Source organism: Lytechinus variegatus, chromosome 2 (genome assembly GCF_018143015.1).
Source record: "Lytechinus variegatus isolate NC3 chromosome 2, Lvar_3.0, whole genome shotgun sequence".
In the NCBI taxonomy this organism is placed as follows: domain Eukaryota; kingdom Metazoa; phylum Echinodermata; class Echinoidea; order Temnopleuroida; family Toxopneustidae; genus Lytechinus; species Lytechinus variegatus.
In genome coordinates, this window is record NC_054741.1 from 7,125,794 (window position 1) to 7,189,682 (window position 63,889).

The 63,889-nt window shown below is 34.8% G+C and overlaps 2 protein-coding genes across 2 annotated transcripts; one reads left to right on the plus strand and one right to left on the minus strand.

Moving 5' to 3' along the window:
• The first annotated feature begins 10,661 nt into the window (after window positions 1-10,661).
• LOC121407189 (nose resistant to fluoxetine protein 6-like) lies at window positions 10,662-45,955 on the plus strand. Its single transcript, XM_041598143.1, has 16 exons — window positions 10,662-10,764; window positions 20,644-20,871; window positions 21,425-21,591; window positions 23,105-23,192; window positions 30,364-30,469; window positions 31,806-32,032; window positions 32,648-32,824; window positions 36,906-36,999; window positions 38,864-38,956; window positions 39,615-39,783; window positions 40,102-40,181; window positions 40,947-41,048; window positions 42,177-42,324; window positions 43,391-43,574; window positions 44,189-44,331; window positions 45,801-45,955. The coding sequence occupies exons 2-16, from the start codon at window positions 20,658-20,660 to the stop codon at window positions 45,918-45,920; spliced, it is 2,112 nt and encodes a 703-aa protein (XP_041454077.1). The 5' UTR covers window positions 10,662-10,764; window positions 20,644-20,657; the 3' UTR covers window positions 45,921-45,955.
• A 7,923-nt stretch (window positions 45,956-53,878) lies between these two features.
• On the minus strand, window positions 53,879-60,289 carry LOC121409387. Its single transcript, XM_041601322.1, has 6 exons — window positions 60,158-60,289; window positions 58,902-58,964; window positions 57,987-58,220; window positions 56,300-56,579; window positions 55,893-56,011; window positions 53,879-54,294 (listed from the first exon to the last, which is right to left on the minus strand). Exons 2-6 carry the CDS (start codon window positions 58,930-58,932, stop codon window positions 53,879-53,881), a joined length of 1,080 nt encoding a protein of 359 aa, XP_041457256.1. The 5' UTR covers window positions 58,933-58,964; window positions 60,158-60,289.
• Window positions 60,290-63,889: the final 3,600 nt, after the last annotated feature.

A 63,889-nucleotide genomic window follows, 5' to 3' on the forward strand; every position in this document is an offset into this window, starting at 1 on the left:
ATTAAGAGAGATTATTCATAAAGTTATCGCAGAATTTTGTGATTCTTGCTAAAGGTTTGGCAGGATTTGCCCGCAGTGCAAGGATTGATAAGTTCTGATCATGTGACCATTTCGACAGCATATCGGGACTGTCGCGGATATCGGATATAAGAGTAGTCTGTCACTTCAAGTTCAATCGAGTTAATTAATCAAAGTTCACACATTTTAAAGACCATGACCACCTGATAACAATTTTTTTTTCAACTTATCGAAACTTTTTCAAAGTTTCATTAAGTTTCATTCCACAATATTTATTTCGAATTTGTGCACACACTGTTGAAAAACCCTGATTGGATATAATAAAAAAAAAACAAGATTTTGCAGAAGCCATTAACAGAATCATTTTATAAATTCATATAAAACAGGAATTTTTCCACAATTTAACAGAACTGGGGGATGTTTCACAAAGATTTAAGTATGACTTAAGAGTCGCACTTAAATACCGAGTTGCGTAAGGTATGAAAGGCTTGACCGCATTGGTCAGTTCGTCTCAAGAGGACGCGCACTAATGCGTATCTATCAATAAGATCGCGCGTTGCATATCTTGTACGCGTCGGCATTTAAGTGCGACCTGAGTCATACTTAAATCTTTGTGAAACACCTCCCACCTCTCTTTTAAAAGGGGGAAAGGGTGTTTTATTTAAGGAAATTTGTAAGGTTCCATCCACCAAACACCAATTTCCTGTAATTTTACATGATTACAATGTAAGATTACGCAATCTGGTAAGATTATAGGTGTTCTCGAGACTCTGCTGCTGAAACATCATTTTAAGGATAACTCTTCTAACAGTACACTAACACCCGCGTCTTACTTGTCAGAGGCGTCGATTATGGGGGGCAGGGGGGGGGGGCGATCGCCCACCAATGAAAATATTGGGGGCAAACATATCGTTTTGCCCTCCCCCCCCAATAATTCCGCATGTGCTAAAAATAAAATAAGATTGTAATGTTACACAGAAATCAGCAAGCGAGATTGAGATACACAACTTGTTCTTCGTCTAAAATCGTGCTCAAAATGTCCACTTTTCTGATTGGAATATCAAAAAATTTCAGCTCGCGCTCGCATCATTTCTGTAACAAAAAACCCATACTTTTCATGATTGAATAGGTGAATATGGTCCCATTTTCAGTTCTAAACCTCAAAAGATCTCCCACTTCGACTTGCAATAATCTTTTGTTGGATATATATATATCTTGTTCTTTATTAAAAACGTCCATAAAACTCTTTTTTTTTCAGATCGAAATATCAAAATTTTCAGCTCGCGCTTCGCGCTCGCATTAATCTGCTGGTGAGATTTGTATATATATATATATATCTGTGTGGGTGTGTGTGTGTGTGTATATATATATATATATATATATATATATATATATATATATATATATAATCATAAATGGTATAGTAAATGCCGTAAAAATAAAATCATAGATTTTAAAAGGAGCATAGCTCTCAAAAATGAAAGGTAAAGTCACACTCTTCGTCAGTGCCCATGATATGACAAAAAAAGAGAATTCAAAATCCGTTTCTGAAACAGTCGTGAAAAACACGTCTGTTCATGGGCATACGGATTGTGAAACTCACCTTTCAAAGAAATCAATGCGCTGAAGATGGAGGAAGCGCACTGTAAAAAACGCATCTAAAGACGCGTTGCCATGACTGCAAGATGACAATGGCGAATCTCCGGCTCCAAAACAGGAAAATCTGAAAAGGGCCTCACCGCCAACAGTCGAAGTTTAGCAGTAAAAAGTACCTGAGTAAAATAGAAATAGTCTGCTTCGGCATATGGAATAAAATAATCATAAATGGTATAGTAAATGCCGTAAAAATAAAATCATAGATTTTAAAAGGAGCATAGCTCTCAAAAATGAAAGGTAAAGTCACACTCTTCGTCAGTGCCCATGATGTGACAAAAAAAGAGAATTCAAAATCCGTTTCTGAAACAGTCGTGAAAAACACGTCTGTTCATGGGCATACGGATTGTGAAACTCACCTTTCAAAGAAATCAATGCGCTGAAGATGGAGGAAGCGCACTGTAAAAAACGCATCTAAAGACGCGTTGCCATGACTGCAAGATGACAATGGCGAATCTCCGGCTCCAAAACAGGAAAATCTGAAAAGGGCCTCACCGCCAACAGTCGAAGTTTAGCAGTAAAAAGTACCTGAGTAAAATAGAAATAGTCTGCTTCGGCATATGGAATAAAATAATCATAAATGGTATAGTAAATGCCGTAAAAATAAAATCATAGATTTTAAAAGGAGCATAGCTCTCAAAAATGAAAGGTAAAGTCACACTCTTCGTCAGTGCCCATGATGTGACAAAAAAAGAGAATTCAAAATCCGTTTCTGAAACAGTCGTGAAAAACACGTCTGTTCATGGGCATACGGATTGTGAAACTCACCTTTCAAAGAAATCAATGCGCTGAAGATGGAGGAAGCGCACTGTAAAAAACGCATCTAAAGACGCGTTGCCATGACTGCAAGATGACAATGGCGAATCTCCGGCTCCAAAACAGGAAAATCTGAAAAGGGCCTCACCGCCAACAGTCGAAGTTTAGCAGTAAAAAGTACCTGAGTAAAATAGAAATAGTCTGCTTCGGCATATGGAATAAAATAATCATAAATGGTATAGTAAATGCCGTAAAAATAAAATCATAGATTTTAAAAGGAGCATAGCTCTCAAAAATGAAAGGTAAAGTCACACTCTTCGTCAGTGCCCAAGAGTGTGACGAAGAGTGTGACTTTACCTTTCATTTTTGAGAGCTATGCTCCTTTTAAAATCTATGATTTTATTTTTACGGCATTTACCAACGAACGTAGAGGGCAGCAACACACAAGCGTGTTGCTCTAAGGAAGGTCAACTCCGCTCGAATTTTGTGACCAGTCTAAAAAATAAGGGGGACTTTTCGGAAATTTGTCGAGTTGATTTTTTTTCATTTGTTAATTTTAAATATTTTTAATGAACAATTATTACGTCGGTTATTCTAGCTAGAAATATTAAAAATATTACTTTTATTTTTAAAGAAATTATTTAGCTTAAATAATCATGATATTGACATTTTTTCTCATTTTGGAATATTAAGTCTATAACGAGGATACCTCTTATCTCTTATTTTCCTCTGCTGAATTTCGCTGCACCACTAATAAATGCATAGACAACCATCGTAATAATCGAGGTCATTTTTCTGGCCTGGGTGCGCCGAGTCTGGGCCGGTCGCGTAGCTACTTGTAACGTTAGTGATGCGCTGGGGCTTCAGTCGACTCGTCATAGATCTTCTAGCAACATACACAATGACGTCTAATTTGCCTGGTCTGATTTGAAGTGCAATCGCTTCAGGCTGAAGTTTATCAACGATGATTGTTCAAGGTCAGATTTCAAATTTTAATTTGCATTTGACTTTTAAGTCTATAAATCTTAATACAAGGCGCCTAAACCCCGAAATCCGGGTATAAATTTCAACTTCGAGTCCGAGACTATGGACGGCGAAAAAAACCCCATGCATCGGATGCATTGCATTGGCTGCGCTGCAGCTGAGCTGCACAGCCAGGCGCTGCGTCGCGTCGAAGGTCGATAATCATTGAGCAACCAAACTTCCAAAGCCAAATTAAAGCTTGAATAAAATTAAACCTATTCACATTTTCCCTGGTTTTCTTCAATAATTTCTAAGAAAAATCAGCCAATTCTGGGAAATTGATTGCAATGTTACATCGTTTGCAGAGTGCCATCATCGTTTTGCGTTAGACTTAACCTTACTCCTTAGTTATACTTAGATCTAGGCCTAGACTAGAAGAAATGGGAGCTGGATATTATACACCATCTTAATTTATGATTTTGGGCAGAAAGTAGATTTGATAGACAGCATCCATATCTTAATTTGACCATTGATTCTGTGCAATCAAAGACTTTTACATAAATTGTTTGCCATATTGCAAGAATTGGTAAATTTTCCTGGGCCTGCATGGCCTGGGCTTGGCTGGCAGAACGCGTATTTTTTTTTGGAGAAATTTCGAAAGTGAAAGAGCAAAGTGACTAAGCTCGTCGTGATTTTATTTTTATGCATTATCTAACTGAATTTTAATTCTCATGCCTAACGGTAAGGCCTAACGGTAACTTGTCAACCATTAAATCTTCTAGTTCTAGATCTAGATTTTACCCTGTAGGCATTTAACGTACGGACTAAAAAAAATCATAACCTCCTAGCGGCTAGCCCATGCAGGCTGGCCTTAATTGAACCAAACTTAGCTTGCATGGACCAACCCTCAAATGATTTAGGCGTCCTATACTATAAAAGACAATGTGGAATTCATCTGTTTTGAGTTTATTATTATTTTAGTATTTTTTTTATTGTTGCATAGACTAGTCGTGCTAGATCTATATATATTCTAGATCTACTTAGATATCCAGTGTGGAACAACATCTTCAACAAACAGATCGAGACTGGTCAGAGCATTTGTCTAGTTAGACAAATAAAGTTAGATCTTTAGACTTGGGTCTATCGATCAACTAGACAGGAATAACCGTCGTTTCTGGGGATTTATTCAACAATTTCTGACATTTTACTATAATCTCTATCGGTGAGTGAGCCAGCGCAGTTCAGCAGAGCAACCAAAATACAGAGACTGAAGCTTTTGGTCTATCGATCAACATGATCAAGATCTAGGTTAGATGTGGACTTCACTTATTACTGATTGGAATGTATTTCTAAATTTATAAGTTTTGGGGACAATGGTGAAAAGAAATGATAATATACTATTGGTAGATACGTGAATTATTTTTTTTTAATACCCATTGGCATTGCTGCCTGCTCTAATAAATAAATAAATAAATGAGTCACGGCCTATATGGACTGCAGATAAATGCTGATCGACGCCTAGCAGAACAAGTACCAGTGCTAGACTAGGGGGTTGAAATCTAAGCAGACGACGGAGCATAATGTAGCTTAAGGATAGAATGATGATGGGTTCAGCGAAGAGCCCAGAGAAAATAAGGGGGACATTTTCAATCCCGAAATGCTTTGCGAGTGGTCACAAAATCGTCTCGGCGCAAATCACCTAATTCAGCCGTCTGGTGAAATCGCTGATAACAACAATCACCGATTTGGTAATGATTTTAGTTTCCTGAAACTTGCATTTGTAAAGTTTTAAATATCAAAGTATGTTTTCATATTTATGTATATCCCTCAACATATTTTTTAATGTTATCTTTGATATCGTTGTAGTCATATTCTTTCATATTCGTTTCTTGATCACTACTGATTTGTTGTTGTATTTGATCGGCATTTGATTTCGTTGTCATGAACAATAAAATATGCGCGCAGCTCAGTTGCATGCGCGTATCGAGTTGACCTTCCTTAGAGCAACACGCTTGTGTGTTGCTGCCCTCTACGTTCGTTGGCATTTACTATACCATTTATGATTATTTTATTCCATATGCCGGAGCAGACTATTTCTATTTTACTCAGGTACTTTTTACTGCTAAACTTCGACTGTTGGCGGTGAGGCCCTTTTCAGATTTTCCTGTTTTGGAGCCGGAGATTCGCCATTGTCATCTTGCAGTCATGGCAACGCGTCTTTAGATGCGTTTTTTACAGTGCGCTTCCTCCATCTTCAGCGCATTGATTTCTTTGAAAGGTGAGTTTCACAATCCGTATGCCCATGAACAGACGTGTTTTTCACGACTGTTTCAGAAACGGATTTTGAATTCTCTTTTTTTGTCACATCATGGGCACTGACGAAGAGTGTGACTTTACCTTTCATTTTTGAGAGCTATGCTCCTTTTAAAATCTATGATTTTATTTTTACGGCATTTACTATACCATTTATGATTATTTTATTCCATATGCCGAAGCAGACTATTTCTATTTTACTCAGGTACTTTTTACTGCTAAACTTCGACTGTTGGCGGTGAGGCCCTTTTCAGATTTTCCTGTTTTGGAGCCGGAGATTCGCCATTGTCATCTTGCAGTCATGGCAACGCGTCTTTAGATGCGTTTTTTACAGTGCGCTTCCTCCATCTTCAGCGCATTGATTTCTTTGAAAGGTGAGTTTCACAATCCGTATGCCCATGAACAGACGTGTTTTTCACGACTGTTTCAGAAACGGATTTTGAATTCTCTTTTTTTGTCACATCATGGGCACTGACGAAGAGTGTGACTTTACCTTTCATTTTTGAGAGCTATGCTCCTTTTAAAATCTATGATTTTATTTTTACGGCATTTACTATACCATTTATGATTATTTTATTCCATATGCCGGAGCAGACTATTTCTATTTTACTCAGGTACTTTTTACTGCTAAACTTCGACTGTTGGCGGTGAGGCCCTTTTCAGATTTTCCTGTTTTGGAGCCGGAGATTCGCCATTGTCATCTTGCAGTCATGGCAACGCGTCTTTAGATGCGTTTTTTACAGTGCGCTTCCTCCATCTTCAGCGCATTGATTTCTTTGAAAGGTGAGTTTCACAATCCGTATGCCCATGAACAGACGTGTTTTTCACGACTGTTTCAGAAACGGATTTTGAATTCTCTTTTTTTGTCATATCATGGGCACTGACGAAGAGTGTGACTTTACCTTTCATTTTTGAGAGCTATGCTCCTTTAAAAATCTATGATTTTATTTTTACGGCATTTACTATACCATTTATGATTATTTTATTCCATATGCCGGAGCAGACTATTTCTATATATATATATATATATATATATATATATATACATTTATGTAGGCATATGTGTGTGTGTGTGAGTTTGTTCGTTTTGCGTGATCGAGCGCTTTTGGAAAATTGATTCATGATTTTGCCCCCCCCCCCATCTGAAAAATGGATCGACGCCCCTGTTACTTGTTCTCTCTTCTCTGCATTCTCTCCAATTATGTTATTTATTGGGAATTCGAGGTAAGCTTGCCAATCTTGAACAATAAATTAAATTATCTGGAATTGGAATTGAATTAAATACAATCATTACATACATGAAAATATACAATATGTTACAACAAATATCTTCTAATTCATCTCGCTGAACCAATAGTACATTGATAGATTCCTTTTTTTAACTTTGAAAAAAAATTCGAGCAGCTTGGTCGACAGACAGTCTGGTCTATATACGACCAAAATACCATTTCCCTAAACAAATTGCAACAAATGGATTTTCATCGGTTTTGGGGTCTATAAAAAATTGACCGAAGAAAAAAATGACTTGATCTACCAAAATCTGTATCCAAGAAAGTGGTTATTTTCAATTTGCCGTCCATATTCGTCAGTCACTGAAAATTGACATAATTCACTTATTATCCTCCCTGAACATTTAATTTTGGTACATATTCCAAGGTGTAGGGAGTTGATTTTTATATAGGTAAGAGTGAACAGAAGCACTCCAACAGGGCCACTGGAAAATCCTATTAAGATGGTGTCCAAAATGGCTACGGTATAGCGTAATTCATCTATTTCTTATGTCTGAAGTGGCTTTAATTTGGTTTCTATTCAACATGTTCATAGGTTTTGAGGATCAAGTACATTGGGACAAGTTACAAAGACAATCAGCAGGTGATCAGTGGTCTGCATGGTATATCAAAAAATTCAAGATGGCTTCCAAAATTGATTCTAAAATGGATGCTGCGGGACTGCTGATACTTAAATTAAGCGGACATGACTGTCGTACCTCATTTCATATCCGCCTGGAAGATATGATTTCGGTGTCTAAATTATGGTTTCAAGAGTCAAATATGAATTAGGACAAGACAAAGACAAACAAGGATAGTCAGTGGTATAGTGTAGAGGTGTTGTGTTTCAGTGGATAAGTCTCCGGACTGTGAACCACAAAGCACCGGGGTTCAAATCCCACCGCAGCACTAGCGTCCTTTGGCAAGGCGTTTATCTACATTTGCCACTCTCGACCCAGGTGTAGTAAATGGGTACCCGGTAGGAAGAAATTTCTTGAATGCTCGATGCGCCCGATCAGGGTAGCCGTGCTAAAGCCTGGGTAATATAGTATGCAGCGCTTAGAAACATTTGCATTAAGCGCTATATAAATGATGCATATTATTATGATTATAGTGTGTCCAAAACTCCAAGATAGCTTCCGGCTAAAACGGAGTCTGTCAGATGTTACTTACAAATGGAGTTTGTGCAATATCCGTCTGGGGAATATGATTTTGGTGTCTAATCAAGCAATAGTTAAAAGGGTCAGGTTATACAATAGGGCAAGTTAAAAGGACATGCAGTCGGTGGTCTGGTGTGTTTCAAGATCCAAAAATAGGGTCTAAATTGACTGTTGTTACTTCAGAGTGGACATATTTCATTTTGACACCTGCATGCATGCACGATATGGTGTTTACACTATAGGGGTTTTAAAGGTTCAAGTAATACATTGGGACAAGTTGAAAGGACAGTCAGGTATCCAATATTACCAGAAATCAAAGATGGCTACCAAAAAAGGTGGGGTCCGAATTACTGCTGTTACTTAATTAAAAACTACAACTCTGAGATATTGTTTTGGTGTCGAACCGGCGTAGGGTTTTGGTTTAAAAATACTCTGGGACTGCATGGTAACGATGATATGCAGTTGTCCATTTTGTTTGAAAATCCATGATGGCATCCAAATATGGATTCTAAAATGGCTGCTGTTACTTAAAAGTGAACATAGTTCATACAATATTCACCTGTGATGAATAACTTATAGTGCCTCAACATTCAAACACGATCCCCGCATATTCACATGGAGCGGTCACAATGAGTTGTATAGCGCCACCTCCAGTTATTAATAGTACAATGACTGTACAAAGGTTGTTTCTCTAAATCTCTATGGTGTTTAATGAACTTTGGAAAATTATAGGGCACAACATGGTACGCGTGGGAAAAAAAAATCTTGAATGTCCAAAACAAACAAAAAAGAAGAACTTTTAAAACGAACATTTAATTTTTGTGATAGATTTTGACATAATTTTCAGGAAACAATATTTGTTTTTTTCATTTTTATTGTCTACCCTTTCTTCTTCTCCTTCTTCTTCTTATTTTTTTCCATGTTCGTGAAACTTTTTTGGATCATGGCCTCAAGCCCCCGCCCCCTCCAGATCCTACGGCGCACACCACTGTTTAATGCATAGGCTTAATATAGGCCTATTCGTGTTCTTAATGTTGTGATTATCTTAATTAAAATTATTTTGTATGATTTTTACTAAATTCTTTCTGAATTTGGTATATTCTTTAAAACTGTTTCATTATTCTAAACATGTTTTACACTTTCAACATGCTTACATATATATATATATATAGAGAGAGAGAGATGAAAAAATGACTACGAAGTGGTCGTTGCTCCTTGCTTCTCCATTTAATATATATATATGACTTTGATCGATAATCCCTCCTCGGTTTTAGTAAATATCAATGATTAATATCAATATATAGAACATTTCATTCACTTTAAAATGATACCTTACATGATATGATTATAGTTCACATGGAGGTGCAGTGACTTAAAATGTGGGGGCAAGGTCAAAATTCAAAAGTTGCAAAATGACACAATACAAGTCACTGTTTTTTTTTTTCTTCTCTTTTGTTTTCATGCACCTTAACATCGGCCTTAAATGGATGGCCCGGGCTGAAAACATGTATATCTAAATAAATAGAGTAAAATTCACAGAGCAAATGCTGAAAATTTCACCAAAATTGGATAACAAATAACGAAGTTATTAAATTTTAAGTTTATCGATATCTTGTGAAAACAGTAATATATGCACACCGTCATGAATATTCGTTTGGTGGGCTGATGATGTCACATCCCCACTTTTTTTTCTTATGTTATTACATGAAATCATCAATGTTTCATTTTATCGTACATGATTGTGTCTCCATTATGATGAAATAAGTGGGCAGTAAATAACTAATGCACTAATCAGTTGTCAATCGAATTGTTCTATTTCTTGGTAGAAAACAATTGAATAAACCTAATTTCATATAATAAAATACTATGGGATCGATATGACATCATCAGCCCTGCTATCAACGTGCCTAGAACTAGCTGTTTCACCGGAATAATGCAAATCTTTAAAATTCAATAATTTCGTTGTTTGTGATCCGATTTTCATCAAATTTTCAGCATTTTGCTTTGTGAATTTTACTCACTTATCACTACGGAAGAAAAGAAAAGTGACTTGCAATATTGTGTCATATTGCAACTTTTGAATTTTGACCTTGTCAAACTGAAACACTGAATTAAAAAAGGGGGTAGTTTTGAAAGACTGGTAATCATCAATCCCAGGGTCAAAAGTATTTAGGGTATGTTTTTTTTCTAAGACTAGCCAAACGTGTTCAGGGTATATTTTTCCCCAAAGCTTTTTCCCCCGGGGTCATATTCTGGCGACAACCTGTTTAGGGGCCAAAATGTGAGCACACGAAAAACTTGAGTTTGGGGGTACCGTACGTAGTTCGTTTAAGGGGTGTTTGGAAATAATTTGGCCACGCGTGTACAGTAATACATTTGACCCCCCCCCCCGTTTTTTTTTAAAAAGAATTGAATTATCTATTCATCGGTTATGTATATATACGGTATATATACATGTAATATAAGGAGAGAAAATATAGGTCTAAATCAAAATAAACCAAAACGTATTTACGAAAGACTAAGAAATGTCACCTGACACGGTATTATAAATATTGCACAACGCCGTACGTATGCGGCAGTCAGCTGAACGAAGGAAACCTGAATTTGACATTTAATGCAAAGAATCATTTGAGGTAAGCCATTGTATGCTATAATTTAACATTTCAGTACACTTCTTTTCCTGCTTATGTTTCCTGTTTTCTCTCAAAATAGCACTCCTCACTTATTTGCAGACCTATTAAAAAAAGCTCTAAACGTTAGCTCCAAGACCAAGTCCAACATTGTATTTTTTTGTAACCAGATGAAGATCAATTTGTGCGGCCGCGGCTCGGCTGAGCTGATCATGGCCTGGGATGGGGGTTTGCTGGCGCTGTGTGACTGAGTGTGAATGCAATGTGATGATCACATCCCGGCTAGCCTAGCCAGGCGGATTCTACTTCTAGAGAGTAAAAATCATTTACTGACGTAAGGTTACTCTCAATGAAGCCAGATATTCATATATATTCACGTGCGTGTAGGCTGCCAAACCTGAAACTCGCCCCCGAGGTGTACTTTCCTCCTAAAAGATCATCTAGGCCTAGGAACCCTAGCCTAGCCTGGAGGCGTTCGGGGGTAAAAATCATAGTACTATTCGTACCTTTACCCCCTAACGCCTGGCGCTTGGGCCTATAGGGTCCTACATACTAAGGGAAAATGCAACTATACAAATGCACCAAACAGCGCCTTATAATTTGAATCTGACGTTAACACTTCTGTACATGGGTAAAAATATCGGTTAGCAACGTTTGGTTAAAATAAAATTTACTGAAAGGGAAAAAAATGGCAGAAATGGGATGAAGAAATAAAAGTAGAAGAGAGTTTACTCACATTTGTTGTCTTCACCATCTTGGATCCATTGTTAATTAATGCAACCTAGTTACGTGACGCTTATAGAGGGCGGCAAAATCAAGTGCTAAAATGTCCCGCTTCAACCACTGAACCAGGGGGGTGTTTCATCAATATTGTCGCGCGACAACTGTCAGTGCTGACAGTTGTCTCTCAAACCAATGTCAAAATTCTATATTCTTATATTCTACAAATAAACATGAAATTATTGAAATAGTGTGTTATTAAAAAAGAAATACATTTTATAACAAAACCCCTAATACCTGTCTTTATATCATTTTTAACAGGTAGATTCCCAAAGGACATAAAAATAGGGAAAATTATTCTGGTATTTAAAAAAGGGGACTTGCATAGATATTTTTTCCAAAATCTTAGAAAAATTAATGTACAATATAGGCTTATATGGCACATTGATAAAAATAATCTTTTAAATAATTCACAATAGGTTTTAGATCAAATTACTCATGCGAGCTTGCACTTATCAACCTTAACAATCATATCCTAAATAATATGGCTAATAATCTACATTCTCTCGGTATTTTTCTCGATTAAAGCAAAGCCTTTGATGTTATCAACCACAATATTTTACTTAGTAATCTAGCTCATTTTGGTATTCGTGTCATTGCCCTGGAACAGTTTAAAGATTATTTGTCTGATCGTTTTCATTATACTCATGGGTGTCGATCGCAGGGGGGATGGGGGGATATATCCCCCCTGTATTATCATCCCCCCAATAATTTAGGGTAGAAAATTATAATAATGATGATGAAAAATGAAAAGTTTGATCATGATGATTGTAGTGATGATTATAGTGTGCCATCAATCAGTTTGTTTCCCTCGCAATTTGTGTATATTGTTATTAAATAAAAACAATCTTTTTCAGTACTGTTAAACAGATGGGTGGAGGTTCAAGATGAAAAAGAAAGAAATGCATATGATATTTTTAACACATAACATAAAAGGACCCCAATGAAAAACAACTTTTGTTGATAGGGTGTTCCATCCCACCAGTGGTGAATAAATTAACTTTAATAAATCAATTAATTCAAAAGGGTGGGAAAAAAACGGGAGTAAAAGAGTGACAAGATAAATCATCTAAGGAATGACGGTAAGCCCAATGGTTTGTAATTTGTGCTAGTCTTAATTGGTCCGAATTTGCATTTTATCATCATGCATTAAGAAGAAAAAAGATATTGCCAGTCGGGTTAAGAGAGAAGTTGTATACACAGAGGCATCGATCCTGGGGGGGGGGCAAACATCGTTTTGCCCCCCCCCCCATAATTCTGCATGTGCAGCTAAAAAATAAAATTAGATTGTAATGCTACACTGAAATCAGCAAGCGAGATTGAGATACCAGCTCGATTTTTATTTAAAATCGTGCTCAAAATGTCTGCTTTTCAGATTGGAATATAAAAATTTTCAGCTCGTGCTTCGCGCTCGCATCATTTCTGTACCAAAACCCCATACTTTTCATGATTAAATAGGTAAATAGAATGTCCCGTTTTCAGTTCTAAACCTCAAAAGAACTTCCGCTTCGATTTGCAATAATCTTTTGTTGGATATATATCTAGTTCTTTATTAAAAGCGTCCATTTAACTGTCTTTTTTTCCAGATCGAAATATCAAAATTTTCAGCTCGCGCTTTGCGCTCGCATCTATCTTAATCATTGGTACCAAAATTGAATTTTCAAAAAATATTATATAAGTGCAGTACACTACAACAATGAAGGAATTTCTAAGAACACCATGCATATCAACCACTCCCAAATGTCCTAACTTGTGATTTTAGTGGGGGTAATGTTGTAAGATCCCCATCCACAAGAACATTTGTGTCAATCATCCCCCCCAACCAAGAATACCGATCGACACCCATGATTATACTGTTTATAATAATGCTGTTTCTCATCATGAGAGGGTCCATTGTGGAGTCCCCCAGGGCTCCACGCTGGGCCCGGGGGAAGTGTCTATAGAGGGCAGCAAAATCATGAGCAGTGCCAACTTAGATTATAAAAAAAATACCTGCATCGGCCGATTAATATCATGAATCAAAAAACACTTGCATCGGCCGATAAATATCATGATATACGATTCATGATATTTATCGGCAGATGCAAGTATTTTTTAAAATCTAAGTTGGCAGTGCTCATGATTTTGCTGCCCTCTATAGGATGCAATCACAAAGAAGACAAGATGGCGACAATAACATCTGTGAGTATTTAAAACGCTCCTCTACTTTTGATATTTTCATGCATTTAATCTTAATTGTAACAACAAAAACAAAGGAGTTTGGGCCAAAATGAGCATTGGCGGCGGAAGCCAAAAAAATTAGGAGGGGTCCACTTGAAATTTTGTGATGGACACGGGTAAAAAATTTGACAAGCAAAAAAAAGTCATCAAATGAAATTTTAGGGGGGGTCCATATGAATTTAGGGGGGGGACGCAGGAAACAAAACTGACAAGCAAAAAAAAAGGTTACCAACTAAATTTTAGAGGGGGCCCATCCCCCACCTCAAATTTAGGGGGGATCTGTCCCCCCATCCTCCCCCCCCCCTGCTTCCGCCGCCTACGAAAATGAGCAACCCGTTATTATAGCCCATTTACATAAGTTTGGGCTCAAAACCCTAATGAAAACTAGTATTTATGAGCAACATTATTGCCCAATTAATTGGTGTGTGTAGATCAATGCCTTGCCATCCCAGGCTCCATTGATACCGTGTTTACACAGTGACACGGCTCGGGGGTTCGACACGCGAGCCGTGCTCAACACGGCAATTTTATGCTGTGTAAACGCGATCAGTGTGATCCGCGAGCCGTGTCGAACACGGCTTTTTCGATCCGCCAAAATCGTAGGTTTCAACCCGCGAGCCGAGTCAGACTCGGCAATTTTTTCGTGTGTAAACAGAAAGCCGTGTCGACCTCTCTTGACCGAGGTCACTGCGCGCGCTTTCACTTTTGACATTGTTGTTGTTCGCACGGACAAGATTCGATTCCGGCGGTGAATTTCCCGCCTTTAATTTGCGACGTCATAATTCTTCTTCGGTTCGAGATCCGCGAGCCGTGTTGAACTCTCCTTTTTATATGTACGTATAAACGCGATCTCTGATCCCTTCTTTGCAGTGTTCAACCCGGCTCGCAGATTCAACACGCGAGCCGAGTCAATGTGTAAACACGGTATGAGAGTAAGCCTATTTCAGTAAATAATTTTTACTCTCCAGGAGCCTCCAGGCTAGTCCAGATGGCCTTTAACGTTAGAGATGTTCAAAGCTATATGGGAGAGTTTAATGTTAACACCGACAGAATACCGCTTGTGACCACCTTCCATCCCAATCTACCCCCTCTCCGCAAAATCCTATGTGATAACCACCACATTTTACACACTTCTGATCGTCTCCAACAGGCCGTTCCTGATACTCCCCTTCTAGCATACCGACGCCCACCGAATCTCAGGGACCTCATTGTTCGTGCTGAATTGCCCTCTCTCACTAACCATTCTTCTCCCATACAGAATGGCACCTTCAAATGCACCAGCAACAGGTGTATTATATGTGAAATACACATTCACGAGGGCGACACTCTCACCAGCAACTCTACCAGCCTTTCTCACCGAACCAAGGGCAACATCACATGCACTACCACTAATGTTGTATATCTCATCACTTGCAGAGTTTGTAGGGTACAATACGTAGGGGAAACCAAGACCAGACTCAAGAAACGATTCTACGGGCACAGATCAACCGTCAACACAGCAAAGCTGGACACTCCAGTTGGCCGCCATTTTAACCTTCCCAACCACTCTATCACTGACATGATGCTACAGGGCATCGAATCTTTAGGTACCCGTCCTGACTCAGTCCGTACTAGCAGAGAGAAGTTCTGGATGAGACGACTTCACACCATCCAACCTCATGGCCTGAACATCCAAGAGGGGAACGACTGATCTATCCTTCTTATCCACTTTCCATTTGTACACACATATTTCCCCCCCCCCCCCAGCTCTTCTAGATTAGTTACATCATAGTTTTTGCCTCTACTTTCCTCCCATATCTCATATAAGCTCAGCTCCAATTTTTCCTCTCTTATTCAGGTAATTTAATTATTATACAGTGCGTCCCAGAAAAAACGAAACCGAGATTTAGCGATCATTTATCATTACTTAATCATAAATAAAGTAGACAAATGACCTACCATATTAAAGCTTAGAATCTCCTCTTTCATCTGATATTACTTAGCTTATTTCTTATTCACACATGAGTGAGCAAAAACGATTGGAAGAAAGGATACCAAAAACTCATTTGGCAGGTGGTATCTGGGTTTCAAAAAGAAAACCACATTGTTGAAAAGTTCAATATCTCTTCTTTAATTTGATACGTAAATTACAGACAATAGTCACGAAACAACAAAGTTCTGGTCATTTGAAATAAGGCTTGAATTTCAATAATTTCATAAAATGAAGAGGTTCTCCAGGCTGGCTTTCAAACTCACTCAACACTCTGTTTTGTTGACGATCAGCCATGCATTAAATCTTTTGTTCACCATGCGAAAGCTTCTGTGGGAAACCGGTGAAAACACGTTTATCTCATGAAATTATGGAAATACAAGCCTTATTTCAAATGACCAGAACTTTTTTATTTCTTGACCATTTTCTGTAATTGAGGTACCAAATTAAGGAGCAGATATTTAACTTTTCAGAAATGTGGTTTTCCTTTTCAAACCCAGATACCCCTCGCCAAATGAGTTTTTGGTATCCTTTCTTCAAATTGTTTTTGCTCACTCATGCGTGAATAAGAAATAAGCTAAGTAATATCAGATGAAAGAGGAGATTCTAAGCTTTAAATTGGTAGGTCATTTATCTATTCTATTTACGATTAAGTTATGATAAATGATCGCTAAATCTCGGTTTCGTTTATTCTGGGACGCACTGTATATAATTTTTTTCTCCCTTCATCTCTTAGATTTACCACTTATTTATTTTGCTTATTTTTCATGTTTACTATGGTTTTTTTTTAATACACCCCCTTTCTCATACAGCATCAGTTTCTTTATTTGCTTTTACCCTTTTAGGCTATTTGCTTCTGTTCCATATATACAGGGTTTTTTCCCCTCACACCCAGCAGATTACAATATCAGTTACACCATTTGTATTTATATATTTTTCCTTTTTGGATATATTTATATAATTTTATACTTACAGATTTAATTTTACACTTACTTTCTTCTCTTAGTTTGTTTAATGCTCTAACATACATACTTATGTCTTTTGCACATTATCAGTTGTTCTCCATTCTTTCCCTTTTTCCCCATTCTTATGCACCAGTTTACCAGTTTATTATGCCTTTCTTTGTTACCTGTTTGACCCACCTCTCACTAATTCTCTTGTCATTCATCTCTTCCTCACACCCTCTATCACTGTTTTGTTCCAGATCCTGTTTGATGTTGCCTGCCTCATTTCTTAATCCCTCTTGGCTTGAGGTCTTTCTTTGGCCTCACTCACACTAACTTCTCTTTGTGTCTGCATACTCCTTTTCTTTCATCCCCTTCATTAACCTGATTGGTCATCTCTTCTCACTAATGCCCCTTTTGTCTCCTTGTTTCTAGTGTTGCTGTTGCTTGTCTGTGATCTATATTATGGTTGCTCCACTTTATATGTTTGTCATTTTGCCTCCGAAGAAGATTCTGCTAGGATCGAAAGCTTAGGCCCCTTTTGACTCTCTAATTTACTCCACTGGCTCTTTTTTTAGATAAGCAGTTTTCAGCAGCTTCTTTTGCCATTTTAATTTACAACTAACATATTACATTGAAAGACACTAACTGAGATGCTCAAATAATTTCAATGAAGTCTTGAGCAATTAGCAGCCAAATGTGAGCAGTTCCTGATATGTCATTTGAAAAAACTGATTCTATAATAGAGTGTCTGTCTTATTGAATCAAATCTGTGGAAGAACAAGGGTGCTATCTCAGAAAAAAAACAGTATGGAATCAGACCAGGATAGATTTGGATAAATGTTAAAGGCAGAAAGATTTGTGTGTTTGTTACAGTGATTCAAAGCATTTGAAAAATTTCACCATCAGGCCTTCATGAATGTGCTGGGCATGCTGGACATCAATGGGAAAGAGAAAGTGATAAGAAAGAAACTGTTCTTTGAAAGTACATGGATGAAAAGACGAACGATTAACTTAAAATAGAACATTAGATGAGACGGGCGTATTCTTTCACCGGACTTTTTCTCACTGTACAAAGAGCTCTTACGCAGCTGAAACAAGGGATAGATGGATCGGGGGGGGGGGGGGATTTTACTTTTCCAAGAACACTTTAGGGTGTGAAATAATGGATTTCCAATAATTTTACAATCTCTGCATCTATGGGGAAATCTTGCTGAGGTGAAAATGAAATATGCTAAATGCAAAATTGCCCCTCCCCCTTAAAAAAAGCAAATAACTAAATAAAAATGAATGAAAAAAATACCAATAATAATCGAGTAGATAAAAAAAGAATGAATGATTGAATATTTATAAATTATGACTGAATGAATGAATGATCGAATGAAGGCATGAATGAATGAACGTTTGAGTGAATGAATAAATATTTAAGAAATAAATGGATATATGCAATAGTGAATAAATCCTAAATAAGTGAATGAATTAATGAAACATATATGTACATGTACATGAAGGGGAGAAAAGTAAATAAATGGATATTATGAGTGAATAAGTACAAAAATTGTTGAATAATTATATAAATGAAATACAAGAATATATATCTATAGATAAAAGTAATAAATAGTTGATTGATAAATGAATCAATGAATAAGTAAATAGATATATAGACAGATAGCTAGGCTAGCTAGCTAGATAGATAGATAGATAGACACATAGACAGACAGACAGACAGATAGATAGATAGATAGATAGTAAATAGTAAAGAAAGAAAGGTATGAATGAATGGTTATATAAAAAATAAAAAAAAAGTAAATGAATACATAACAAGATTTATAAATGAATGAATAAATACATGAAAAAATAAAATAAATGAATAGAATAAGTATGTAGAAATAAAAAAAGAAATAATTTGAACAAAAAAAAATGAATAAATAGATAAATGAATGACTGGATCTATAGGTTCATTGTATGTATCTATCATGGACCAGTAACTTGATTTTAAACTTTTATATTTAAAGCGATAACATTTTGAAATCTCAGTTAACATGAGTTTGCAAAATGTTCTTATCCTGGCACCTATTGTCCTTGATCATGCGGAACCTGTGCCATGGTTTATGGTGTCATTGACAAATATAGACCCTACATGAAGGCACAGTCATCAGCCTCTTTGTTCATTGTCATAAATGTCGCTGATGTATAATCATGGGATCACGTTATGAATTATATATCTTGTGTGCCGGGCGGGTGGGGGACATAATAAACTTGTTTGTGAAGCTTTACATGATCTCTGGTGACTGTAACTGCATATGTGTAAAAGGTTGTCTGGTATGGTGTGGGGTGTGCACATGGTGGGGGGGGGGGGGTTAGCGGAGAATAACAATGCAATTTCCTAGTATAAAGTATGATCTTTGGACCATATTTTATGATACTGATCTGGTAATTGTGGTTATACATGCACAATGCATTGATTATCCATGTATTTTTTCCATAAAATATGAATTTTGTGTGAGACGTACTATAAAAATGTCCCCCTAACCCATTATCCCAATACATATTCCTGACTATGGATGGTTTTTAGTGATTTTAATACAATAAAGTGCCATATTTCCCACCAATCGAATGTAAAAAAAAATATGGTCATCTGATAGAAGAAGTTGCAAACATTCATTTCAGGGGGGCGGAAATTCTATCTGAATCAACGCTTGTCCTTGATACACATTAGTTTGTGAAAAAGGGGTATGATGCAAGGGAATTCTGCGTGTTATAAGGGTGCGGGCGTGCAGCGAGGACCTTCTGTCCGCTAGTTTTCCATGTGGTTGCTGATGATCATAAACACGTAAACTATGAAGTGTTTTGTTCAGTAATCCTTTCTTCTGTATACCAGTTACTTCATTTCACCTTACAAGTACAGTAAATTGGTAGATGCAAATTTTTGCATTCTGTACTTGGTACTGTATCAATAATAATGATAATAGAACAGGTCTTAATATAGACTACTTACAGGTCTCCATTTGTAAGGAAAGGGGGAAATGGGTTAGGATTTTAGATTTAAAAAATACACAAACATCAAACAATATTGAAACATAGTAGTTCAACATTTTTACATGTAAATTGTTGTACTTTGTACTCAATGTATTCAGTGTGTTAATTGTACTTTGAACTGAGAGTATACAATAAATTTAATATCACATGAAGAGAACACATGAACAATAGGTGTGTTGACCATGTAAGGCCATTGCTTTGGGCTGTGAATATGAGTTTGTTTTATTAGGGGTTCTCTCTTGAGTGAACAATTTGTATTTCAGGTTTCGGTTTGTATTGGAGACACAAATCAAACTCAGTTTGTTAACCATTGTCTCATCAGAATCATGTAACATATCACATATTGAATGTTGTTTAAAGGGGAAGTTCACCCTGACAAAAAGTTTATTGTAAAAATAGCAGAAAAAATAATAAAAAATATTGCCGAAGGTTTGAGAAAAATTTATCAAATAATTAAAAAGTTATTAGAATTTCAATTATTTGATTTGTGACGTCATATGCGAGCAGCATTCCTACATAGCGAATGGTAAAAAATCAACGAAATGTCATTTTCTCAGAAAATTGAAAATGGTTTTCACTGTAACTTTTGTATATCAATAGACAAATCGTTTCACACCCGATCATAAAAAGAAAGCAAAATTAAGTCATCAGGAACCATACAAAATTTGAAATTCATACATTTTATATTACATAACACATGGGGCAGCTGCTCGTTTATGACATCACAAATCAAAAACTTTGAACTCTAATAACTTTCTTACTCTTTAACGGATTTTCCTCAAACCTTCACCAATATTTTTTACTATTTTTTCTGCTACTTTTACAACAAAGTTTTCTTCAGGGTGAACTTCCCCTTTGAAGCTATTGAGACTAATTCATGCAGCTGAAAATGTTTAATTCCTACCTTTTATGATTCCCCTCCTCACCCAGATCTAGAAAGACAAATGGACTCGCTGAAGAGCAAGTGCTTGACTGCGGCCATTTTGCTGGTTGCTATGGCAATAAAGACAGACGCCATCACCCCAAAGGTCATCCAAGGTGTCGTTGAGGCTGAACGAAAGTTGACAAGAGGTGGTGCCCCCGGAAGTGCCTCTGTTGAATGTCAAAATGCCATTGATGTCCTTTCATATCCGACATCGGGACAACTTCGGGAATATGGTAAGCATCTGTACAACATCGTAAATTGTCCTTAATTCTCAAGGCATAACCAACACTAGTGCATAACTTAATTTCATTCTGGAGCAAGCTGAGTGAAGGAAGGTAGCTCTGTAGCATCAGGCATTAACACGTTGGCTGCTCAATTCCATAATCCCTATGCAGAGAGTTAATTGTGACTCGCGTGACATTTACACAAAATGTCAAAGTTTCTTAAGGTTACTTGAAAATTTTATATAGTGGACTTGTTTTTTTCTATTGATTTCAATCAAAGTATTGACATACATTTTCCACAAAAATTTTGAATTTTCAGTTGTTTTTATAGGAGATAGTTCAAAACACTGACAAATAATTGACCTACATGTATTCCTTTTCTCTATTTGTCCCACAAACAGAGTATCACTTTCAATTGTATATTGTGACTGCCTGGTTATTTTCATTGCAGATTTTAGGTTTGCGAAATGTTTTGTCTTTATATTAAATACATGTACATGTACAATTCTTTAGATTCTTTACTTATCTTGATTTCTCATCTTTTTTTGTTCCCTTGTGACAGTTTTTGATGCCTTTGGCAAGCCACAAGCAGGCATATTACAAGGAAATCTTCGTTGGCTTGGTCATTATGATGAATGCCGCTCCATCATAGTTCCTGAATACAATATTTCTTATAAATACTGTGCAACGTTTTTAAATGTCAACATTACAGCCTTGACAAAAACTCAGGTAAGGAGGCCAATGTGGTGTGTGTACATTATCAAAATTTTGATAGGAAAGTAAATTAGAGTCAACAGCCCAGTTCATTTTTGTCTTGCCTGCATAGCAGAGCGAGGCATCAAATCTTAACCTAAGGTTAAGTTTTTGAAATGTCATCATAACTAAGAAAGTATATGGGCCTAGTTCATGAAACTTGGGCATAAAGAATATCAAGAATACTGAATATCTTGCCTGAATTTCAGGTCAGGTGACCAAGGTCAAAAGTCATTTAGGGTCAATAAACTTAGACCATGTTGGAGGAATCATTAACAAAATCTTACCCAAAGGTTAAGTTTTTGATTTTATTAAAAGTGAGATACACATGTATTTTCAGTTCTGGCATGTCACAAAAAATGACCCATTCCGATGGAATAACCCAATTGTAAGAATCGGACCGTCTCCTGCAAATGCAAGGGTTTATGTCTTTGGTTTACATGTAGGTTTCTGTCAATTTCTATTTGCTTCTCAAGAGGGGGGAGGGGTTTGGGTGAGGAGAACTTTAACCCTGAAAAGACAGGGCTATTTGAGATGTATTGAGGGCAGGGGGAATGTTGGCCCCCCCCCCTTATCTCGACCGTGATTGCACTGAAACTTGGCATGCACATTCACATAAACTACAAGCCAGTATTAAAAATAAATGTAAATAATTCTTTTTTTAAATGAAAATGTTATTTGCATATTTAACACCCAATTTTTGTTTCATGTTTCTTTTCTCAGATGTCATCTTTGTAGTCTCATTTAAATGTTTCCACAAAGAAAAATTGTAAAAGCCAAAATTTGTCCTTATGTATTTCTTTGTTTTTAGAATTTCTTATATATTTCTGTGTTTCTCATTTGAAATTTCAGTGGAAATTATTACAGACCATCTGACAACTAAATTAATTAAGCAAAACAAAAAGAAAAATATCACCCTATTATGAATTTCATCTCCCATAGACTTTGTACACAATTTATAAAAATGTGCCATTTTCGGCATTACATGTACATGTACTTGGTCTCATAAAAAGTCAGGTGATGTCACGATGATATACCCATACATTGTGAATTTGGTCTCAAAAGTTGCAAGACTGTGCTGGTCTATCTTTTTGTGTTTTGAATAATATCGCTCGTAGTGTTGAGGGGAGTCCGTTTAGGGTTAATAGAGCATGGAATTTGCTGTTTTTCCAATATTCCATGAAATATGTTGGTTTTTGTATGTGTACAATTTTTTTTTTCTTGACTGTGTAAAAGGGGTACTCCAGGCTGAAAGCGATAAGATTTACATGTCGGTAAAATCAGACAGACAAAGCATTGAAAATTTGAGTGTGACCGAACTTCAAAGACCTTTTTTTGGCTTTTGCAAAGATGGCAATGATCTTTGATATATATTTTTTTTGTCAGATTTTCTCTGACCAGAAAGTGTTATAGAAATGGCAATGCCCTTTTTTGTTCCTTTTTTTAGGTATCTATTGATATTCTATTGTGTATTTTCTTTTTTGTTTAGACTCCACAGGCTATGTTAACCTGGGGTGTATGTGTGCCCAAGGAATGCTCTGAGAAAGATGTCCAGTACTACCTGAATTACTTCTTAGGTTGGTACATAATTTTATTGTATTTATTTATTTAATTATCTTTTTAGGAGAGCACAATCTCTCTCTTTTTTTATTTGAAACCACTCTTAAGAGCAAGTTTTCCTTCTTTGAAGATGATTTCAATGGACGTAATCAATACTTATGATTACATCTGAGGAAATTGATCCACGATGTGCTGCGGGGGGGGGGGATACTCGACCACAAAAGTGGTAGGTATGTGCCTCGGGAGAAACAAAAAACGGGGGCTTTGGACCGGGGGGCTTACTGTAAAAAGGGCAGAGTCACCTGTAACTTATGACTTGTGAAAAATGTCATTTTCCCCTCTTAATATAAACATCGCTTCATTGCTCTGAATATATATCTGAAGCACCATTATTGTGATATTTTCAAAATATTCTTAGCTCACAAATAAAAGAATACGTCTGTATGTACATGTATTTCTTAAAATGGAATGAGAAAAGAAATAGTGAATGTGAGATGTCATTTAAACTCATCTGTGTTGTGCTTTATTGTACATGTTCATAATGAAATCAACTTGCTATTAGGGTAGACTTGACCATTAACTTGAAAGAAACAAAATTCTATTTTTATTTTATTACTCTGCAATGTGTAATTATTAGTCGGTCAATTTCGGTTTCCATCTAATTATCTTTCAGCTTTAGAAGTATTAAGGTATGATTAATTAGTGTATTTATTGCATTTTTATTGGATCTTTTCCGTTCATTAACTTATTGTCTTCTGAATTCTGTAGTCTCTACCAAAACCAATGTGAATGAGAGTTCTTATGGTCTATGAGTTAAGGAATACAAAATGGCCGTCAGTGCATTGTACATGTACAAGAATTGCATTTATTTTTTTTCTTATTTATTTAAAACGCTTTATTTCAACAAGGGATTCTATAGCGGCTAAAAGCGGAATTGCATTACCCTTTACAATCATTTACATAAAAATACAATCAATATCAAATAAAAAAAACTCTATTTGCACAAATTCTACATCATACGAAATATCAAAACACATAGAAAGGTTGTTTATCATGTTCGGGGTGCATGTATTAAATTCAAAATTCAAAATTCAAAATTTATTTCCACAATTAAAAATATACGTATGTACAAATCATTGACATTAAAAGATATATTACACGTGGAGGGGTCAAAGAAAGCATAACTGCTTGTATAAATTGGCCCCTAAAGTATGGAATAAGTCATATTAATACATGTAAAGTAAACAAACAATATAATCATAACATAATTACAAATACCTCTAAGAGAAGGGAGGGGGGGGGGGTGAAAACAAATCATTACAATAAATGGAAAGCCGTGTTTAAAAGTGTTTTGTTTCGAAGACATGCACGTTTAAATTGGTTTAAAGATTTTGATAATTTAACAGAATTCGGTAATGAGTTCCAAAAGAGTGGTCCAAAATAAAAAACAGATCGTCTAGTTAAAGCTATGCGTGGCAAGGGAGGGTGATAACTGTTACAATTTCTAGTTTGATATGAGTGATATAAATTATTCATTTTAAAATAATCTTGAAGAGACTTAGGTAACATATGGTTGTGGCATTGGTACATGAATAAACAGGTCTGTAATGATATGATATTCTGAATCGGTAAGATATTGTTTCGTTTGAAAAGAGGTGCACTTTCAGAGAGGTAATTGGAATGAGTTATTAGACGGATTGCTCGTTTTTGTAAAGTAAAAATTCTATGTATATTTCTTTTAGTTGTAAATCCCCATGCAATCACTCCATAGTTAATGGTAGATGTGATAAAAGCATGATATAACATTTTTAGAACTGAACTTGGCAAAAAATTAAGTTTAGCTATTACCCCAATCTTTTTAGCAATCTTATTACAGACCTGTTTAATATGAAAGTTCCAAGATAAATTGTCATCCAAATAAATACCTAAAAATTTTACATTGTGAAGTTGAGTAATTTCAAAGCTATTATAGTATAATTTTAAGTTGTCTATCTTATGGCTGCATGTACTAAACAACATATAATTGGTTTTTGAAGTATTCACAATTAGATTATTGACGGACATCCACTCATTGATCTTTTTAAGCTGTAAATTCATATCTCTGAACAGAATATCAATATTACTACCAGACATAGAGACACACGTGTCATCAGCAAATAGCACAAAATTTAGCATATTTGAACATTGGGGTAAATCGTTTATAAATAACAGAAAAAGGAGTGGGCCGAGGACTGAACCCTGGGGCACTCCATATCTCACTGTCCTGGAGCTTGACTCACATTTGTTAAATATAGTAATTTGTTCTCGATCGGTTAAATAATCTGTGATCCATTTGAGTGGCAAGCCCCTTATTCCATGGTAATCTAGTTTTTTTAACAGAATAGAGTGGTCAATAACATCAAAGGCTTTAGAGAGATCAATAAATATTGCTAGAGTATGTTCTTTGTTATTAATAGAGTTGTGTATCTTATGTGTAAGCTCCAAGACAGCTGAAGACGTGGAGTGCCCCTTCCTGAATCCATACTGGTTGTTAAATATTATATCATTTTCATCAATAAAACTAATAATCCTGTTATACACACATCTCTCAAGTATTTTAGCAAATATATTTAGTACAGATATTGGACGATAATTGTTCATATTTTCTCGACTTCCACTTTTGTGTATAGGAGTGACCTTAGCAATCTTCAAATATTTGGGAACAGTACCTGTTGATATGCTTAAATTAAAAATATTACATAATGGAATGCATATCAATGAAATTGTTTTTTTTAATACTCTAACAACTATTGAATCCATACCAGGACTAGAGTCGTTTGGCATATCTTTCACAATTTCATAAATTTCTTTGCATGTTATTGGTTTAAAAAACATGGATTTCAGGTTACGTTGTGGAATGTAATCCTGAAATGAAGGTACAGATGACGAGTTAATAGCAGTATGTTGATTTATCAATTTTTCACCAATAGTTACAAAATGATTATTAAATGCATTCGCAATAAGTGAATTGTCAGACAATGTTTGACCATCAGGAGTAATAATTGAGTCAATAGGTTTAGAATTAAGTTTCTTACCCATTATATTATTTATTAATTTCCATGTAGAATGGATGTTATCTTTGACCTGTTTAAATTCTTGTGTGTAATAATTAGATTTGACTTTACGCAACTGATAAGTCACATAATTTCTATATTTTTTATATTTAATTTCATTTAACTTAGTTGGATTTCTGATATATTTCTTGTATAGATTATTCTTTTTAATACATAATTTTCTAAGTTCCTTAGTCATCCATGGTTTTTTATTCCTTTTCTTTATGGAATAGCTTCTTATGGGGAAGCAGTCATTGTAATGACGTAAAAATGTACCTAAAAAATGATTGTACTTTGTTTCAACATTGTTACTTGAACTAACATCAAATTGAGAGTTAGACAACTTGATAAAGAAGTTCTGTAACGATGAGTCATCAAAGCTTCTCTTAGTGTAATGAGTATCAGCAGGTTTGTCATTATAAGAGGAGATTGAAGGTAACAAAAGAAATACTGGAAGATGATCACTTACATCTGCCACTAAAATTCCAGAATTAATGAAACTAGTGGAATTTGTGAAAATATTATCAAGTAGGGTGGCTGAAGAATTAGTGATTCTGGTGGGTTTGAAAATGGTTGCACGTAAAGAAAAAGTGAGCATCAGATTCATAAAATCTTCAATACTGTTGGAGTTGTTATTAATCAAATTCAAATTAAAATCTCCCATTATAAAACAAGAATTAGAGCTAACGTTCGATTTATTCAAAATATTAGATAATTCAACTTGAAATTCCTCTATTGATTGTCCTGGAGGGCGGTATGTTACACCAATGATCTTGTGTTTATGTTTGCATAGTATTTCTACAAATAAAGTTTCTATGGTTTTTTTAACACATGTCAGATCATTTCGCAATCTAAAACGTAGAGACTTATGAATATATAATGCAGTTCCGCCACCTCGTCCATAATCACGTGGATTGTTTATGAATTCATAATCAGGAATGTTGTAAAGATTAGTTGCTGAAGAACTGGTAAGCCATGTTTCAGTGAGGCCAATGATTTTGAATTTATGATTTATATTATCAAGAAACATGTCAAAATGATCAAAATTTTTTTGAATGCTTCTACAGTTGAGATGAACGATTGAGAAGCTACTCGATAAAGAATCTGCATCATATTGTTTATTAAAATCATATACAGAATAGTAAGTGTATTCGGAAGTTCCAGAACTATTCTCAATGAGCGACTGAAATAATTGACTGCTTTCCACATTGTGAACTGAGGAACTGTCATTATTATCTAGGAAGAGATTGCTCATGACATGATCGGAAATTGTGTTGAAAGGAAACACATTGCCGATGCAGTTGATACAGTCAAAACAAAAATTATCATGTTGGTAACACTCATCCAGCATTAAAAGATGTTGGATACTGGCTTAGTATAAATACATGGCTTTCATTGGACAGTATGTATGTGCAATTTGTAGAGAAAAGATAATAGTTGTTGTAAACAACAATATGTATGTAGTAAAATTCAAAAGTTGACATGGTACGCAAAACTACGCAGAGAAAAAGCAAAACAAACAAGACCTACTAACAATGCTTGATAACGATAAAAATAAGGAATTATAAAAATTAAAAAACAGGTTAAAAAGTTGGTGTGTATGATGTGTAATGTTAGGAGTAGTTTAGGTGTTTTTATATTTAATGTTTGTTTTATTTATACATAGTTCTAAATACTAAAAAAATATGAACAATAATCACAATGACACTGTCAACTGGCAGTGCAATATAAAAAGTTCACTGTCATATATATGTATGTTGTGTAATGAATATTTTGTTAATCAGTTTTAGTTATGTATCAATATGTAGTTCATACTTTTATGTTTATCAATTTTAATATTAATGTACTAATGTACATTTTATAAAGTTGTAAATTCAAGAAAAGTATGCATAATTGTAAAGTTTCGAATTACGGCATATATCCCCATCATGATAAATTAGAATTGAAAATACATGCGGCCAAATAACATAAAAACAATGAATTCTGTCGAACCAGAAATTAGCATGGAAGAGATGGGAATAAAGAAAAAAGAGAGAGAGTGAGTATGTGTGTGTCTGTCATAAATCCTGGTAGCTTTAAATGATTCAGTAAAAGGTGTACATTATTATTTTTAATTAACTGGCCACAAGAGGTGAAGCATACAACAATCCTTAAATACACTTATAATATCATGATATAAATTGATTGATGATATGATATAAATACACTTATAATATCATGATATAAATTAATTGATGATATGATATAAATACACTTATAATATCATGATATAAATTGATTGATGATATGATATAAATACACTTATAATATCGTGATATAAATTGATTGATGATATGATATAAATACACTTATAATGTCATGATATAAATTGATTGATGATATGATATAAATACACTTATAATATGATATAAATTGATTGATGATATGATATAAATACACTTATAATATCATGATATAAATTGATTGATAAATTAATACTGCTAGTACATGCATTTAGAAATAAAATTGTAAAAAAAATCTAACAGATTAACTAAAAATTCACATCTAAATGGTAGGATTTGTTTTCCATTCCCGTATTAACATGCTTCAAAATTTTATAATGCAATGTAGTTAATCACAGAAAACAAATAGCAAACAGTTTGCACCATGGTACATGTATGAGATTTCACTTGAGGTGAAAGAAAGTTGATTGGAGGATGTGCACACATTGTGTGCGGGAATGACTGATTGAATCCGATGACCAGGGTAATAATATATCTGTAAAGCGCTTAGAAACGTCGTTCCGATGGATTAAGCGCTATATAAAAGCGGATTATTATTATTATTTATTATTTTCACCGAATGCAAAATGTCATACCATCACTCAGAGAAATATTCGATGCCTCAAAAGAAATGAATACACCTCAAAAATACTGAGTGACGATCAAGAAAAAAATATTTGTATTTGGGTCCAACAAGAATAAAAAATGGTTAAGTTGTTTGTTTTTACTAAATTGTGCATGGGACTACAGCCTTCATACTAATGCAGAAAATTATGTCAGACAAAGTCAAATATACTTATATATTCCTCTTGTTTGCTTAATAGAATAGAGTTCAAAGTGTACAGTGTAAACCTTATTAAAGTCCATAATATTCTTGTTAATAGCCGTAAAGTTGTCTGTCTCTTAGGAGTTTAATGTCTGATGATATATAAATATACAGAGTATATCTTGGTTATTAAAGGCAAATTAAAACTTAAAAGTATAAAACAGTTTTAAATTGCTATTTCACTCAAATATGTCAGATATTTACATGTATATCTTCAAAGTTAAAACTTTCTTGCTCCTGTGAATTGATTTGACAGAAATTGTTATGTCTACATGTAAAAATTCTCAAACAATACAATTAACCAAAATGAAATTGTACAAGATATGTATATGATTCTCGAGCATGAACATGTACTGTGTACAGTCATGTAATTTTGAGAGGGACCAGATTGATTCTGCAGACATTAATATGATTTTGAACACAAGCTCACCGCAATATTGGTGCATTCACTACACTGTTCGTTCATTATTACCGTTCATGTCTCCAACTCTTATCTAGTCCAAGTAAAACTGTTACTGTGCTTCAGACCAAGTAAAACTATTACATTAAGTGGTTGTTTTCTCTCATTACTGATATCTCAGATGCTGTCATAGTGTCATGCGTTTTTCACTTTTTTTCTGTGTATATGAGGTTGCCACAAATGAAGAAGCTTCTATTCTTTTCTGGTTGTACATATATCTTAAGACAAAGAGAAAGATGTACACAAACCACCAAGGCATTGGTTTACAATATGATACATGCATACTACATAAACATAATTCATTTGTAAATTTCTATCTGAGATTATATTTGAAAAAGTAATGTTTAAATTAGTCCTCATTTCAAACAAATCTCTTTACACATATGTGTATATTTTGCACTTTCAACCTCTTTTGATATACAATTTCAATAGTTTGAATATTATTTTTTTCCTCTCTCTCAACCGCTTAGAGGCAATTTTGCGATTTTGCGGTATATAAAAATTGTTTATTATTATTATTATTATTTTATTTTTCCTGTCCTTTTACAGAAACATTGAACTTGACAAAGTATGTTCAGCCATTAAACGATGAATCCTTTGTTAGCTGTGCTTATGAGGACCATATACCTTTCACTGCGGGGTTCATAGGTACAATGTAAGTAAAGTTGTTTTGGGTTAATTTGTTGTTGTTATTGTTGATTTTCTTCTTTTTTTTGAAAACTGCATTACTTTGATATCATTACAACCTTTGGTATTCATCATCATCACAATTAACATCATGATCATCATTATTGTCATCAACAACATAATCCCTAGTTGACATCGTTTCATTAGCATCATTATCGTCGTCATCATCAGCAACAACAACATTGTCATCAACATTATCACCAATATCATCATTATCATCATCATCGTCATCATCATTTTCATTAACGTCATCATCATTGTCATTGTCATCATCATCATCAGCATTAACATTACCATCATCATCATTGCGATTATGGTGGGCGAACTGTTGCTGCTGATGATGGTGATGATGATGATGATGATGCTGACAATGATGATGATGATGACAATAATGATGGTGATGACGATGATGATGATGGTGATGTTGATGATGACAGTGATAATGATGATGACAATGATGATGATGGTGATGATGATGATGATGATGATGTAGGTGAAAATGTTAATGATGATGAGGAGGAGGAGGCAGCCTGTGAGGAATACCCTTTTTGCCATTCAATTCTTGCCAGGGTATTACTTTGAACCATCAAGATTCATAGATTATCAGAAATCACAAAAAAGTTTACCTATTTACATGACCTACCAGTAGCCACACATAACGAGTGAGCTGACTCAGTTAAATGTCCATTTACAGTGCCTATGACATGCACATTTACACAGCTGAATGATGCATGGTCGCAGGCATCATTGTCATGTCTTGAAAGAATTACAATTTTGGAATTCACTAACTTTTAGCATAAATATCATATGTTGTCAAATATAAAAGATTATCGCCCTATCTCTGATAATTCAATGTCTCAAATCAGTAATCAACATCTGGGTAACATTCAATTAGTGAAAAAGTAGTATTTTGTCGCTGATTGTTGGTAAGTTGATTGATTGAATCGATTGTTTGAGTTTTACTCCTAGCGTAATCATCATCATTTTTATCATCATCATAATCATCATCCTCCTCCTCAATACTTCATCATCATCATTATAATTAGCTTTTTTCATTATTTAACATCATCATAATTATCATTAACATTACCATCAGCAGAATCAGTAGCAACAGCTTGTCCATGATCATCATTTTCATCATCATCAGTCTTGCTGCTGATGATGATGATAATGATGATGAAGATGAAGATGATGAAGATGATCATCATGATGATGAAATGATTACCAATGTGCTGGTATACACGTACATTATATCCTGAACACCATGTACATTCTTTTTTTTATCGTCATTATCATTCACCCAGCACCCTGTTTAGTGCTATTTTCTTGCTGATGTTGCTTGGCACGGCCTACGACTGTTTCCTGCGGTATCGCAAGCAGAGTTCCTCCAAACTGGTCGTCTATACCAACAGCAATACAAACACTTCAGCCCAGAATGGTAGGGCAGGCGAGACGCTCATTGACGACGGGTCACCAGAGACTAAGGATGACGATGTACCACTCATACTTGTACAGCAACCACCAAAAAGGGGTAAGGATTTTTTTATTCAAGTACAAGTTTGCAAAATGTGGCAATACCGGTTTTCATTTTTTGGGGGGTCACATCTGCACAGCGGATGCAAGACTTTCCAGACCGAGTGCCCAGCTTAAGAAAGTATTGCAATTGCAACTTTGCCATTATGGCAGCTACCGTTGTAACATGGCTCAGCGGCCAATCAAAATCAAAGTTTTCATTGTAGTATCATCATTGGAAAGTTACAATTGTTGAAACTCTTTACAAAATGGGGGCCCACAGGTTGATTCACTAATCAATTGCCTTTTGCTTACTTTTCAGGTCATGAAAAAATTGGGGTCAGCAGACCTGTTAGAGTTAACGAAAAACTCATATCATGGATGTGTTCCCTCTATCGTCTATCTGTCTGTATTGCTCACACCATCTCTTCATGTCTGTCTCTCTTTCTCTCTGTTTGACCCTTCCTTGTTTTCCACTTTCCTTCTATTTTCTCCATCTGTCTTGCTAATACCCTATATGTATGTATGTCTATCTTTCTCTCTCTGTCCCCGTCTGCTCCCTTCTCGCCCCTTCTTTCTTTGTATATCTCTTCTTATCCATCTCACTTTCTTCTTGTCCTTCTCTCCGATGCAGCAATCTGGGAGCAGTTCCTTCTGAGCTTTGCCGTCAACCGAAACCTGGTCAAGCTGCTAAGCACCACTGCGGGCCAGGACAGGTCCATTGGCTGTTTAAATGGACTGCGTGTGCTGAGTATGGGTTGGGTCATCCTTGGACATGCCTTCTTTTTCCCCAGTCAGATGGGGATCATAGGTCAGTAAAGCAATCAAGCTCAGATTCCCCAGGTTTCCACGATAGACATAATGAATAGAAAATCATGGAACTCAGGAGGAACATGAAATTCACAGAATTTCAGGCCATAAATATTCAAGATACATGTAAACCCATTCAAATGGGGATTATGGATTAATGTATTTGTTGTGGTTTAGTTGAATAAACCAGTGCTATTCTGGTGACCAGTTGCTGAAAGTAAATGCGTTTTGGGTCGGTGCTTTGTTTTATGTCAACAGACAATGTACTGTACATCCTTTCAAAGTTGATGAGAGATACATGAGTTAATAGTTCACAAAATACAAACAGTGAACAAGAAATAGAAAGTTTTAAATTTCACCAAGAATAATACCAATGAATTACTTCTTCTTTAAAAGTATTTATAACACATCTAAATCATCAAATGAAAGTGACAGTCTTTGCATATGAGAATCATGCTCTATTTTTTCACCAAATCAGCTGAACGCAAACAAAAAATGTAAGATAAAAAGTAACAAAGATTTAAATTTGCATTCATAAAAAAATAAAGAAAATGCACTTTAAATGAAACGTGCTTCTGTACTTTAATTATGTGATGATGCCATCTAGCTTTCCATGCATGTTTATGATGATAATTTTCTACCTGAAGATATAAAATGAAGATAAATTGAAATTGAAAGTTCTTTTGTGACCACTCATGATGTGCGGAGCTCTCTATAAAATGTAAGGGTATTTTGAGCAATAGCGGTTGAATATTAAATCTTGATATGACAAGGGAAAGCCTCTGCATGAATCCAGACCTGCCACCCAGTACGTTTTAGGCATATTTAGTACATTTTTGCAACCAAAATACGGCAGTATGTTTTTTCTTTAAAAATATGTTTTTTGTAAAAAAAAAAAAATCTCTATTTGTCTCTATTTCATAAAACGTACACAAATATGGTTATTAGATCAATGTAATTTCAGGTAACTTTAATTTTTTTCAATTATTTTGTAAAAACCAGGGTGAGATATACACATGTTTGAATGTTTTTTTTTTTCATCTGCAAGAGCAGTGGGCATTTTAGCTTGCATGCAGCTTGAGCACCGTGATGAGCGAGTGCACCAAGCATTTTATTATGAAATGCACTTTTTTGGGGGAAAAATATGTTTTTTATCACATAATACAGTTTTTCATTCCCATAGGTTGGCAGGTCTGTGAATCTGATAAGAGAAGATATGCAATGACCAAAAACTTTACACCCACAATACAAAGACAGATATTATCATTAAAAAATCTGACTCAAAATAGTAGAAAAATATAAAAAGTTCAGGCTTTTTATTGTAACAGCCTCAAAATGCAGTCTTTCTCATCAAAATACCCTGAATCATGTGTAAAGTAAATGGGTGCACAGACATGTAGCACCATTTTTTGCTTTAATCCGTAAATGACTGGCCGAGGGTTCTTTTCCAAGAAAATCATATATTTCTCTTAAATTTTATTCTATGGCACACTTCCTCATTGTTTTTGTAAAATAAAATGAATTCAAGGTTAATATTCAGTTAAATGCGCAGATATGCCACCCCCTCCCCGCTTCATACAATCGGTTTGTAAATGTCATTGTCGATGGCTAAGGATATTTAGCACAATAGCAATTCTGTTTTTTTTTTTTTTTTAGAAAAGGATGAATATCTCACCATTTTCCATTTGGTTCAGGTGAAATACGTTCAAACTCTTGTAATTTAATTGCCTTTGTCTAAGTTTATAATGAGCTTCTCTTACTTTCGTCCTGTCAACATTTCTTGTTGGACATAGAGTATTAGATAAATGAACATAAAAACTATTACAATAGATTGCAGTGAAACTATTCTTTCTAATTTAAGTACATTAATTTCTAAAATTAGAATGAGTGGCTGGTCAATGCATTGATTTGTTTCGGTTTCTAATCTTTTGCTGTTTACCAAGTGTTGTGCAATGTGCAAATAGATTAATTCATAAGATCTTAGAGAAGGATCCTTAAAGTGAGGCTCTTATTTTGGGAAAGATGAAAGCAACGAATGTGAATATCCTGTTCCTGTCATTTATGAAAAAAACATTTTTGTAAATGTCTTCTGCAAAGGAATATTTCTCAGGTGCCATCACTTCCAAGCAATGACCCAAAACAACTCAAAATTTGGGGCAGAAAATTAGTGTGTGTACACATGTAGTCCCATACATACATATTGTGTACAGTATGGCCCTTAAATAGCAGACTTTAGTTAATTTCTTATCATTTTGATGATTCTCAAATCTTTAATACAGCATACTTGTACATTTATCCTTTAATGCAGTATAGCCATCGTATTCCAATCATATTGATGGAGTTTCTTTCATGATTTGTTCTCATGTGTAGAGCGTCGTAAAATAAGCCAAGTGATCTAGCGTTGGCCTGATTTCTTCAAATCTGATTCCATGTCTGATCAATCAACTAAATCAGCCTCATAATCACTCTGTATTTACGGGACCCTGAATCTTAATTTCATCTTTAAACCTACGTTGTGTTTTAGATTCAAGTAGGAGATATCAGGTGACATCCTTTTGTCAAACCTTGAGAGGTTGTAGTTTGATCTTTTGATTTTGGTGTAATTTACCATTAGCCATTTGGTTGAGAAAATATGAAAATCCATATGTTATTGTTCGAAATACACTTCAGAAAGGAAATACTCTGAAAATTTGTTTTGCCCAATTGATCATGGGCCCGGCAGCTGCTGTCGATGAGGCTTTTTCCCTTGAATTGTTGAATGCCAAACAGGGTACATGTAGCAGCAACTATATGCATGTACATGTAATAACTATAGTAATTTGGTTGACTTGATTAGGGAAAGATATCATGACAGCATTTAAAAATATTTTTTTTTTGTGAACAGGTGTTTTTTTATTGAGAATGTTTAACATTGAAGAGTCAAAAACATTTCCTTATTTGTCAAAAAAACATTGATATGCTATGAAATGATAATATTTATGACTGACATTGTTTGCAATGTGTAGATCAAATACACTCCAAAAATGAGGAATGTCTTAAAGTCAAAGATTTTGATTAATAAATATGCATCATTTCAGTTGAAGAATGTACAGTGTAATTAAAAATGTCAAAAAATAGGTTATCGAAGAATGAAAATTCACAGGTAGAAATAAACACTATTGAAACTACGATAAGAAGGTATTCTTGTGTACAGGTATTCTTAATCCTTAATTACAGCTACTGTGTTTATTCCCAGTATTTGTTTTGCCTGGTCCAGTTTACAGTGAAGGATACTCTCTGTACATGTTTGCTAATGACCATCGCTCAGGGGGTGTATCAGTGAGCTGTTTGTAAACATACTACACTTAATACAAACAATCGGCATTTCAAATTGAAAATGGTCTACCTGTCATCAAAATATAAGGTTTCTCATTCATCAAAAATGTGAGATACAGGGCCATTTTTTCCTTCAACATCTCGCACAATTTGCAAACCTCATGTTTGAATTAAGGTCCAACATCAAACCGCACTTTCTCACATTTTGTGTATCTCACCATGAGAATTAAACTGGTGGTCAAAGTTGTGTCATTGGTAGTCAACCAGTTAAAACAAGTGTAGATTACTGGTATTCTAAAACTCCAGCTTTGCTTTGATTTTGAAACTAGTAAACTTTAAAATTCATTCAGCTGACAGCTGACTTATTGCAGGGTTAGAGTTTGGTGGTCAGCTTTGTATTATTGATATGATTACGTGTATGCACACATAGTCCACAGTATTCTTTCTAGATTTTCAATTGAATTGGATTCCATTAAACAAAATTATGTGATTATTTTTACATCAGATACAAACATTAATTGACTATAATGTTAGAACTTTTAAAATGTTTTGTATGAGAGAAAAAAAATCAATCATATAATGCTCTTCTTTTGTGATGCTTACTCATGTTCAAAGGGAATTTTGAAAGAACATTGGTGTTCTCACAAGAACACCCTACGTACAGGCAGAACAAGTATCCTTTATTTTCAATATATGAAAATAATGAATCTGTACCAAGAGTATCTTCTTGTATTAAGTCATTTACCCCTTCACTGTTCATTGTACAGGTAACATACCAATTGCAGCAGAGTGGTTCCAACAGTTTGCCTTTCAGTTTGTCGGAAACGCATTCTTTTCAGTAGACAGCTTCTTCTTCATGAGGTAACTTTTTTTTCTTAATTCATCAAGAAATCATGTTCACTTTTGAGAATATCTTATTGTTGTAATTAATTTGAAGTGAGATGGAATCAATTTTGGCTTGTCTTTTGAGTTTTAAAGTTGATTTAACTTTTGGATCACCTGCCTGAATAATGTATTGTGATAGATTCAAACAAGTCCCAATATGGTTATCCATCAACATCATCAATAAGGAGGCTTACACATTAAATTGTTTAGTTTAGGCAGAGTCAACCTGTTAATGCCATTTAAAAGATCGGTTTGACGATATGGAGAATTAAAAAAAAAAAACTCACAAAAGTTACTGAAATTTCACATTCTACATCTTTACTTTCATAAACTGGCCAATTTGTTTTCCATATTTCCTTGAAATTGTTTTGATCAAGAAAATGAAGAATATTCACTTCTTTCTTGACTCTGAATGATCGTTCTATGAAGTTACACTTGGTCAACACTATGGAAGTCCACATTTGGGACTACAATGATGGCATTGTGGTCTCACTTTTTCATAGTGTTGACTGAGTGTAACGTCATCTGAAAACAATCAAAGATGAAAAATTGTTTCAGTTGATGTTACATTGTTGAAATATAACGATAGTTATGCTGCTGCTGATGATGGACACCCAACAGCATTCAGTAACTTGCGCATGTCTACATGGGGTTGTGTATAAAAGAAGAAGAGGGCAGCGAAAGTATGAAATTCCACGTCCATATTTGTAAAGATAAATTCATTTTTTTATTTTGCTAGCATATTTTGAAGAATAAAAAGTTCTAAAATGACAAAATTGCCCTCTTTTTCACTCCTCTGTAATTCACTCCCATATGTTTTACACACAATCCAAAATGACAATATGCAAATGTATAGGGGAAAGCGGGGTAAGTTGAGCATAGGGGCAAGTTGAGCCACCAGCCCCAGGCCAATAATGAGTGAGTCGGACATTGTGGTGGTGTCATGTATTGATGACCCATAGCATAACCCCTAACCCCACCACATTGTTTCCAACTTTGAAACAATAAGTAGTTTTTTAGAGGGAAAAATATGAATTTCAGCCAAAAAAGTAAAAAAGAGTGTGAAATAGATAAGTGCTTTATAAACACACTCGTCTTTAAATATATTAAAGACATGATAACAACATTATTAGTCCAGGTATGGATCTTCATTCTTGTCATAGTCTTTTATATGATGGATGCATAATAAATGTGTGGATACAAAATTATCGCACTAAGTTCAGACTGGGGTAAGTTGAGCCAAACAGCATGGGGCAAGTTGAGCCATGGTAATTCCTATGGTAATGTATCTTAAAAAACAAACAAACCATAAAAATCGATTGAAATGTAGGCTGAAAGGAGCAAATTTACATGACTGCTCTTTTCCTTTTACAGGATGTTAGTATTTATAGAGAATTAGCAAGTGAAAAGTCTTTAAACAAAAAATTGACATGCTGGTTCTCCCCCATACATTTCGTACATAGTTTTTGTGGCTCAACTTACCCCAGAAGGTGGCTCAAACTTACCCCATATATGGGGCAAGTTGAGCCATTTGACATCGTTTTTTTCAAAGGTCACGATGACTTTCAGTTTGGGGATATAAAGTTATATATAGGTGGAAAATATTTCAGAAGAATTAAATTTCAAGGCAAGGTACTTATTTCGACAAGATTATTAATCATATCAATTCTAACATGCAAAAAGCAAAAACTGTCACAACTTACCCCGCCTTCCCCTACATGTACATACCCAACACTGCCAGGCACTCTTCCCAAGAGTGTCATTATGCGTTCTTACGCATTCAGCAGTCTATTGGTACAAGAATTACATGTTGTTTTTTTATATTGTTTGCTTTCTATAGTGGTCTTCTTCTGACCTATATCACTCTCAAGAAGATGTCTAAGACCAATGGGAAGATTCCCTGGGGGTTGTTCTATTTCCATAGATACTGGCGGTAAGTAATATGATAGAAGTGGTGCACACTTAAAGGCATCTCTAATACCATGTCTATACATTATTTGCGTTTTAAGAGTAGAAAAAGGGTGAATGTATTTATTTATCCAATGGGGTAATCTACATGAAGGTTGACACCAAATGTGATGGCGATAATCATGAGCATGGAAATGATATTGTTTGTTGTGGTTGTTAAGTGGTGGTTTTGAAATTAATGATGGCTATTATTATGATGATGGTGATGATGTTGATGATAATAATAGTGATGATGAATATAATGGTGGCGATGATGATGATGGTGACAGTGATGGTGATGATGATGGTGACAGTGATGATGATGATGATGGTGACAGTGATGATGATGGTGATGCTGCTGCTGATATGATAATGGTATCTTCATCATCACCATCATCATCATTAAAAAAGATCTTGATAGTCATGACTTGAAAATGGGTGAAAATGATTACAGGATGATGATGTTATTAAGGAAGGCTCTGCTACTGGTTAAGTCATGATGAAAATGATGAAGACAATCTAACTCTACTATGTCTTAGTATATATTCTCCTTCCCCTCCCTTACTTCCTTTCATCTTTTCAGCCAAACATGATCATCATCATTGCTGTTTATATTATTCTCTATTTTTAATATACCAATGTAGCCTGACCCCAGCTATTCTGGTCACCACACTGATCTGGATGTACATCAAGCCTTGGGTGGGTGATGGTCCCCTCTGGAGGTCATTTCAGAACACTGAGACCTGTTCCAAGTACTGGTGGACAAACATCCTTTACATCAACAACTTCTACCCACAACAATTTGCTCAAGAGGTACAGCAATGGGTGATTTCAGATTCAGTGTTGGTGTTGGAAGCACTATTTAGGTTGTCTTTCGTAGTCACACTTTGTAAATTATCCCAAAGGATTCATGTGATTACCATGTTTGAGCAATCATTCATCTTATGCAACTTTGTCGATGGACATATCTTTCTATATTGCAAAAAACATGAGGAAATATAGATGGTTTTACTACCAATCCTTTTACCCATGTTGAAATAAAATTCTGAACCATGAAATGATCAATCATCAACAGATAATTTTTTTAAAGTTATGCTATGTATGTATATATATATTTTTTTGTCCATGCAGTGCATAGGATGGGTATGGTATCTTGCAAATGATATGCAGTTTTTCGTCATTAGTCCTCTTATCCTGATTCCTCTGTTCTAGTGAGTATTCAGTGAATGATTTTCACTTTAAATTTCTTCTTCTGTAGCTTAATATTTGAGCATAAGATGGTTTTCCTCCCTTAATCAATTGAGATGCTTGGGTGGTATTTTGAATTGTATACATTCATTGTCAAAAAGACTGAGAATAACAACCACTTTGAGGCCTGTATTTCCTTATTGAGATCTATATATAAAAACTTTCACAGGAAACCAAGTAACAATGGAAATAGAACTACCAAGAAAGCTTAAATGTATCGGTCTTTAACATTCAAGTCCCAGAGCATGGTACTGCAGATTGCTTTTTTTGCAACTTCTGCAATTTTGCAGTGCTTCCACAGTTTGAAGAAATTCCTCTGGCATTGGGCAGTATTTGTTGGTCACCGATGGACTACCCAGATCAACTAAACTTAAGATTTAGTCACGATAGAAAATTCTCAGCTTGTTTTTCTTGGATGCAATGCATCATTACTGCTTTTATCATTCCTGCCCCTTTTCATCAATTTAGATATATTTAACTGGAATGTAACCATATCTGTTTAAATTTGCCTGCGCCATAATGAGGCTGCGATGAATGCAAGGTATGCACCCCAGGGAGTGGATATTGCGCACTTTTGTGCGGGATTAAAATGAATCCAATGACCGGGGTAATAATATGCTGTAACACGCTTTGAGCCGTTCTGGGAAGAGCACTTTATGAAAATTGGCTATTATTATTATTATATCTGTTGATAAAGATGAGTGTTTCAATGTGTTTTTATCTTTCAGCATGCCCTGGTTAGGGCTCACTATTATAGGTGTTCTTCTGGCCTGTAGTTTTGCAGCAACTGGTGCCTTGGTTTGGATAAACAAATTAGGAGCAAATGGCATGTGAGTGAGGTCTTTACATTCCTCTGGGGAGTATCATTTTTGATTAGCCACCCCAAACCAACAATAAATTCCCCAAAGATGAACCTTGATATTTTCCTTTAGCTTGAAAAGGCACATCCTAGTCTTTAAAATAATTGATACCTTGTCCACAATATATCGCATTTTGAAGAAGTCCCAGGATAGCTTTATAAAATAAATAGAAAATAAAGGTTCACTCAAATGCAAGATGTGCACAAGATGCATTCTCAGTGAAATTTCCTAGCAATCTGCAAAAAAATTGGTATCGGAGTAACTCTTGTATCTTGTCTTTTATTCATCTTTACAACTCTGCACTTTGACAGTATGAGCAAGAAGACTTACTCATTCAGATAAGCAGATTTTCTCATTCTTGAATTTGAAGAACAAACAGCTAGTTTGGCAATTTACAAATCCTTTGTAATGACTTAGTGTTGGTTTAGGGATGGTTGATCACATTTGTTACTATTTTCTTATTTTGAACTTTTCATTGTAATTGTAAGGTAAAAGGCCACCACACACCTTATGGGTGGTGTACAATTTGATTTGAGAGCAAACCCTTGTTCACATATTTCCTGAAAATATTAACATATAGAATTTTCTTATTTGAGGAGCAGAATAAGCCTTATGATTGTTGAAAATGACATTGTATGTCCAATCTAAATTTGTGTTCACTTGTGTGGACAGTGTGATCACTATCATATCATTAAGATCAGATGATAAATTTGTTTTTATATTTGTAAGGTGGATCTATTAATATGACAATATAGAACTTTGGACAGTAGAATGTCCACACTCCGATGTTTAGTGATCTTTATAATTATCCAAACTTAATATAGTTTGTTTTGCCTGTCTAATTTGCATTAATTATTTCAATAGATATTTAGTTTCAAGTTGTGTTTTTCTCAACATTTCTTTCTCTCACTCTCTCACTCTTTCCTTCCTTTTCTATTCTCTTTTCATAACTCTTTCATTTCTTTGTGTCTCATGTCTCTTCACTTTATTTTCCACCCCTTCTTTTTCTCTCCCTGTCCCCTCCACTCTCTTTCTCTGTCCCTTTATCTGATATACTCTCCTTCTTTCTCTCCTCTCATATTCTTTCTCTCTCTGTAGTCATTTACCAGATGTAGAACCAACCGGAGCAGATTTTAGTTCCATTATCTATGGCAAGCCATACTGTCGTATTCCACCCTACCTTGTTGGAATGGTTCTTGGTTACCTCATGTATAAACAAGGAGACAGGAAGATTCGCCTGAACCCTGTAAGTTCTCAGGCAGAGCCACCATATTAGGTGCTTTCTGAAACGATGGTGTTCTAGGTATCGGTATCACTATCTCCAACCTTACCCTCATAAAATCATGCCTACATGTACCTTCTCTATCCTCCTCGTCCTCCTTGTTATTATCATCTTGATCATCATTATATTCGTCACTATGTCATTATTATCACCACCATCATCACCATCATCATTATCCCCACCATCATCATCATCATCCTCACCACCATCATCACCACCATCATCATCACCATCATCACCACCATCATCATCACCATCATCATCACCATCATCACCATCATCATCACCATCATCACCATCATCATCACCATCATCATCATCACCATCATCATCATCCCCACCATCATCACCATCCCCACCATCATCCCCACCATCATCACCATCATCATCACCACCATCATCATCACCACCATCATCACCACCATCACCACCATCATCATCACCATCATCATCACCATCATCATCATCACCATCATCATCACCATCATCATCATCACCATCATCATCATCACCATCATCACCATCATCACCATCATCATCATCCCCACCATCATCATCATCATCATCACCACCATCATCATCACCACCATCATCACCACCATCATTATCACCATCATCATCACCATCATCATCACCACCATCATCATCATCACCATCATCATCATAAATACTCTCCAAGTAGTTCATTAGTCCGCTATAAAATGCTTTGTGCTTTGATACACATTACTGTGATGAATTACATGCATTGGTGTAAACTCAGCATAGTATATATTAATAAATTGTAACAACTGTATGTTGTATACATTCAAGGGCCTAAATGAAACCAAGGTCATTGAAGACCATGGAGTTCTTGTTGACTGACCTTGATGCCCCTCTTGTTGGCCTTGGAGATATGTTGTGCCCTTTTTTGTTCCCCCCCATTTCATTTGTGCTGTAATGTAGAAATCTCCCCTAATGGGAGTGAGGCTATGCCCTTGATATATTAAAATTGAAGGCCTGTTGAATATTGTTCGTTTTTGTTTCTTTCAAGGCCTTGGCATCATTAGGTTGGGCTGTTGCAGTAGCTGTCGGGATGTCCTGTGTCTACGGTTTATTAGGAGGTTACAAAGGTCACTTGACCTTGGCAGGTTCTATGGTTTATGAGATGCTTAGTCGGTTTGCTTGGGGCGTCTTCCTTGCCTGGGTGGTTTTTGCATGTAGAGAGGGCTATGGAGGTGAGCAAAGTCATTTATATCTTCCATTTTCCATCTTTCATATCATAGTTGAGTTGTTTTTTGTTTTTTTTAAAGAGTGGTAGCACAAAATGCTCCCTAGAGAGTAGAGATGGTGCACTTCAGGAGTGGACAGCGACAAAGTCTATTGATCAGGATGATAATGATTATTTGTTGATCTGCTTAGAAGTAGTAGTAGTAGTAGCAGCAGCAGAATTAGAAGTAGGAGTAGGAGTAGGAGTAGTAGTTGTTGCAAGTTAGGAGGGGGAAAAGTATTCAAGTCAAAAATTCTGATCATACCTGGTCTAAAAGTTGTGGTTTAACTATGGAAAGCCAAATGTGATGCAACTCTCCAATCAATTTGTCGGTGCATTCATTCATGATGTCTGAGAATAATAATGTCTAGAATAGTTTGTCACCATAAAGCATGGGGTCAAGAAAAACATACAACGTACACAAATTTTGACATTTTTTGCTTCCTAAAAGTTGAGTAGAGTTGGCCATGGCCCTAGTTATAATGGTGTTCAAGGTATGGGAGACTGGGTTTTTTCAAAGATAATGTTATGTTACTTCTAAAAAATTAAGATCAATTCATGCCTATTTTGTTTGATATACAGGTTGGGTGAATGACATCTTATCATGGAGTTTCTGGTTACCATTGAGTAGAATGACATACTCTGCCTACCTCCTGCACCCGATCATTATCTTCATATTCCTTGGAAACACCAAGAATACCATGATGGCATCCCTTTGGCTTCAAGTAAGGATTCTCCTTTTGTCTTTTTAATCACCATTTTCCTTTGGGGATTTCATATTTTGGAAGGGAGACAGTAAATTATTGTAGGCCTTAGTTTTTTTTTTCTGGGTTGGGTGTATTAAAAAGACAACCATGTCAGAATATTTTTTTTTTCTGGGTTGGGTGTATTAAAAAGACAACCATGTCAGAATTTCTCCTGAATACACCAATAGCAAAGTGATTCAGACTATGTGAATAAAAGCATTCCTGCTTTAGATTGTTTAATGAAGTATTGTCACAGTGATTTTTGGTATTTGTGACACCCATCCCAAAACCAACGATAAGTCACCCAAAATGAATTTGAAATTGTTAAGAGCTTAATAAAGCACATCCTGAGCTTTAAAACGATATACAACTTGTCAAAATTAATCAACAATAACCCACATAACAGAGCTTCAAAGAATAAGGAGAAAACATGGTATTAATTTTTTAAGGTTTCCATGGCAAAGGAGAAAAGTGAAGTGGTTTCACAGTACACCATGTATCTTTCGTGGGCATATGTTGGTCAAAAGGAGCATCCTAATACATTCTCCTGAAGATGACAAGAACACACTTGACGAAGCATTGAGTTTGGGGGGGGGGGGTCCTTTTCAGGACCAACATATGCCCATGAAAGATACAATTACATGGTGAACCGTGAGAAAAGAGGGTTTGAAGTTTGACTTGTGCACACTGTGCAATGTCTGTAAAACCTCCAAGCAGTCCTCGAAAGAGTGTGCCAAACAAACTCTTGCATCTTGACCTTTATTCAACTTTATTTCTTTGGGAGTTGACAGTATGAAAAAGAACTAGAATCATCCTTTCAAATAAGCTAATTTTCTCATTTTGACATTTTGGAAACCATATTATTTGTCTATTGTTGGCTGCGGGGTGGCTGGTCACATTTGTTCTGAGTCAATCAGATTTCAGTAACTTATTAAAGTTGTTAGTGAAAATCACTTTTTGTTTCATGTGATGGTCCCCCCCTCCCCCTTGCTCCTGATATTCTTGTAAAGGGTGAAAGCAATTCGAATTCAATCATCATAGCAGTAAAAGCCAGCAAAACTCACTCAAAGTCATAATTTGTTTGTGCAAAGGGAAATTTGGTACCACCACTTTTCATAGTTCTAACTCAGTCATTCGTGCATTATGAATGTTGAGATGAGTCTCGAATGAAAGAAGAGAAGTATGTCTTTCCATTCATGTACATTTTATGAAGCATTTGTATGATCATGATAGGAAAAATTTACACTGAATCACGGTTTTCTTTTTCTGGGACATACTGTATATATACATTCATCATTTAGTACAAGAAACAATCACCAGTCATGTATAAAGTCATTTGTAACTTTCAAATAGCTTCCATGAAGCCACCACTGAACCAATATATCAATATACCATGAATTACCATTTGTTATTTATTTCTAATTTTCCTTCCTGTATCTCTTCAACAGCCAACATATTTTGTAGGATACTTTGTGATGTCGTATGGAGCGGCAATGGTGATGGCTATGTTCATTGAATTCCCGTTTGCAAACCTGGAGAAGATATTCCTTCCGTCAAGGCAAGGATAGGACTTAATTGCCATTTCTACATCAGAGAGTATATATTTTTACTTTTTTTTCCTAGAAGCCTGTCTCATACTGACCAATACATCATCTGTGGTAGCATACAAATAACATTTAAATAGTGGGCATTTAAAAATGAAATCAAGCATGTATACCTTCAAAATAAATAAAGAAACAACAACAACAAAAGTGGATTATGGTATCAGTAATGTGAAAGACTGTTTGAAGAGCTCAGGAAATTCTATTCTGAAAATTGTTTTTATTTGAACCAAAATAATTGATTCTACCTTACATATGATTGTTGATCGGACGATCTTCAGAAAGTGACCCATTCAATGGGTGGTAGATTGTTCAAGATATACCCCACTCTATAATTTTTGACTGAGGTTTTCCTTGTACGTTCACACAATTCTTCGCACCCCCTATATTTCGAACTTCTGTACATATAGATATTAATTTTAAAAAAAATTATAGTTCATTTTACTTACCGGTATACAGTGCTTAATACATGATGTTTCTATAAATCTATTTGAAAATATTGGAAAAAATACACATACATATAGTAACCAGCCTACTAAAAGTCAGCAAAAAGGAAAATAGTGAAATGCATTGACTTTAATAACAGCAGGAATATTCATATTTTAGTCTTAGTTTTTATAAAGATTTTTAGATTCTATATACAATTCATCATGATCTAAATTTTGTGTTTGTACTGGTTCATTTTACTGCTAAAAGTAATATATTTTCAAGACATTTAATGAATTCAAATTTAGCTTACAAGAAAGATTCAGTTCTGATAAAGGTAGACATAATTTAAAGTTTTCACTTTTTTTCTAATTTACTAATATAATTCATAAGGATAGTTCCTAGAATGCTCTTATATTGTAAATAAAATGATTTTATATATGTTCGCTAATGAACATATGTTTTTATTTGTGATGTTTATAGTTTGTCTTATTGGTGAGTGTGAGTATAATTGATATAGGTCACATTCGCAAAAACTGAAAAATCAACTCAAGGCATTTAAATTAGTTACTATGAATATTTGTAATTATGTTAATGGTGTATATTTAAAATGAGTCTTGTTTATTTTGTAAGCAATATATTCCCACGTCATCAGAATGAAACCTATTCAATTTAACACCTGATGACATGGATTTTTAACCTCATATTCTTTATTCTTATTGCCATTTCTCATTATTGAATCTAACCAAAAGTTCCCAGAGGTAGCGCATGGCATGAAATTGCCATTCACTTTGTGCACTGAACGAGAAAATTTCTTGTTCAGCGATGTGTGACCCAATAATTTTCCAGCTAGGCACTAGTCTAGTCGCATCCACTTTTGCACCACGTTCTCAATCTCTTCTGGCATAATAATCATTGTTAAACTTGCTCCGTGTGTTATCCCTCTTACTCTCAAGCTACCAGAAGTTACTGGGTCACACAGGTAAACAGTATGAGCTACATCGGGATAGTGAGAGTTGGTCATCTTTGTTTTCCCACATCATTTATAACACTGTAATTGCTATCAATTAAGGCCATCGCACACCTTACGACTGGTCCATGATCCAATTTTGGAACATATTGCATTTTGCTCATGTTCTGAAAATATTAATGATCTCTTTATTTGAGGTTCCAATCAACTGAAACAATACTAATGTAACAATTTTGGATGATGGCAACCCTTTATTTATGGACTAAAGGCCAATTTCATATTCCAGCCAATCGTACGATTGCTATTACGACTAGATATTCATTTTTTTTGTAATAATAAGGATGACAGCATAGTCACAGATTTGAACATAGGTATTCGTTCAGCACTTTAGAACATAACACATTAAGGTATTCTATGTCTCAATATTGTCATTAAATTTTAGTACGTTTTATTCCAAATTGGGTCGTAGACCAATCGTAAGGAGTGCTGTGGCCTTAACAGTACAATGCTGGTTTGTTGCACCTTCACTTGCTATTCAGCAATCGATTGCAAATTGGTAAGGGATATTGTTTTTCATAATTGGGCAACATTCCCACATTCAGTCAGAGAAGTTCAACAATTGCCAAAATCAGGAGAAAAAAAGGGTATGGTCTTCACCAGCCTGGTACATGTAAAGAGTATATTTCACACTTTCATGAGAATGAAATATCTAAGGCATTATTTAGGGTGGGTAAAACATGGATAATACTTGTTCATGTTACATGTATTTTGAGATCGAAGGAGGATTTTGTGTTTGAAGTGAATATTTTAAAGTCAACGTGCAAGCAAGGTGTCTATACCTTGTGATGTGTCACAATGCTGGTGTGGAGCTAAACCTTCTGGCTGGTATGCAGTCCTTTCCTACAGTCTCGCGTAATCTTGTTGACAGAATACCAGGTCACACGTATGATTAGGTTTCAGCAAACCTTTACTACTCTAACATCAATTACAACAGATTACAAACAAAATATAAATATATGAAGATATTTGAAGGAAATGTATGAGATTTTACAATTCAACAATTAACAATGATGCCTAACTTTTTCTTCTTTGATTATTGGTTTCTTGCTTGAGTGTCTTGACAACTACTTTTTGGTCTAGCGTCATCCCATGTCTCTTTATAGACCTACACCATCTTTCATCTCAGTTACAGATCTTAAATACTAAACACCCTGTCAAATTATATATAACCCATTTCTAGTGATTTGTTCAACCCAAACATTTATAGATATATCATGATCAAAACTTGTATGGTTCAACATTTTATTAAGGATGAGGGATATTCCTTTCCAGATGTATATTTCCTCATAGCGATCGCTATTTTATAGTTGATGGTGGTGCATCAATCAATCTTGGATACGATAATTAACATTCATGACATAATTAAACATGAATATTGAACATAGTAACATAGAATACTGTATCACAACAATATTTAGCACATTAAAACACAGAATATCATATCCACAACATCACACAATCACAATGTATAACTGTTACATAACTGGAGTTTATGTATTTAAAACAATTTCAATTTGCTATACTATCCTAAGACCTAGACAATCAGGTTGTCCACACAAGGTGGGTGTTTCATAAAGCTGTTTGTAAGTTAATAGCGACTTTAAGAACAATTGGTCATCCTTTCTTGTGCGCTAAATGATCACCAATGAACGTTTAATGGTTAATAACATTTACCACAAGAAGTAATCACCAGTCCTTTAAGTCACTCTTAAGAATATAGCTTTATGAAATGGCCCCCTGTGTTGTATTCACTTACTGCTGAATATAGAATTCTGATGAACTATGAATACTTTTACGCAGTATCTGTCTCTGTTGCAATTTTTATCTAGATTTATAATAATTTTACCCCATACATCTAATGGTCAATAATTTTTTAATGAATTTTGAAGCATTTGTCTCTCTAAATATCATTGGCTCATGCCTGGTCAATCACTTTGCCCATTGGATCTGATTGGTTAAGAATTCTTTGCTTCCCGTACCAACTGGAGTAGGTACCATAACTGTTCATTCTGGGAACAATCTGACCAGACTGACTGTGTTAATGTTTATAGTTTACCTCATTCATGGTGGTTCTTCAACCTTTTATGGTCACTCTATACACAAAATGAATATAGTCATCTTTTTACATAATGACAGTGCATAGACTGAAGGTTGTTGGACCAAGTGGGTAAAGGATATATATATACATATATAAGAAATGAGACGAAATGCTACATCTGGCCATATGGCAATTACATAAAATGCTGACTAACTGATTGCACACATGATGATGGATCATGTCTGATCAAATTGAATAAAAAAGGATATTTATATTTTAAGAATCATGATCTAAGAATTATGTTGTGCAAGATTGATTACAGCAACAATAAAGGAAATTATTAATACCTTCTCACACTACACTGTGCTTTCTCTATTGATCAATGCCTATCATCATTTTAGATAGAAATTACATATAATTATTGATGTATACATTTTAATACAGCTGTGCACATTCTTTTCATTCGCAATTAGTATATATATCACATTTCATATGTAATTTTATATTTTTAAAATTTTTAGTGTTTATTTTTTGTGAAAGATCATAAGAATTCTTAAAGAAGACATGGAATGTCATCTGTTTAAACAAGGGGTAAATATATAGAGGCACAGGTGAATCGGGTCTCTTACATGTATGTCCAAATCAACAAGTAATACAAGCTTTTACTATTATTTTTAGTCACTCAGCCGCTTTTTAAATGACAATTTTCTGCAATTTGTTATTGAAATGTAAGCATAATGTATAAAACAAATATTTTCTATTAAGTTGTTATGGAGTAGCATTATGTGGTTGACTTCTTTATCCCCCCCCCCTTCCCCTGCCAATCTGCAAATACACCTTAATCGATACTTGATAAACAGTGGGTCTTGAAGTCTAGCAAATTTGAAATCAATCTTGTGCCATCGATGTCGAGAACTTGAGAATAAGTACTGTTGCAAATTCTAACAAAGAATTTGAGGCTGTGATTGTTATCATGACTAACTATCATGGATATCTCCCCCCCCCCCAATTTCCCTTGAATTAAGACACACATTAATGCTGCAAGTTCTTCAAAAAATTATATCATTCAAACATTCATATTTTGTATTGTCATCTTGTGTGGTAAAATGTTTTTGTTGTTTTTCTTTTACACAAGATTTTAGACCAAATCACTTCTAGTATCTTGAGTTTCAATACCTATTCAAAATGTTATATATATTTGATAGATTATAATTTCATTTGAAATAAAAGTATTAATGAGAATGATTTCAATGCAAATATATATAAGATCTTCTTTCTCTGATAAACTTTAAGCAACTGATTTTTAAGTCATTGTTCTTCAAATTGTACAATAAAATCGTATATATGCACAATCATATATGTAAATCAACCATCTGTTATTATGCAATGTCTTATAATCCCATAAAAATTTGTTGGTGCTACATGTATTATATTTAATTCATGCAGGGGAAGCATAAAGGAAAGATTTGATAGAGAGAGGGAGAAAGAGAAGAGATAGGAAGAGAGCATTAGAGTATTAAAGGACAAGTCCACCCCAACAAAAACTTGATTTAAATAAAAAGAGAAAAATTCAACAAGCATAACACTGAAAATTTCATCAAAATCGGATGTAAAATAAGCAAGTTATGGCATTTTAAAGTTTTGCTTATTTTCAACAAAATAGTTATATGAACGAGCCAGTTACATCCAAATGAGAGAGTTGATGACATCACTCACTATTTCTTTTGTAATTTATTATATGAAATATGAAATATTTTTATTTTCTCGTCATTGTCATGTGAAATGAAGTTTCATTCCTCCCTGAACACATGGAATTCCATTATTTTAACATTTTGTGCTTCATGCAAGGAGGTCCTAATCGTCAAATTCGTAAAAATTGAAATATTGTATAATTCAAACAATAAGAAACAAAAGAAATAGTGAGTGACATCATCGACCCTCTCATTTTGATGTAACTGGCTCGTTCATATAACTATTTTGTTGAAAATAAGCGAAACTTTGAAATGTCATAACTTTCTTATTTTACATCCGATTTTGATGAAATTTTCAGCATTGTGCTTGTCTGATTTTTCTCTATTGATTCAAATCAACATTTTTCTGGGGTGGGCTTGACCTTTAAAAGAAAGACTGTACAGGGGAATAGGCAACAAAGTAAAATAGATTTCTTCACAATTTTTTTTTTTTGTTCATGGACTATTTTTTTTAAATTATGTACAAAATGAATTTGAAGAATAAAATATACATTCTGACTGTTTCTACATGAATAAAACATCAATCATTATCATTACTGTTTATGTATAAGTTTTTAATTAAAAGAGCGTACAAAATATCTTCAATAAGAATACAAGCGCATTATAGGAGAAAGGAGTAAACATTCATAATTTTTTTTCGTTCATGGACTATTTTTTTTATTATGTACAAAATGAATTTGAAGAATACAATGCACATTCTGACTGTTTCTACATGAATAAAACATCAATCATTATGAACACAGTTAATGTATAAGTTTTTAATTAGTAGAGCGTAGGAGTAAACATTGGAGGGAAGAAATGAGGATAATACCGAAATTACGACATCATATTCTTAATATCTTTACATCCGTAAATTAAATTAATTTTCTACAACTGGATGAAATTTGATGTGACATGGTCCATTAATCATGTTAATCACAAAGATATTAACATTTTTTTCGTTTCATTACAAATCAGGAAACCTCTCCGTCCAAGTTTTGTATATAGTAGTACGTGCATTAAGGACAAAAAATGTCCATTGAGCTCTCCCCCATATGGCTGAACGTGACTGCTTCGTCTTGACAAGCATTCAGGCAGATCACCTTGGTCATTAAGTACAGCATTTTTTTTTCAACATGTAACATAAATTTTTTTAAAAGAGTAAATGGAAATGATGTAAAAATGCATGTACAAACTATACGAAAAAAAATTATGGAACTTTTCAAGATGAGATCATGGATTGATTTTTTTTAAATTCATTTCTTTATAGTTATTGTTTTGTATAATTGTTTATGTATGGTTAAAGATATCATGTCAATTTTCTTAACACCTTTATTGGTTTAAATTCAAGCATGGACCCACGAGTTATGAGCCCAAGATCTCCAAAAAGGAAATGAAATAACATAGAATGGACATTGTATACCAAGTACGGATTCTAGAAATTGGGCGTAAATGAAGGGAGTGAATGAAGGCATAACTGGACTACCTACTTTGTTTAACGTAATAACGCAATTTGGATGGAGATGTTTTCTGATGAGCGCTGAAAGAAAGCTCATAAAATGGACCTTATCTCATACAATTCAAGCCATTTGTATAAAACAAATTCTAGTTTGAGATTATACAATTATATACATTATGAAAATTATACTCATTATTTTTAAGTGTCATTAATATATTTTTGGGGACACGCTGTACAAAATGTAACAGGTTTACAAGTCATCAGCCTTGCTCCTTTAATCAGTTGTTACAAATCATTGTTAGGCTTCGAATGAAAAAAAAAACAATGTTGACAATATTATATTTCCTAGGACATGTAGGAAGCTTTTAGTTGAGATTCAGTCAATTAAACTACCATTTGAAAGAAAGAATATATATATTATTATTATATTATATATATATATATATATATATATATATATATATATATATATATATATATATATATATATATATATATATATATATATATATAATATATGTGTGTGTGTGTCTGTGTGTCTGTGTAAACAATGGTAGGCGTAGCTTAAATCAATTACAAATAAATAAATACAAATTACACATTTGTATTTCTTCTCCCATACGTTTACTGTATCTAAGCAATAGCTTCGATCCAGCTGAGGCATGGCGGCTTGTCATTGTTCAAAACTGACCTTCACCCGACAAAGGAAAATATAATTGGTATAGTGTCGAAAATTTGTATATCTGACGGTCAATCGGATCTGGCTCGCCCTAACCATTAACCCGTCTCTGTGGTCTAGTGGTTAAGGCACCGGCGTTCGAAGATGGGGGCCCGGGTTCGATTCCCGGCAGAGACTTTTTTTCGGCATCATCAATTTTTCCAAAGGGTAGATAGCTCTGGGGAACCTTGATTTTAAGCTACGCCTACCATTGTTCTCTTCATCCATTTCTTTACTATATATATATATATATATATATATATATATATATATATATATATATATATATATATATATATATATATATATATATATATATTGTAATTTCGTGATACCTACGAATGACAATGAGGCCCTAAGCCCTTTATACATGATGGACGTAGTTGATATGGGTAGATATGAAATGGCGTTTTGATTGAAGTAGATTATTTCATCATCTCACGATAATATTATCTCTGAAACCGTTTGCAATAAAATAATTCAACCTTTGGCTTGCACGGCCTTCTCTCGGCAGGATACTGAAATTAGTCATCAGAGGAGCTCGAGTTCGTCGAATCTCCTTCGTATGCATAGCTCTGAGACAGGCTTGTTTGACCATTGTTGCTTCCAGTAGGCCAAGACCCTGGCCAAGACTTCTGATTGTCAATGATGAGTAGACGATTGAGCTTCCTAAAACCAGGTACTGTAATATTACATGACGGATCATCTTGATCGTAGTTATTCATGACGGCGATTCCTGTGGGGTCCCTGCTCGTCCAGTAAATACTTCCCTTGAAGTAGGCGACATCCGTCCACTTTTCTGGTCGGAGTTCCAAGTCATGCAAATGAGTCGTCAATTCAGTCACATTCACGCCTTTAAAAGGCGTCGCTGTGTCCATATAAAAACTTCTTGATATATTATCCTCTTTATAGTCACAGAAGAATATACGTGGTGGATTACCTGTCAAAACAAAGAGGAATTACATCCCTGTTTAGTTTTACATAATTTTACATCCGGGAAACCGAGGTGACTATCTCCTTGGGCCAAGTTGGGGAAACCAACTCCAGACCGAAAAACGTGTATTACCAATAACGTACTGTAACGAGTTTATATGTCTATATATATCTTATTAATAAATGGACAAGTCTAACATAAAAGTCAACTTTTCTTATTTTAATTTACTGTTCCCCACCTGTGAGAGAACGTACAGATAATCGTTTTACATTATTGGTGTATAGAGACTTTGGCATGAGAGAGGGTAATTAAGAACTTAAAGGACAAGTCCACCTCAACAAAAAGCTGTTTTGAATATTAAAAAAGAGCAAAATCCAACCAGCATAACACTGGAAATTTCATCAAAATCGGATGAAAAATAAGAAAGTTATGACATTTTAAATGTTCGCTTCATTTCAGAAAATAGTTATATGCACATCCCGGTCGATATATGCAAATGAGGGAAATGATGACATCACTCACTCAAAATTCTTTGTATTTTATTACATGAAATATTCAAATTTGCTCCTCATTGTCCTGTGAAACAAAGTTGTATTTCTCCCTGAACATGTGCACTTACCCTTGGTCAACATTGTATGGTTCAGTCAAGTCTGTCCTTCTTGTCAAATTTGTAAAAATTGAAATATTGTATAATTCAAACAATAAAAAAAAAGAAAAGTAATAGTGAGTGAGGGACATCATCGATTCTTGTCATTTTCATGTGACTAAATTGTGCAAAAAATATATACATGTAACTATTTTGTGAAAAATAAGCGAAAATTTAAAATGTCATAACTCTAGTATTTTACATCCGATTTTGATGAAATTTTCAGCATTGTATGCTTGTCTGATTTGTCTCTATTGATTAAATCAACATTTTTCTGGGGTTGGACTTTGAGAACTTTGAGAATTATACAGTCAATAGAAGGAGAGACGAACAGTAAGCGAAACCAGTGAGATTTGTACGAGCTTAAAGTGGTGGGAGCGGTTTAGTAATTTCAAATTCCCTTATTATTTCGCAACAGTACCATCGATCGGTTTGGAGTCCGTTTAATAGTTGTGACTTGGCATATATGCATCTGTTGTGTACTCATTGCAGACGTGTTTCATAGGCTCTATCCATCGAGCATCCGGGGAGCGTTTCATCAATATTTTCATCTTTCCATGATTTTGATTGGCTGAGAGGCACTGTTCCTATGGTAACTGTCGGATAAAACGTCTGACAAGTCCTTTCATGAACCCCCCCCGTCCACAGTGATTTCAGCCGCGGCCGCGCAAATATAAAGCTGTACAAAACTCATATAACGGATGATCTTTCCGCCGGTACGATGTAAATCTGCAAAGAGGAGCAAGAGACGTACCATGTCCGTTGTCATTCGTCAAACTTCCGCTGTAACCTCTCTGCATCCTCTGTCATTAGGTAGTAATTATGAATACTGATCATTATTCATTCGTGATTTTCGGTTTCGGATCAAATTTATCTTTAGAATACCAAAACTTATTTTATTATCAGCTTTAACAACCATTCTGAATAACAAGCTTTAATCTGTACATATAATACTTACGGCTGGCATCAATGCTAATTCCAGTTATTCTAGAGGAGCTGCCATATACATCCTCAACGTCATTATCCCCGTTTAGAGACTTGCGCTTGATAAAGCGGCCCATTGCCAAATAAAGGAATCTGAAGAAAAAAAATCAAATTTCTTTTTTTTTTCATTTCACAAGAAGTGTATGCAATATTTTTCTTACAACTTAACATTTTACCTTTAAAAGTCGGACCATCGCCATTCCATTGTTCCATCACTGATTCAAATGTTTGAATATACGAATGATAATTAAAACTATATTTGCGAATAAGATAGCTTACATTAAGAGTATATCATTAATCATTGAGATAAGAGGTTCCCCGCCACGGGATAGCCGCCTTGTTAATAGAATTTTAAATGAATTATTTTGAGACAAAACTCACCCCTCTGTTTCATCCACTTCAAGACTCGTTGGCTTAGATGATAAATCGGTTACAAAATCCGTCTGATTCCTTGGAAATGGACCATTTCCTTCAACATTATCAATGGATACCGATGTAACTTTTCTCTGATGTTTATGTGCGATGTAGAGAGTGCGGGATTGTTCGGCAATAGTAATACTAGTTACTTTTCCTGTATAGTGTATATCAATAAAAACATTTTTTTTGAAAAAAATTCCGTTATTGAAAAAATACAGGATATTTTTCACATATAGGCTTCGGTCTCATCAGATGAAAGTATGATTTTGAGAGAATCTTGTTCTTTAGTGAGCACTGTCCATAAACAGATCGCAGAAATCGGCTTGCGCAAAAATGATAATTTTGCTGCATGTATCAACATGGTAAAGGGAATAAGGTGAAATTAAAAATGAACTGACCGTACATTTCTCTCTTTTCGAGCGGCGTTTTGGCTTTATTGACATAAAACAGAAACATTGTAATTATTCATGACAAGTTTTCAATCTGAATGAACATTCTAAGCCGAGGAAAACATAACTTAAAGATTATTTGTAGCAGAGACTGAGTACATACATTAAAATAAAAAATTAAGAAATTCATTTCAAACATCTCCAGCGCTATTTTTTTTTATTTTGTCATTAAAAGGTCATTACATTTATTAATGCCTACTTCATCTCATATTTGTTTTTCTACCCCCCCCCCCCCCCGGCATGACAAGGAATAATAATAATATAATTATATTTTAAAAAAAATATCATTTTATGCGAATCACTGCCACATGTAAAACACATACCGGTAAACGCATTGGAGGTGGCGCTCGAGGGGGTTGGCCGAGGGAAAAAAAATAATGTTTAAAAAGAAAAAAAATATTTTCAAATCAAATTTCACAGCTAAAGTTCATGCGCTCTTCATAATTAACGTGTACTTTTAGCCATAACAATTTCAAAGTTTTGCGGAGAAAATGGCGCAATTCAAGAAAGTATAACTGAAAGTATGATTATAATAAGGGCTATATGGATGGAAGAATAGAGACGGTCGTCGGTATAATGATTCGTTTAAGCCCACGCTTGGGACTGATATTTTTACTTTCTTTTCTTATAGGCAATGTACATGTATAATGACCAATAATTTTATAAGCCATACACTTTTATTTTGATTATAATGACTTTGAAATTGTATTTATCTCAGAGGCACTAAAGTTTGTACAAGCTCTGCTTCTCTTTAGTGTCTAATTTCTCATGTTTTGCTACATCATGTGAAATCAAGCTATTGATTCTGTTTAATTATGTATCTAAGATCTATTGCCAATTCATTTCATTTTTATGTACCATTGTTAGGTTTTTAAATTGAATTCTTTAACTGTTCATTTGACAAGTTTGACACATACGAAATAAAAACGCTAGAACTGAACAGACAATAAAGATCTGTCTACGCCGTGTTTTATTCTTATTTTTTTTTTCTTATCATTATTATAAAAAACTATTGCATTGATTGAGTTTTCCATTAGATATCCTTCCGACTTGTTCCAAGAATCATGGACCTATAAGTCCATGCAAGAATAGACGCTGTTTTCTCTGAACAAAAATTCTGGAATAGTGTTTAGAGAAATTGCATACGGTGTGCGTTTTCGCGCAACATATTCCGTCCTCCAACTCATCCTGGTTCATCTTACCGTTATCATCTGGAGTAATGACTTCCTCTCTGTTTGTGCCATTCATATCAGCCCGATAAACAAGTTTATCTGATGGGTCCGTCCAGTAGATCTTCATTTCCTTAGAATCATAGCTGATGCGACGAGGGTTAAGAGATGACGGAATTTTAATGAAGGCTAAGTTCTGAAGATCTGCAACAAATATGCCTCTGCCATTAGACGACTTTCCTGTCACATAGATCTTTGCGGATTGTTCTAAGAGACGCATGAAAATGAAGAAATCTTACAATATTAAACTTTTTCAATTACTGCTAATAAGCAGGTATTTCATGGCCGTCATCAGGGGAGGGGTGCATGCGGAGAATGAGAACGCACCCGGGCCCATCCAGACCACATTTTGGGGGGTAATAGGATTTGGGGATCGTTGCCAGGGGGGAGAACGAAATTAAGATCCGGAAAAACCATGTCATTTTCCGTAGAAATAAAATAGATATTATTATTACAAAAAATATTAAGTTAAATATTGATATTGAGTTTGATACGTGAAGCACCGTCCATTATATTCTCGATGATTTCCTTTGTTAAAAACAAAATGAAACATAATATAAAAGATAATAAGAAATAAAGGAGCAAGAGAGAGAAAGACAGGGGGAGGTACACAGATGAAGGGGGGTATAGTGATGCGCATTATCACCATTATGTAAAAACAATCAAAAATTGAAAATGTCTTATTAAACATTTTCAAATTCTTTGGTGTTTTATGTATATATGTATAATATTGTCTGTTTAGTAGTACTATCTAGAAAGTGAGAGGGGTGCAAGAGAGGGAAGGAGAAAGAGGGAAACGGAGAATGGAGCAGGGATAAATGAAAAGAACTAAATGATATTAGTATGATAATATTTTAGCTCGAAAAAGAGTTGAGAAGAATATCTTACCAGTTGCAGCCTCAGTGTTTGATCCCGTCATTGGTGATTCTGGCGTACTGGGTACATTATTATCTGAATAAATGAACGAAATGAAGAAATTAAGATAAAAACATGTCATAGACCATGGAAAAATATCATAATTACAAAAATATTACGATCATGAAAGTATTAAGTGCAATTGAACAAGAAATGGAGAGAATGGGACAAGGAGATAAATGAAAAGAACTAGATTCTTACCAGTTATTATGACAGCGTCAGTTGTTGATTCCGCTGTTGTGGATTCTGGTGTACTAGATACATTTTCTTCTCCTGAATAAAGAGCGAAGTGTAAACAACAAAACCTGTTATTTTCCATTATTTTCTCAATGATTTCCTTTGGATATAAAGAATGAAAAAATATATAATAATAGACAAGATAAAAAAATAAATCAAACATAAAGAGAGTGGATATGGGAGAGAGAGAGCGATAGAATGGGCACAAAGACAGACGGAGGATAGAGAGAAAGAATATTGATGTGGTTATATCACTGTGCAAAAACTGTAATTCAAAATCGAAAGTGTCATAATTATCAAACTTTTTGAATTTGGGGTGTTATACATTGCACTCTAAAAATTCGAATGTTAAATCAACATTTAAAAGGTTGGAGGAGTGACAACCTTTCCCCAATGTTACATCTAACCTTGTATAAAGCTGAAGCCAACATTTAAAGTGTTGGGTATATAGAACAATTTAAAGTGGTAAATGCAACATTTGAAAAATGTTGTCACTCCTCCAACCTTTCAAATGTTAAGTTAACATTTCTTGTTTTTAGAGTGTGCCTGTTAAGGGGTGCTTTCTAGAGAGAGTGAAGGGTAAAGAGGGAGAGGAGAGAGAAATTGAAATTTGAGAATGGGGCAGAGATAAATGAAAAGAACTAGATGAGTATGATTAATATTTTAGCTCGAAAGAGAGATGAGCAGAAGTAGACGAGATTTATTTATTTTTACCAGTTGTTCTGACAGGCTCAGCGGTGGGTTCCGTCGATGGGGATTCTGGTGTGCGAAATTAAGAAAAAAAAACTGTCATTGTATAGAAACCATTCCACAATTACAAAAAAGTATTAAATTCAATTGAATATTAATACTTATACAACTACTATCAGCCCGATAAACAAGTTTATCTGATGGGTCCGTCCAGTATAGATCTTCATTTCCTTAGAATCATAGCTGATGCGACGAGGGTTACGAGATGACGGAATTTCAATGAAGGATTTATTTATTCTTACCAGTTATTATGACAGCGTCAGTTGTTGATTCCGTTGTTGTGGATTCTGGTGTTTCTTCTCCTGAATAAAGAGCGAAGTGTAAACAACAAAACACTGTTATTGTCCATTATTTTCTCAATGATTTCCTTTGGATATAAAGAATGAAAAAATAATCGCTAGAGGGTATTCATTTGTCTCGCAATCTACTATGGTCAACAAGGAAATTCGTGATCACTCTCGCAAAAAGTGTTCACAGGCTTGTTAGGAAATTCGTGATCACTCTCGCAAAAAGTGTTCACTAGCTTATAAGTTATGATAAACAAGATAAAAATAAATTAAACATTAAGAGAGTGGATATGGGAGTGATGAGAGCGCTACAGAATGGGCACAAGGACAGACAGAGAAGGATAGAGAGAGAAAGAATATTGATGTGCTTATCACTGTGCAAATACTGTAATTCAAAATCGAAAGTGTCATAATTATCAAACTTTTCAAATCTTGGGGTGTTTTATATTGCCTTTTTAGGGGTGCTTTCTAGAGAGAGAAAAGGGTAAAGAGGGAGAGGAGAGAGAAACTGAAAAAGGAGAATGGGGCAGATATAAATGAAAAGAACTAGATGAGTATGATTAATATTTTAGCTCGAAAGAGAGATGAGCAGAAGTAGACGAGATTTATTTATTTTTACCAGTTGTTCTGACAGGCTCGGTGGTTGGTTCCGTCGATGGGGATTCTGGTGTGCGAAATTAAGAAAAAAAAAACTGTCATTGCATAGAAACCATTCCACAATAACAAAAAAGTATTAAATTCAATTGAATATTAATACTTATACAACTACTTTCATCAAAACAATCGTTGTCCACTACTTTATAGAACATTCAAACTAAAAAAAAATAAAATATAAAAAAACAAGAGATAAAGAGAGAGAAATGAATGATATCATGCATATCAGTGTTGTGCGAAAGTAGGTGAAAATTGAAAATTAAACTATTTTTATTTAAATCTGATATTTATGAAATCTTTCATTGTTATAATTCGTGTTATTGGGGTACTATCTATTTATCGCATTTATTTGTCGAAGAGGTGAGGATTCTTTCTTAAGACAATTACATTGATTTTAAATCATAATATAAGCATTGTCATTTTAATCTTGAAAAGTGGAGGATTATGTACAAATACCACCACTTTCCTCTTCCCCAAAAAGTGTAGGAGAAAAAAATACATGCATGCATATTCAGTTTTTAACAACCCTGATTCCAGATCCTACATTATTTTAATTGCGCTATGAATTCCAGCATTCGAGGTGAGGGGAGTTTTCAAATAATGAGCAGTTATGTAAACCGGTTTTCTATTCACTCGATATGATAGTACATTCAGAATAGTGATTATGGTATTAAGAATTCGTTATAAAATATTTTGGTTGTATTCCAAGAAGAAGGCAGTGGACATCTTAGACATGGTGCATATATGGCTCAGTGTTAGAGAGCTTGCACTTTCGCGTCTGTTGGAGTCCCACTATAGTTGGCAGTGTTACATATTTATTGAAACATCTACACTTTGGGATGAAAAACACGATTTTCAACACCACCCTGTTGACATACAAAATATCGAACAATATGTATAAAAAAAAATCATGCAGAAATTTAAATTCAGATACAGTAGCTGAGTAAAAATAAAGACTGGGTGATATAGGTATGATAAAAAAATATTTGAATATAGTCAAAACTAAAATCTTGATCAAAATATGTAAACAAAAAAGGCTTATTCATTTTGAAAAATGGTTGTGGTATTTATCATGGGTCATAAACTCTTCATACACGTACCTATACTCTGTGATGTTACCACAACATTGCCAGGCACATTAGAATCAGAGATTCATATTGGTATAATTAAACTTCAAAACAATTACTAGACTTTTAAAGACCTGAAAACAGCGGCGTGACGTGCTCCTGTATGTCAATCTGGGAAAATCCAGTAAGTTAAAGCCTTTTGAATTTCAAAATTGTTTTATGTATCTTCCATGTCTTTGACACAATGGGTGTTTAAAGAACTTAGTGGAGAAGATCTGATTTAGTTTCCTTTGATGGTCATGATAAGATAAAAGGCAATATTCCTTACATGAATGATACAGGAAGTTTGAAAATGTTAAATTTCAATAAAAATGGTTTGTGCTCAGCGTTACATGTGGATGAAAGGGACACGAATGGGCGGAAACAATTTTTTTCAACACGTATGCTTGTTTGATTTATTTTTCTTCAAAAACAAATTTTGTTAGGGTGGACTCCTTCTTTAAAAGAAAGGGAATCTATCGTCAGAGAAACGCATAATGAAAACCAAATAATTTTTAGCAACACCTTTATTGAAGGTAGGACCTTTCCTTTTAATGAAAATTATTTCATGCTATTTTTTCAAGTTAAACACATTGTTGACACAGAATGCAAAATGGGAACGGGGGGGAGTTCTTTAGAAAATGTGTAAAATTAGACGATTTTTTTTTTCTCAAGAAGTTGTACAACAAGATGTCAATTAAATGGAAGAACAGGAGATCGTGCTCAGGGAGCGGTGACAGTGCACACGGCGTGTTGATATTGAGTTATTTTTATATTAACAAGAAGGTGTTTGCCTCAGTGTCGACCAATACAATACAAGATTTATTTGCATATAAACATCCAGGGTGGTGTTTCATCAATATTTTCCTCCGACAAGTTGTCAGATCTGACAACTTTAATGTATTCTGATTGGTTGAGAAGCATTGTTACCGTAGTAACTGTCGGATAAAACAGGACTTGTCGGATTAAACGTCCGACAAGTCCTTTCATGAAACGCTCCCCGGATGTATCAGCTTTAAACTTGAACAATCCGGCAGTTGCCACTTGTTTTTTCTATTTCCAGAGTCTCTACACTAAGCATAAAAAAAACTGCATCTCACTTGGGAAGTAAAAAACTAATAATAAGTTCCTTGACCACTAAAAGGGGGAAACGTTACATGAAAGGAAAAAGGTCTCAAAATCTATCAAGAAATGAATTTTTCATTATGATTATCATTCTTATTATTTATTTGGGTATAGAAAATCGTACAAAAATTGTACAAGGTAAATACGAAATACAATTTGAAAATGAATATAAGAATAGATGAAAGAAAGTGTTTTTTTCATGGGCCAGGGCTCGCAAAAGAAAAATTCAGTACTATTGCCCAGAAGCATGCGAGCCCTCATTTAAATACAATTGAGAAAGTATTGCACATTCCGGTCCTATATACAATTACATATTATTAAAAATCAAATAAAACACATTCAATAATAATAATAATAATAATGCTCAATTCTTGTATAGCGCATCACACATAGCATAGCATGTCCCTATGCGCTTAAAGAAGAAATAGTGAAAGGTATATAAGAATAAAGTAATCGAGATATTTAGATTGGACCATTGGTTCAAAGTTAGTTTTTTATGCATTGAAAAGATATGTTTTGAGGGATCTCCTGAATGTACATAAATCACTTTGATATCTCATTGAATTCGGTAAAGCATTCCAGAGGACAGCAGAGGCATGAGTAAAAGCACGCTCACCATATGACTTTGTAAAGACAGAGGGAACAACAAATAATGCTTTTGAGCTTGATCTAAGATTTCGGGATGGCTGGTAATATGAAACTAAATCGAGTAAATAGGACGGGGCATTTTATAAAAACAGTTGTGTGCAAAAACTAGAAGTTTGAATACAATCCGGGAACGGACAGGGAGCCAATGTAATTC

Coding starts and splice junctions, on each gene's coding strand:
- LOC121407189 (XM_041598143.1), top strand. CDS start 20,658: ATGGACTCGCTGAAGAGCAAGTGCTTGACTGCGGCCATTTTGCTGGTT. Junction 37,000..38,863: donor GACAGCTTCTTCTTCATGAG/GTAACTTTTTTT, acceptor TGCTTTCTATAG/TGGTCTTCTTCTGACCTATA. Junction 38,957..39,614: donor TATTTCCATAGATACTGGCG/GTAAGTAATATG, acceptor ATACCAATGTAG/CCTGACCCCAGCTATTCTGG.
- LOC121409387 (XM_041601322.1), bottom strand. CDS start 58,932: ATGACGGGATCAAACACTGAGGCTGCAACTG. Junction 56,580..57,986: donor CATTACTCCAGATGATAACG/GTAAGATGAACC, acceptor TCATCTGATGAG/ACCGAAGCCTATATGTGAAA. Junction 54,295..55,892: donor AATTAGCATTGATGCCAGCC/GTAAGTATTATA, acceptor TTGTTTTGACAG/GTAATCCACCACGTATATTC.